Source organism: Bombus bifarius, unplaced genomic scaffold (genome assembly GCF_011952205.1).
Source record: "Bombus bifarius isolate JDL3187 unplaced genomic scaffold, Bbif_JDL3187 scf7180000009832, whole genome shotgun sequence".
Taxonomy (NCBI): domain Eukaryota; kingdom Metazoa; phylum Arthropoda; class Insecta; order Hymenoptera; family Apidae; genus Bombus; species Bombus bifarius.
The window spans coordinates 1050031-1121352 of NW_022885363.1; the positions used below are offsets into that span (position 1 = coordinate 1050031).

At 35.1% G+C, this 71322-nt stretch overlaps 7 protein-coding genes and 1 long non-coding RNA gene across 11 annotated transcripts; 3 read left to right on the forward strand and 5 right to left on the reverse strand.

Moving 5' to 3' along the window:
* Positions 1–5461: 5461 nt before the first annotated feature.
* On the reverse strand, positions 5462–14056 carry LOC117215888. The gene is made up of 3 exons (XR_004489234.1): positions 13977–14056; positions 13667–13824; positions 5462–5742 (listed from the first exon to the last, which is right to left on the reverse strand). It is a non-coding gene; the product is annotated as an uncharacterized LOC117215888 (long non-coding RNA).
* Positions 14057–18820: 4764 nt separating this feature from the next.
* On the reverse strand, positions 18821–24259 carry LOC117215877 (nascent polypeptide-associated complex subunit alpha). 2 transcript variants are annotated; one of them, XM_033462446.1, is made up of 13 exons: positions 24084–24259; positions 23335–23376; positions 23072–23259; positions 22809–22995; positions 22415–22652; positions 22131–22310; positions 21852–22037; positions 21663–21743; positions 20005–20273; positions 19807–19926; positions 19512–19607; positions 19262–19420; positions 18821–19062 (listed from the first exon to the last, which is right to left on the reverse strand). In XM_033462446.1, the coding sequence occupies exons 1-13, from the start codon at positions 24117–24119 to the stop codon at positions 19048–19050; spliced, it is 1797 nt and encodes a 598-aa protein (XP_033318337.1). In that variant the 5' UTR covers positions 24120–24259; the 3' UTR covers positions 18821–19047. The 2 variants fall into 2 exon arrangements, with proteins under 2 accessions (XP_033318337.1, XP_033318336.1); XM_033462445.1 differs by lacking the exons at positions 21663–21743; positions 21852–22037; positions 22131–22310; ... (3 more) ...; positions 23335–23376; positions 24084–24259 and adding an exon at positions 21035–21160 and having other exon boundaries at positions 20005–20269.
* A 764-nt stretch (positions 24260–25023) lies between these two features.
* On the reverse strand, positions 25024–26697 carry LOC117215868 (probable malate dehydrogenase, mitochondrial). Its single transcript, XM_033462428.1, has 3 exons — positions 26041–26697; positions 25548–25931; positions 25024–25449 (listed from the first exon to the last, which is right to left on the reverse strand). Exons 1-3 carry the CDS (start codon positions 26452–26454, stop codon positions 25075–25077), a joined length of 1173 nt encoding a protein of 390 aa, XP_033318319.1. The 5' UTR covers positions 26455–26697; the 3' UTR covers positions 25024–25074.
* Positions 26698–26776: 79 nt separating this feature from the next.
* Positions 26777–29528, reverse strand: LOC117215856 (condensin complex subunit 2-like). Its single transcript, XM_033462393.1, has 3 exons — positions 29246–29528; positions 29066–29189; positions 26777–28982 (listed from the first exon to the last, which is right to left on the reverse strand). The coding sequence occupies exon 3, from the start codon at positions 28904–28906 to the stop codon at positions 26909–26911; it is 1998 nt and encodes a 665-aa protein (XP_033318284.1). The 5' UTR covers positions 28907–28982; positions 29066–29189; positions 29246–29528; the 3' UTR covers positions 26777–26908.
* A 480-nt stretch (positions 29529–30008) lies between these two features.
* On the reverse strand, positions 30009–33170 carry LOC117215866 (endoplasmic reticulum junction formation protein lunapark-A). Of its 2 annotated transcripts, XM_033462425.1 has the most exons (10): positions 32898–33168; positions 32033–32074; positions 31770–31957; positions 31507–31693; positions 31403–31414; positions 31010–31265; positions 30745–30906; positions 30463–30651; positions 30300–30383; positions 30009–30226 (listed from the first exon to the last, which is right to left on the reverse strand). In XM_033462425.1, the coding sequence occupies exons 1-10, from the start codon at positions 32922–32924 to the stop codon at positions 30105–30107; spliced, it is 1269 nt and encodes a 422-aa protein (XP_033318316.1). In that variant the 5' UTR covers positions 32925–33168; the 3' UTR covers positions 30009–30104. The 2 variants fall into 2 exon arrangements, with proteins under 2 accessions (XP_033318316.1, XP_033318317.1); XM_033462426.1 differs by lacking the exon at positions 31403–31414 and having other exon boundaries at positions 32898–33170.
* Positions 33171–33992: 822 nt separating this feature from the next.
* Positions 33993–38199, forward strand: LOC117215855 (N-alpha-acetyltransferase 35, NatC auxiliary subunit). 2 transcript variants are annotated; one of them, XM_033462392.1, is made up of 10 exons: positions 33993–34305; positions 34486–34547; positions 34858–35390; positions 35487–35679; positions 35751–35932; positions 36001–36333; positions 36416–36808; positions 36886–37059; positions 37138–37248; positions 37324–38199. In XM_033462392.1, the coding sequence occupies exons 1-10, from the start codon at positions 34247–34249 to the stop codon at positions 37462–37464; spliced, it is 2181 nt and encodes a 726-aa protein (XP_033318283.1). In that variant the 5' UTR covers positions 33993–34246; the 3' UTR covers positions 37465–38199. The 2 variants fall into 2 exon arrangements, with proteins under 2 accessions (XP_033318283.1, XP_033318282.1); XM_033462391.1 differs by having other exon boundaries at positions 33996–34305; positions 37132–37248.
* Positions 38200–38368: 169 nt separating this feature from the next.
* On the forward strand, positions 38369–40711 carry LOC117215859 (IQ and ubiquitin-like domain-containing protein). Its single transcript, XM_033462396.1, has 6 exons — positions 38369–38651; positions 38808–39035; positions 39111–39655; positions 39756–39956; positions 40044–40422; positions 40488–40711. Exons 1-6 carry the CDS (start codon positions 38428–38430, stop codon positions 40591–40593), a joined length of 1683 nt encoding a protein of 560 aa, XP_033318287.1. The 5' UTR covers positions 38369–38427; the 3' UTR covers positions 40594–40711.
* A 6376-nt stretch (positions 40712–47087) lies between these two features.
* LOC117215861 (IQ and ubiquitin-like domain-containing protein) lies at positions 47088–49867 on the forward strand. The gene is made up of 3 exons (XM_033462399.1): positions 47088–47340; positions 47439–47800; positions 48431–49867. Exons 2-3 carry the CDS (start codon positions 47490–47492, stop codon positions 49662–49664), a joined length of 1545 nt encoding a protein of 514 aa, XP_033318290.1. The 5' UTR covers positions 47088–47340; positions 47439–47489; the 3' UTR covers positions 49665–49867.
* Positions 49868–71322: the final 21455 nt, after the last annotated feature.

The window sequence follows — 71322 nt, forward strand, 5'->3', positions numbered from 1 at the left end:
AGTTGTTGTTGCTCGAGGGGTGCCCCCTCGTCCACTTTGTTCGAGACATTGAACGCCGCTTCCGTTGATCGAACCGTTCCACACGCTCTCTACGAAAAATAAAGAGACGCAGTCGCGGCACCAGAGAAACGTCTGGATCATACGAGCTCGACGTAAATTACGAACCGGTCAGATCCGAAGTGCACATTTAGTCGCGATTATTGCACGGTAGAAATCCATGATTATTTTAATATCGAAGGAAATGACTGTTTGCATCGAACATTTACGAAAACGCAGCTTTCTGAGATCGTCTACAGGTGTTCATTGAGGAATGTTCGAAGAAATCGAAGGACGGCATGAATATTACAATGAGAGATAAAAGTATTCGTATAGTTGGAATGTAGAAAAAAACAACAAATAATTTTTAGAAAATTCTACTCTTAGGATTCTTGGTTACCATAATTTTTTTCGCCAAAAATCTCATCATCGAGCTTATATGTGTATATAATTTTTATACACATATAAAATAAAATTTTAATAAAATAAACATTTAAATAAAAGATAACGGTTTTATTACGTAAATGTATCTACTTCGAATTCACGATTTTGCTTCGTAGCCTGAATAAGATCGCGTCATGCTAATACTGTTACCTAATACTCGTCCTGTTTAATGAATATGAACTATTTTTTCATGACGTCGCGTCCTCTTAATTATCGGAAGAAGGCACTAAAATTTCAATTAATTTCTTACATAGAGGAAATTGATCAATATAACCACACATACACTAACAATATATACAATAACAATAATTTAACCAATATATAAAATCTAAATACAGATTCGTTTCATCCATTAAACATTAAAATAAGTCCATCGCTCGAAATATTTTATATATTTTTCCACATTACATACATTCTGTACGTTTTTGCATCCACAATCTAATAATCAGAACAAAGATCCTATTCCATCAAACGAATATACCCATCCCCCGAACTGCAAACCAAAATATCACCTCTCGTCCAACAGCATAATCTCTCACCTATAAAAGTCGACAAACATCCTAAACGTCGTGCACAGAACAGACTACAACAACGATAAGAAGAATCGCTTATTACACGTAATATCCGACGTGCAGCTGCACCAAGCAACCCTCTGATCTCTCACTTTTTTTCTCTGAAGTGCATTCATTTCGGCGAGAGATGTCGAGGGCGTGACGAGAGGATACGAAGCAGAAGCGAAGCTCAGAGTGGGGGAAAAAACTGATTGCAGGTACCCACGAGCAGCACTCAATTCAGATAATGGAATGACTTGATCGCGGCGGCAACTTCGTCTTCTCGCGCTCTCAAGGTACCTTTACCACGCCGGAATAAATTGGCCGCGCGGGCTGCGTCACTTCCAACGCCTACCAAACACGCTCCGCGAATAAATTTGTATCTCGGCTTCCTCTTTGCTCGTCCTTTTGTCGACCGTGCTTTCTCCATCCCGATATTAAATCGATCGACGTCGAATTCACCACGCTTCCGTGATAAACTAAACGATTTTTCATTCGTCACTTTACGAGAGATCATAAGAAATTTCAGCTCTATCCGAATAAGTGTGGTTATCTCTTGACCAAGCAAAAATGCACTTTTCGACGCGCATTTTTAACACTGGAACTAGTGATAGTTCTATCTGAGTGAATAGTTAGATAGTTGGAATAGAATAGAATAGATAGTTCGTTCTCAGTGAAAGAACGTAACCTGTCAGAACAACGTGGTTTATGACAAAGTATTTGTTACTCAGACGTCTAAGAATGAAAATATGAAATTCGAAGTACGTTGTTTCCTTGCATAAGGATAATTCTATACAACACATTATGTTTTATACAGATTTGTATGTTTGGGGAATAAAGTTAAATAAGAACAGGGATCGCTAATATTTTTTCATATTATGTGAATTCTCTATAATTTTGCACTATCAAATTTCCTATAAATGTAGAAAAACCCGCAGTTTATCGCGGAATTTCGCTTTAACTCTACAACTACCGATAGTTAACGCGAAACTATTTCTACCAAAACCAGTGAAAATGACTGGTCTTCAAAAAATATGTAATAATAGAATATTTTTATATTTATTGATTTATTTCTTTCTTACAGAAGGAATTCCATGTTATGTAGTAGATTTTTGGTATTATTAATCCATCTAGGACCATCATCCCTAAACGAGGATTTATAAAATTGTAGAACCAGTCATTTTGACTGCTGTGGTATTTCTAGTGTTGGAATTTAGCGATCTAGCGATCGATTCGGAATTTTCCTCGTAACTGATATCATCGTATCGAATGATACGCGGTAAAAATTTTAAAAACGTGTGGCAAGTTGTAGAAAACGAGGAAACTGGTTAATTGGAGTTCGATAAACAGATTGTAGAATTCACTTAGACTGTGACAAGTACCAGTCATTTTGACTGATGTTGGTACAAGTAGCCTTGATACAAAGTTATTTTAAATACATAAAAAACAAAATAAAATTCATTATATTATTCCTTTAGTTATCGTTGCGAAAGTCATTACATCATTGCGGAAAAAAATATAACACGAAGTAGGAATTTTAAAATAAAGTTGTAAAACCAGTCAATTTTACTGGTGTGGTAGTTCTAGTGTTAACACGTGTCCTATTTTCATTTCCTACGATATTGTACGAATAAATAATCTTCATACAATGCCTGTTCTTATATCGTGGAACCTCACATATGTGTCCAATATGAATTATTGTAAAATACTTTTCACATTCAAATTTTCACATTTCAATTTTCGCATTCGGAACAATACCATATATACGCAATCTAAAAATACCTATCTGTCGATTTTAATGTCCCATTGTAAATGTGTCAAATAGATAAAGAACAGTATGCAGATTGTCGACATTATATGTATGGTTTCGCATATGCGGTCTGATCAAAAAATAATGAAACTACTTTCCTTATAACTCATTGCCTGACTGGTAAAGTAAGTGTTCACTTGAGAGTAAAGCTATCGCGAGTTGTTCACGAGAGTATTTCTTGCAAGCGAACACCGCGTTGAGAGCGATTATCCGAGTCACTATCAGATTGGATAGCCACTTTCAACGCAGCGTCCACTTGCAAGAAATGCTGTCAAAAGTAACTTGCGGTAGACTTACTTTCGAATGGACGCGTACCTGTAACTCTGACAAAAACAAATGAATTATTACGATCTGTGTATCTTATTGACGTAATACGCACGTGTTAATTGATTTCATCGATATAAAGCAATTTCTAAATAAATGTTTGGTAAAACAGAGATGCTGCATCACAACGTGACAAGCAGCTCTCCATGAAAATTACACTGGTCATTGGTCAATGAATTTTTAACAGCAAAGAAAATTGTAGTCGCTACTGTAATTCCTTATATCGCAACATTCACTTTCACACAATCTGAAACACTAAAAAGATTGTGACCAGTCAAGCAGATATTCTAATGAATTAACATTGCTTTAAGAAGTAGGAAAAACGTTTCCATCGATGTACTTTTGAAGCTTTCAAAAGGCACAATTTTGAAGAAGATCGCGTTGCTTCTTAGAAATCTAGCATACAAAGTTTTGCGTCGCTACTTTTTCTCAAGAATGTTATTTTCGCTCGGTCAAGCTACGAGTATCCATTTTGGACTGCTTCGTCGAGTAAAATCGGTTATTTAAATGGAAACTGTCAGAGGTGTATTAAATTAGAACTCATTTTCTGGGTGTGTTCAAATTAACGTTAGTAACGAGCTAAGTTGGATCGCAATTACAAGACTGCCGAAGAAAGTAACCATGCCAAAGACACGTTGAGCTAGTTCTGTAAAAGGAGATGTTTGAAGAAAGATTGTAATTAACGAAGCATTAGTATGGTATTAAGAGTTCTGTTAAAATGTAAGAGAAACACTTAATATTCAAATGAATTTCAGGAAATGAATAAATAACGAAGAACGAGATAAAAGTACTCTCGAAATTACTCTGAAGATCCTCGACATGAATACCAGGATCTTACTTGTCAGCGCATGATCATTAATCAAATTAAATGAACTAGAATATATTATACACACGTACATTTTAAATACGATTTACGAATATATTTGTTACATTTTCAAACACCATAAACACAGAATAGCTTCCGAATTTTTAAATATTTCGAACGGGTACGAACTTAAAATATTTGAATTAACTCTGATATAAGGACTTTCTCTATTTAATAATTTAATTTATTTATTTATTTAATAAATGTATACCATAACATGTAAATATCTCTTGTTATATAATTATTCTTTTAAACCATGCTATACAAGACTGGATTATTTATATCAAAAGAACGAGGACCGAATTCAGGATAAAACGATGATATGCAGTAAACCAGACTTAACAAAAGATGATTAAACGCGTGTTCTAATAGCAAAACGAGGAAACGAGGATCGAGGAGATGTATAAATCCGTTCCAATAACCGTGATATTTACGGTTAATAGATACGACTCGATCTCTAAGACTCGTACGTTTAATAAACGTAATTAGCTTCCGCTTTTATTGCGTGCCGTTCAGCCGACACTGCTACGAAGGCTGATTTCTCAAGGTCGAAAACATCGAGCTCAGTCGTTATTCACGATTACCAATAATAAATTCACCCATCACGAGCGTGCGTCTTGCGCAAGGGTTACCGGGGAGGATGGCGCGCGCGATATATCGATTTTCGCGAGGAGTTTAACCGTCGATGGTGATTAATTGTGCTAGCGTTTAATCTTTGCGCCGAGTTTTAAGAGATATTTCGTTTAACCGACCGGCCTTGAATTATTGCCTTGAAAATAATCGTTGCCTCTGTTCTTCTGTGTGCTTCGCCACGAAGAAACATCATGGTGAACATGATAACCGCGTGACTTATCTTCATCTGGAATGAATATTCCCCTAAGTTTCTTTTTCTTCGTGAAAAAAAATGGAGAAAATAAATTAGGGAAGATTTTCAAGGAAACGAATGACTTTCGAGTTTTGAACATTTTATTGGATGACTAGGTCATTAACTCGTCGAGTGCTAAATACGACTGAGTCACTATGTCCAAACACATTAGTCAGCCTCATTTTTCAAGAAGTGAAAAATCTAGGAAAAGTCTAATTGGTTGCTACGTAACTAAGAACCGCGGAAAGATGGAAGAGAAAATTTAATAAACTTTAATTTAATTACGTATCACAACTCTTACAGATATCATCTATTTAGTTTCATAATTCATTAAGTTATAACTTCATCCTCTGTTACAATACGTCTTCATGACTTGGAAAGTAGAACGAATTTTTATGACAATAAACGTAGAGCATCGTTTTATAGACAGTAACGATATATTAACTTACACCACTTTGAGTCCGCAATTTTTAGCAATATTACGTATCTACTCTCAATAATTTAGTAAATAATTTTATCCACAGTTGTATATTCGAAACGTCTGAAAAATATTATCACATTTGTGATTAAAATCGGTCTTAACGTTTCTCGGCCAGATTCTAGCCGTTCCGTGGAAAAAGCTCCTAAATTCGATTAAAATACAGAAAAACGAGCAACGAATGTCAATTGGACGACATATATGTGTAAATTTAGAAGTGAAAGTAGTATTTCCTCAGAGACACGTAAGCGTAGATAGCGATTAGTTAGCTTCATGTTTCTCGCGAAGGCGTTAGAGCAAACACAAGACCGCAGTTGGCATTCGATTACCGGCAGACTTGATGGCTCGTTACTGCCTCCGGTGTGGGAGCTGGAATTGAAAACGTTACCTTTAACACCCTGTAAGCTCAATTTCGTTCGTGTGATGGTGCAATCGATAAGCGATTGCCGGATTAATGCGAGCTTCGTTCACATAACAACCATATAAATTGCTGCTTTCATCGACTACGAGAATTCGTTTCATTTTGATTATTAAACAAAATTAAAAAAAAAAAAAACTTTCAAAACACACAAATATATCATAGTAATTTAATACACAGTTTGAAGTATTGCAGTATAAGCATAAACCTAAAATTAAGCGGAACCACGATTTTTCGAGGGTGATTTTAATGATTGTTCGTGAGCTAAATCGCGGGGCGTCCACGCGGCATGAAGAATAGTCGCGATTCATCACGCTGGAACGGGAGAGAATGGACGGAGGAAAGAGATAAGTAATCGTAGAGCTTAAAAAGTGCGCCACGGAGCGGCGATGGCGGACGAAACGATCTAACGCCGGCTTAACTACATAAGTACATCTTTCTTTTACGTTGCTCGCGAACAGAGCCTGCAGCCTCTCGCCACCTTCGTCCTTCGTTCAGCCCTTATTTCTCTCCTTTCACCTATCCGATCGTGCCTTCTTCTACCCCCTTGCGCGGCCGTCCCACTCCCGCAATTCTTTTCCATCCATCCTTTTTCATACCATTCACTCTATCTTCTATCATAGTCTTCGGCAAGTTATGCTTCTCATACGGGAACGACTAGTTAAGTTATCGCGGATCTTTTACAAGCGGAGAATTAAGATTAAGCGGAACCGACCACGATATTGATTTTCCACGGATGAATCTTCCTATTCTCTTTACATTTGTTGGTTTCCCAATTTGTTTGGTTTCATCACTTTCCCCGCGTTTTCCAGCGAAATATATATCGATATTTTCATCGTTGATACTCTTCTTCCTTTCGTCGACGTCTCTCGACTTTTCCTTTGGAAGATCGCACCTCGGGATTCTGTTCATCCCTCAACCCCCACGATTTTCCTCTTGCACCCTATTATCCGCGGTGGACACCTTGCCGCGCGTTTCTTCAATTTCTAAATCTTCTCTCGAAGTCCACGCCGTTTTCTTCCTCTCGTGCGTTCCCTTCTTTGTCTCTCCAATAAAGAAGCTCCTCAGCAACCTCTTCACCACCTCTTCTACCCCCTTCTCTCTCTTCGTCCTCCTTTTCTTTTCCCTCCAGTGTTCGCTGCAGCCCATACTAGACTCGTTCTCTCCTCGTTCCAACAACCTCCTCCCTGTCTTCCTTTCTCCGTGATCCTCCTTTCCTCCTCTCTCTTTCTCGAGCGTTCGCGCCGCCTTTCTGCGTTACGGTACGATGCGGCAGAGCCGCGCCGCTGGCGGCACGGAAAAAAGGCGGCCCTAAAAGAACTTCATATTTTTTATGCTCTGACAGCGACTTGGGTGGTCCAAAATGGCCGCCAATGATGTAATATAGTGCTCTCGCGCCGACTATCCCACCACGGAGACGTCACGGCAACCTATATAGAGGTAAAGCTTCTCTTTCTCTTCCTCTTCTTCTTTCTCTTTCTCTTTCTCTTTCCATTTCTCCTTCTCTTTCTCTCCTTCGTGTTATTATCTCCCTCTCTGTATTGTTTCTTCTTCCTCTAACAACCTTTGCCCCCTTCCGCCTCCGCTCGGCTTGACGGAGACCGCGGCACACCTAAACCCTTAACCACCTACTTCTAACCGCACGGGTTCCTCGGATCCCATTGCCGGCCTCTCCCGGGGCATGTAATTACTCGACGGACGATGTCTTTCGGCCCTTTTGCTCCTCGACCGTATTACCTTCTTCGGCCGCGCTCAGCCGCATGGCCAAAGCTGTCGCGCGGACAACACACCGGATCGCGTGGCCTTTTTTCCCTCGACCTGATCGCGATTTTTCTCTACTCTCAGGGGTGAGTTTGTGAAATCGTAAGAAGTGCAGCTTTAGAGGGGCGAGTAAACTGTGCAGAGGTGCAAAAATTGAACCAACACTTTGTTTCTTTCCTCTTTCTTATTGATTTGGGATTAAAACGTCGTAGGATTAAATGGGAAGGTTCGTAGGAATGGAATTGTTTGACCTGGAATTATTCTATAACCAGGAAAGATTACGGTCGGAAAATGCCTGCTTTATTGTGGAAACTATAGAATTATCTTATTATTTTATACGAGTGTTTTAATTTCGTTACTGTAGGATCTCACGGAGGACTGATTATTTAATTCGTCGATACTTCCGGTCACCAGAGACCGATAATAAAATACATTTATTTTACATTCATGTAGATATAGTTAAGAGCTATTAGGATTATCGTCATCCAATGAAAAATTCATTAAGTTTTTCAGTTAAGAGCAACAGCGATAGGCAGGAAATCGAAAGAAGAATATTTTCATTAGAGTTTTTTCATGTGTTTAAAATAATTGAAATTTTCAGTGAAACTTCAAATTGATACATCGATATCGAACCCACTTCCCACTGTCGTTCAAGCTTCCGTGCTACAATTATCCTCTGTCGCCTGAGGCCGCTTCGCAAGCGTCGTAATGGCGGCGAAGCCCTCGGGAAAGTTCGACACTTCCCTCGCCATATATTTATGAACGCATTGTGTCTTTTATCATTGCGAAACGAACGAGTTTATCCAGTTACTTGCTGTCAACAGCAAAGGAATTAACTCTGAAAAATACTACGAAGCATATTTTCACCAGAGATAATCGACTCGTCTTTCCACTTTGTTTACGATCCTCGACTACACACGTGCAGCAACAGGCGACGCTGTTGAAACGAAACAACAAACGTAGAGCCCGCCTTTTCGCCTAATCTCAAAGAAAATCTTGCAAACCGTGCTGAGCGTGCACAGGTACCCCAGGTCCAAAGTTCCACGCGATATTTAACGCAGAAAGTATGGAATCTGGAAACTGATACTAGAACGATTCGTCACGCGGCACAGTTAAAAGAACCACACGTTTCCTTCAGGTAACATTCCAAAAACTCGAGTCGAATCCGATGTCTCTCGATCGGTTCGTCGCTTTAAATATTATGACTTCGGCGTTTGTCACGCCGAAGAATTTGTTCGACGAGCAACAGCAGGCCGATTTTCCCATAGCCCTAATTCTGAAAGGAAATTGTAAACGTAACAAATTTGACGATCGGCAGATTTTTTTTTAACCGATCGATCTTTGGCTGGATTTTTGCAGTTCTTGGCCATCGAATTAAAATTTCGCATCTTCGATTATAGTATGTTTTGGTAGTGTTTGTACTAATTAATTAAAAAAGAATTAAATTTTTAAAATGTCAAATTTTATAAAATGGATATGATTTCCTAACAACGAATTTGACGTTATAATAATACGACAACTGGATGATACAAGTACCTACTCATACAGACCAAATCACTATAGCGTCGTATACATATATAAATTATTAACATATATATGTACGACGTTGTAGTAAGAAACTTTACTGTTAAGATTCGCTCATATTTCTCACTTTTACCAAAGAAGTGAAAAGCATTAAAAGTATCAAATTATCCTAACCAAATGGATCGATGCATACGAAATTTCATTTCGCTTCGAGGATTAAATTGAGAGGGCCAATTCTACCATCTATCGAATCGTGTTCTAACGTCAATTGTCAACTATTGAGCAACTAAGTGATTGTCAACGTGTTCAAAGCACCTAATCTATATTGTTCTCTTGTTGTTTGGACTTCTAGCTTTAATTTAGTAAAAAAATTCTATCGATTAGTTATTTAGTTTCGTTTTTATCCCAATGTAAAAATGGAAGAACGAGACGCGCATTTCAGACATATTTTATTGTATCATTTCCGAAAAGGCAAGAACGCATCGCAAGCACACGAGAAGTTATGTGCCATATATGGAAATGAAGCCTTGAAAGAAAGGCAGTGTCAAAATTGGTTTGCCGAATTTCGTTCTGGTGATTTTTCACTGAAAAATGCTCAACGATCTGGCCGTTCAGTTGAAGTTGATGGGACCCATATCAAGGCCATTATCGATTCAGATCGTCGTAGCACAACGCGTGAGATTGCAGAGAAGCTCAATGTATCGCATACATGCATTGAAAAAAAATTAAAACAGCTTGGCTATGTCAAGAAACTCGGTTTATGGGTCCCTCATCAGCTTAAGGAAATTCATTTGACGCAACGCATTAGCATCTGCGATTCGCTTCTGGAACGCAACGAAATTGATCCATTTCTGAAACGACTGATTACTGGCGACCAAAAGTGGATAGTTTATAACAACGTTAATGGGAAAAGATCGTGGCTGATGCAAGATGAACCAGCCCAGACGACATCAAAAGCTGAGATTCATCATGAAAAGATTATGCTGTCAGTTTGGTGGGATTATAAAGGAATTCTGTACTTTGAACCTTTACCAAGAAACCAAACGATTAATTCAAACGTATACGTTCAACAACTCGCCAAACTGAGCGATGCAGTTGAAGAAAAGCGGCCAGAATTAGCAAATCGTAAGGGTGTTGTTTTCCAGCATTATAATGCAAAGCTCCACACATCTTTGGTCATTCGCCAAAAATTATTGGAACTTAGGTTGAGGTGTGTTATCATATCCACCATATAGCCTTGACTTTGCGCCTTCAGATTACCATTTATTTCGTTCCATGCAGAACTCCTTAAATGGTACAATTTTTAATGACGCTGATGATGTAAAATCACGTTTAATTCAGTCTTTGCTGACAAAAATCAAACGTTTTATGAACATGGAACTATGACACTGCCCGAAAGATGCCAAAAGGTCATCGACAAAAACGAACAATACCTAATTGAATAAAGTTATATTTTTACGCAAAAATTTTGAATTTTTCTCCTTATTTAAAATACGCAATCACTTAGTTGCCAATCAATACGCTACTATATTAAACAAGGAGCCTTGGAACATCCAACAAATACAGGAAACAATAATTAAAAAGTTAAAGAATTCTCTATGATCATAAAAGAATAATAGTTATAATTATAGTTATAATTTCTCTATAGTTATAATTTCATCGCGAATGAACGCGATTTCCCGAGCCAAGGAAACGAAAGAAACGTCGATTCACAGAATAATATGAACGGAACTGAACAGCGAGAGAGGATAATCGTGGCAACTTTCTTCATTCCAGGGTCATCGATCATCCAGTTCGGAGTAAACACCGCGAAAGAAGAAATTCTCGATGCTGGACAACGTTAATATCAAGATGAGAGAGCGTGGAGCGGTTTCTGCTGATCGGAGAAGTTATTGTTCTTGCACGACGTCGCCATATTACCAGCGAAAACAGCTACTTCTGGGATAATCCGGCGAAGAAGCAAGCTACGTCCGGATCATTGAAGCACCACCATTTGCGCCGGATCGCTAATTCCACGCCCATTCTATGCTTTACTGCTGGTCGACCGATGGATTCAGGATATTTCTTGAAGCAACGTTTGGGAAATCTTCCAGAGAACGGAAACCGATATTTCTGACGACCGTTTGCGGTTTCAGCGGCTCGTTTCTCACCAGGAAACGGCTGCTTACCGACAGATTTTTGATGAGTTCGATCCACGGAAGTCCAGCCATTGGTCAATTTGAGACGTTGTTGTTACAGATACAGAAACTTCTTTCATATTTTTTGCTCCTGTTTTGTCCTTCAAAACGCTTTATATATATGTATATAGTACAATATAGTATAATATTTTTTCCATTCTTAATTCTATACTTTTTTCAATCCTACTGTATTCTTTGAGCCGTTCTAAAATGGATTTTAAATTAAAAACACTTGAAAGACTCTTTTAGACTGCGAACAAAATTATTTTCTCTTAATTGTTGATGGTAGAAACACTTTTTCGAGCGGTTTTGCAAAGAACACACAACGCGCTAAAATTTAAAATTAGTTTCATTAAAAACAGATACTTTTATCATTTAGTTAACTAATAATCTCTAAAAATATACATAACATCGAGTATGGAATGGTTAAGTATAAGCATGCTAAAACAACGTTGCTTGTTAAAACAACGGTGAAATTTTAAAACGAAAATTCAAAGGACTATAGTACAAAATTGGGATGCCTATAATAGAGACCATAATGTGTTAAAAAGGGAAGTTGGTAAATAAAATACGTTCTCTGATATTGTTTTCTTGTATATGGTATAAAGTTGAATAAAATGGTTTTGAAAATGGTCTGGTTGAAATGTTCTTGTTATTAAGAAAGCACGATTAAAGTATTAGCAGTAAATCGTTGGTAGCCATTTATGCGAAGTCCTACCGATGCTTCTTACCTCCTTGTACCCGCCAGTTGTCCCCGTTTTCACAAAGAACTTTATTCAATAACGCAATTAAGACCACGGCAATGGAACGTTCGCGTGTAACGATCGAATTAAGCGCAACGAAACGTTCTCGGTCCAAAACTAAGTACCCCACAACCGTAATGCATTTCGGATTGCAAGTTTCTAAATAAGAAGTTGAGTCGCGTGAAACCTTCGTTAAAAATCCCATTTGTTCCTAGTACTTCGGTGTAAACCATAGTGATTAAAATGATTTATTTCTTCGTTTATATTGTAATCACAGTATCGTTCGATATTCTGCAGCTAAGATGGTATTCCATTTATCTAAACCCATTGAAGAACAGACAGTTCGTAGAATAGTAGCAGTTCACTGATCTTCCACGCTACTTTCACACAAGTTCACGTTCGGATAAGTGATCTCAGCCTAAAGGAATCTGTTTAAACATGCGGACAATTGAATTCTCTTCTAGGTTTCTATAGAAAACCGCTCCTAATGCCAATTGCGTGGATATTTTTACGTGAAAATTCACACAAACAATTTTGAACGTCCAAGCTTCAACTCACATTTACAATTCATACATCAAATACATACATACATACATACATATCGATATACATACATATACATACATTACAATTCATACATATCGATCATTGGCTTTGTAAAAACGCATAGACAGAGATGAAAGAGCTTAACAAACGCGCACGATTACGCAACGATAATTACTCGAGTATTACAATACATAAAATAGCATTCCGTTAAACAAAACTCGTACAACAAAATTCCACTGTATCATATTGATACATATCATATCGATATCTAGAACTATACTTACCCTAATCGAGAACAGTCGGTATCTTCTTCCTTCTTGCTTATCAATTTCAACGCGCATTCGTACCACGCTTGAGGAACACACAGGCGAAGGAACACGATACGAAGCGAACACACAGTAACGATAATAGGGAACGAGAGGCGATCCAAGTGTTCGCGGCGGTTTCAATCTCTGTCGGGATCGGTATTAATATTTATCGAGCGTTTTCGAGGCGCAGTAAATATGGAGCGAAGCCGTGGTGCGGCGCGTACGATAATTTCATTGCTTAATTCGAGCGCGCCGAGCATCTGGCCCAGAGGGTCGAGCGAAGAGGGCGCAGAAAATCGGCCAACGCCACGCGTGCTCGTTCGTTTTTCGTGGCCGCGAAATCACCAGACCCTCGCTGAAGATACCCGATGGCTGTAAACAATCGTTTCGTACCGGCCGAAAAATATTACGTCTTCATGGACACCGAGGTTACGCGGTCGCTATAATTTTGTGATTAAACTCCTTCTGCCATGCTGTGTGTGCGTGGCCGTTCGCCTGTTTCCTCTCTACATATGCGTTTATCCTGTATCGACGATAAGGAAAGAGGAACGAAAGAAAGGTAGCGAAAGAGAGACAAAAAGGAGGGTGAAGAAGAAGGGGGAACGCGAAGGCCGTGGATCGATCGATGATAATGATCCCGTTGATGATAGCTCGCTCGTTATTATACGCGTCTCATCGGTTAAACGAAAGAGGAAAGACGTACCTATAAAGAGATGCAAAAGGAAGAGAAAGAAGAAAAAAGGAAGGGAGAGTGGGATAAGAGGTGCGTTCGTGTTTTAAGAGCTGGAAGCGATTGGTCGACGCCATTACTCACACCGTTTGCGCCTGCCACATGGCTCGATGGATCTTTTCTTCTCTGCTCGAGCCCCTGTTCCACTTTCTTCGTTCTTCTTTTGAGTTTGTAACTTGCACTTTCACGGGTATCCGATGTGCATGATTGTTAGGCTACGTGCGTGCATTTGTTGTCACGTGTGCTTGAATGAAAAAGTTATGGAAGTTTGTTAGATAAATGGAAGATTGTTGGATAGCGTCGGATAGAATTTATATTATTTATCACATTAATACACTGTATCTCTGATCTTTTATATCCTTGCATTATATATTTCTACATATTAACACGAATTACCTTTGTATTAACGCTTGCACTCCTATGTCGAGTGTGACTCGACATTAGTTTTTAGCTCAGGAGCTCCTTTGTCGAGTCCGAAACGTGCGAAGGAAAAGCAGGATTGCGTCCTGGAAATTGTTTCAAGATATATCATACACTTAAAAATTACAAAATACAACAATAGCGTGAATAAAACTGGTATTTAAGTGAATTTCTTTCTTACCTTATTTATTTAAATTGTCCTATTTTTTAGTTAAAGTAAATTTCAAATAAAACACTTAAAAACGTTGGGAGCTGCTGCTAACGAAATTGAAACAAATTTCGGAGTGCAAAGGGTTTAATGAACGAAGTATGCCGTGTTTGAAACATCCTTTCCTTCTTCCAGAAAAATAGATAGTTTTCACTATAAAAAAGAAGAACATAGAAGACATTATTTATTCTTGTTGAAAAATCAAGCTCTGGATACGATAGAATGAAATTGTAACGCTAATTTTTATAGATTTGTACTATTTTTTGCTTACATACTGCTAAATCTGATTTTATCTCTTGCACCTTGTATTTGTACGAGTATGAAAAATCTTAAGCTGGTTTTACAGTTACTTTTTTCCTCAATACGCGATACTTCTGGTACTTTGACATTTCGCAAAGGACATAATCTGATTGCATAACGCGCGATTAATTTCCGATGTCTTCACACGACAACAACCGTCAGAAAATTCTAACTTTCCATTTCTCGGCCGTCTATTTGGATTCGTCATATCGTCTCATATTCACAGACAAACAATATGGTGGCAGCTCGTTGGCTACGCGAAACGATCCGTCAAATTGGCCTTATCGCGCTGTGTCTGTGCGTTTATGCGAACCCTGCCATTAGCGGGAAACCGACGCGCGTCAATCCGTTTTAAAAGTGGTGCGTCAAACTCGCACGCCAGCACCAGGATCCCAAGGAACACGTGCACGCTCGTCGAAGGGAAACGTGTTCATACGACTCGTCAACGGCTTGTTAAACACGACGATGGCGCGTGAACACTGTACACGAACAGAAAGTTCAACAAGGGTTCATCGACTGGAACCGTGCATCATTGCAAATGAATTCGCGTGCAGCATTTAGGTAACTTAATCGTATAATAGAACGCCTATTAGTATCCAGAAAAACTGGAAACCACTTTAAAAACAACCATCTATTACACGTGTATTCGATTTCCGAAGATTAACGATTCTAGATAGTTTAAGACTTAACTTTAACCTTTCGTAGTATGTGATCACGTTTCAGCATCAATGAATTTTTATTTAGTTAACGAGGCAAGCGAGTAGGAGACAATTTTACTCGAACGTTCTTTTGATATAGTAGCGATGAAGCAGCGTGGTGTTGCAGAAGTACAAGAAACGCGGCTTATCTTTGTGCGCTTTGGAAGACTACGAGTATCCGAGGCTCTGCAAAGATTAGCTTCCAATCTACGAGGCAATGTATTAGGTCGTTCGAAAAGTTTCTTTCATTTTATAAGGAAATAATGGATGCACAACATTTTCCGTTTTATATTATGTTATCGAATTACGTACGATCCATTTTGTTCTATAAAGATATAGATCACAACATTCGACAGAGCAGGTTTCATGTTTCTATAAAGATGCATCGTTGTAAAAGACGTGTCTATAAAAGAAAGACACTTTTCGGACAAACTAATATTTCTCGATACATTGCTTCTATTTTGTAATATTTTCTGTACCACTTCGATCTTCCGTTCCATCACGGCATGTAAAAAGTATGTTTCTGTGCAGCGCACTAAATAATTGCAAACAATTTCTTCATACTCGAAACGAAGTATCAGAATAGTAGATATGTTACGTCCGGTGACTCTTTACATCAAACAGAATTCATCCCTCGGTCAACGCGACCACTCGCTGTGCAAATATAATTAGTCGGACCGTAATAATCGTAAGGAACTGTCATAAACCTAAGCTTTTCAATTTTACCGTTAAGGCCGTTAATTGGTATAAAACACCTTCAACTCAAGAGGTTCCTTATGGCTATTGCTCCATCAGGTAAAAAATGAGAAAGTCGGCTTTTTCCCATGTTCGACGGTCATTTCCACCCGCACGCAACCGGTGGTGGGGCGACCAGCAATAGTTTTCCTCTGCGACAGCATCGTCACCGAACTTCACTGATTCATCATCTTCAGATCAGTCAACATCTCTTCACTGTCTATATCTACTTTAGATCAGTCATCTGTTTAACCTATATGTCTACAAGTTGTTGAAATAAAGTGTAAATTGTAATTTGTTAACTCAGTGTTATAATCAATTTAACCACCTCTATTATCCTAAATGAAATAGGGGATCGATCATTTCGTGGCGCCGATTGTATAATCGTAACGAGAATTTACGACTCCTGTTCACGCGCTTCCTCGAGATCGCGTCTCTCCGCGAACGGTCGAACAAGATATAAAATATGAAATAGACTACGAATAGATTATATAATATAAATAAATAATATAATATAAGTAAAATATTAAAAAATCAAGTTAAATTACAAGTTAGAAAAAAGTACAATTATACCGGTGCTTGAATAACTTACTTAACTTATTTTTAAAAAAAGTGATCAAGAACAGGCTAGAAGGACGTAATTAAATAATCGTCTTCTTATTAAATTTCCATAAAAGTTACACCATTCGATTTTTCTCGTCATCAGCATGGAATAAAACGTGTCTCAAAATTGCTCTTTTCCGTCAAACACGAACCTGTAACCTAAAGATTTTCATATTATTTCATATTATTCGACCAAGATCAAATAAATCTTAAAGAACTTAAAAAAAATTTGTTCAATAAGAATATTGATGATGAACGTTGAATAATTAAAAAGATAAAAAGGTGGAACATCAGATACGAGAATTTTTGGATCGATTGAATCGATGTTCATGGGCCATGACGCAACGACGCGACGCGACATGACAGTCTTTTTGTCCAGAACGTTATGAAGATGTCGCTGAACAAACGCCACCATGGAGACGTGCGAAGCGTTTACAAAACGCTTACGCGTACCATGGGCCGCGTACACATCAACGCCGGTCGCATTATCTGATGGCACCGACATACGTCTTCGCTGTCAGCCGATCGTTAAGGGAACAATCAGACATGTCGGAGACGGATCGGCTGCCAACCACTTCTACCCTTCCTCTCTTTGATCGCAATCCTCTTTTTCCTTCTTCACTATTCTTTTATTCCTTCCTGTGACACGTCTTTCCATTCGCAAACGTCGAATCCGTCACTTTGTTTCGCAGCTTCTTCGACTATATAATAAAAAATAAGCGATAAAAAGATTCATCATTTACATGAATTGACATAAAATTTTACAGAATTTCGCTTTTTTGCTGCGGTAGAATATTATATGTTTATTTATCTGCTATAAAATCTAATTTGTAACATCGTGATACATGGAATGATTTCATCTGTTCACAGTGTTATAAGGTTATACTTTGTTAGCGTTATAAAGTGTCATAAAGTATAGGAAACTAGACAACATCGAAAATTCTACGTCAAAATTTGTAATATTTGTAACGTCAGATCCAATAAGCGTATACTTTCAAATGGATAGCTGCTAAATTTTAATTAATAATTGCGCTGTGTACAATAACATTTAAAACTTACAAAGTTCGTAGTATACATATATTATTGTTGTCCTATCTCTCACATCCGCTAAATTGGTTTTATTTGATCAATCAATCCATGTTATTAGTTAACCTTAACCTATAATTCATACTACAAACACGACAAATTTTTCAATTTTGGTCCAGAAATATCACAAATCTCCACACAATATCATAAAACAAGAAGTTAAATTCAAAATTACTAAAGGATTGCCATTTTTCATTTGGTAGGGCGTATCATTCTTATAAAACGATCTATAACCGTTTTACGCAACGCTGGAAAGATCCAATGGCGACCGAATGGAAATTCGATTACTCGTGTCCCGCAGGTGTTTCCCTCGCGGTGTCCCTTTATTACGTGACAATATTGCAAACGTTTCTTGTCGGCAATAAAGCGTCTTAAGATCCGTGCCAGATGTCACCGTAGGTAGCGTCATATACGAGACCGAAATCTCAAATATTAGCAGATTCCCGGCCGGATAGAGAGAATGGTGCACGTCCACGCTCTAATATCGCAGCTTTTTTCCAGCCCTCGGCGATGCGATGCGCGCCGCGACATGTGCGCGAAACGGCTTATGAAACTTTCGTCGAGCACAGCCATCGCGAATAGCTATCATCCCCGACATTACTTATCTCCGACTGATGAAACTGGAGTATACATGAAACAAGTGTTTAAAGAAAATAAAAATGACGTCCTTAGTTATACTTTCGATGTGTGTACTTATATCGTTTATTCTTGCTTGATGAAATTTTTAGAAAAAAACTTTTTCTTTTTATATGAAATAGGATATTGCAATTTTGATAAGGTAAAATATATTTAACTTTGCTATTTCTTCACAGTTTCGCTATTTAATATTTAATTATTAAAATTGTATATTTTCATATACATACATATTTTAGATGATCAGAAGAATTATTTGAAAAGGTTGTAAATATCTGTAATTCGTGGAATATGTCATGCACTGCCATCTATTCATATTTCCTCGAATCTGAAATTTTTTGACATTTAACCATCTGTCGGTAAATTAGAAGTGAGAAATAAATCTTTATTACCACGACTGTCTTACCGCATCGCAATGCTGATAATCAATAATGTTCACGCGCCATTATTTCGCGCACCGATGATTCCAGCGTTATGTAACGATGTCAACGAAGTCTACTTCGATTTTTCTTTAATTTCATATCGTAAATTTGTGAAATAACACGCAAACAACATAGTGTCCTTAGTGTATTTATTTTTTTTTCATATGAATTATGTATATACATGTGAATTCTTTTGAGACAAACATCACGGTCTCCATGCCTCTTAGTATTCGAGCTTAATCCTTTCAACGTGTAATGAGAGAAAAAAAGGATGATGTTCTTTCCTGATGACGTAGTGATAAAATAAGATGATGTCACAATGATAGCTACGACGTAGCATACCCTACTGCAAAGTAGCTTCATCACATTGTCAATTCCTGAAACCGACAAAAAACAAAGTATAAGTTTTTAAATGATATAGGTGAAATCGTTTTTTTTTTTATACACAGATTTAATCAGTCTGCCAAGATTTTCAACAATATTATAAATCTGATTATAAAATAAATGCGAAACCATTGGTAAGATCATCACATAATTGTGTTCTATAAAATTTTGTATTTCCGTTTGTAAACTTACCATAATAGCATTGACAATATCATTCTGATTATTTTTAAGAGCTTTAATAGCCTTCCCTCGAGACACATTGGCTTGACACATTACTAGGTCAATGTCTTTTTCTTCGACACCCGTTTCGTCTACTTCTTCTTCTGATTCTTCTTGTATTGGTGCAACAACCTTTAAAAATACAAAGTTAAAAGATAAAGTTAGTATCAAATATGAAATGTTGCGTTAGAGTTTTTTATAGCAACCAAATACGATATCTTACCGTAGTACTACCGCCAGCTTCAGTTGCTGGAATAACCGGTGGTTCCTTAAACTTCTCAGCTGCTGCTACTTGAGCTTGTTGGCTCAGATCCTCAATCTGTAAAACAAATAATTTCGTTAAATAATTAAAAACCATAATATTTGAAAAAATATACAATTATTAAACGTATCAGTCTGCCAAGGAATTTTTTCTACATTTCTTTAATTCATAGTATGCGAAACACAAAACTAATCATCACCTTCTCTGAGATATTATTTCTCTAACATACTACTTCAAGTTATTTCCAGAATTTTACCTTGGCTTCGCCAAACACTATGTAAGTATCTGAAGCTGGATTCTTTAACACATCTGGCTTATTGATTACAAAGAGAATATTTTTTGATTTACGAATAGTCACTCTGTTAACTCCTTGCACCTGAACAAAACAATTTCAAGTATTTATTTATTCATACATATAAAACAATATATGGCATATTGCATTCATCTAACATACAGGCTTTAATCCCAACTTGCTCATAAGCTTCCTGGCTTTTTTCTCTCCTCGACTTTGTTTTGCTTTAGAAACCATATCAATGGGAAGACCAGTGACGGTTGTCCCTGGGAAACCAACAGTACCCCCAGCTCCTGCATCGTCCAATTCCGGGATAGTATCATCTGAATCTGTATCAGTTCCAGATCCTGTTGCAGCTGCTTCGACCTTAGTAGGTTCAGAGCTTGCAGCTTTGTCGAGTTCAGTTAGTTCTGGCATATTTGTTGATCTGTAACAAATAATTACATTAAATAAATAATAATATACATTTACCACTTTTTATTATATATTACAAACTGAAACAAATTGCAAAATATATATGGTCAGCATTTACTCTTTTTGTAAAAAGTATAATTTTTTACGATATGAACAAATCTGTATATTAACATAATTTATACATTGATACAATCATTCTCCATAAAAGTCGGCCACACGTGTATTACACCGGGTTAACAAAATCTGCCCCACCTAATATACCCTCGTTTGTAGTATGACTTTCAATGAACATGAACGACTTCGCAAGTGTAGATAAAATAACGATGAGATTGATGAACAAATTGTATGTTATTAATAAATATAAAACAATTAAATGGAGAAAATAAACACTTATCACACAATGATTGTAACAGACAAATGGACGTTGTTATGGCGCCCACTGAAGGTAGTCGAAAAATACTTGCAAAGATACGACCGACAATTCCCGTTGCTATTTATGTTTAACTATCGTGACAAGATTAATTGCGTTCCAATAATTGTGAGTGACACATTTTCAGTCTATCCGCGTTTTTATACGGTGTTTTATATCGTTATGCAGCACGATGAATTTCGTGCGTGAAAATCATCGAAGCACAAACATTTCGCACGTTCATCGTTGACAATAAATCATTACACGCGATATGATTCACACAAAGGGATATGTTTGTTACTTGTCTCTCGATATTCGCGCTCTTTTACTATCATTACAGAACGATGCCGAAAAAATCGTTAGATTTACCTCGAACGATAATCCGTCGACGACCGAGCACTATTTTTACCATGTAAACTGAGACCAATTCACACGTGTACTCGTATGAGCATAATTTTGTACTTTTAAGAACACAAAGCGCAAGCAGACATTTTGTTAAATCAGCACCCGCAATTGGCTACGCAAACCAAAAAGAAAACATTGCGTTTTACGGAATTCATTTCGAAAATAATTTCAAGAATATTAAACACGAATAAATATTAAAAAGAATATAAAAAGTTTATTAAAAAGGGAAATATTTACATGTATGTATATCCGTACATTTATATGTATGTATGTATATCTCCATGTATAGTATAATGAAAACTATAATATATGTTTATAGTGTACACATATTGTAGTACGCATATTTTATAACAGTTTTACAATGGAAATTACTTCTACATATTTTTTTTAAGGTTCATCGGAAATTCATCGATATCTATTTTTTCTATGCTTTCTTCACGATTATGTACCTTTTTTCGTTCCGATTCCGCAGTATCTAGTTAATCTACATAATTGCAATTATTTTTTTTAGAAAAAATATTGAATTATAAACATGTTTAATTGTTATTAACTCTATTGAGTTCCTTACCACATGTATTTTTTTCTGATTTAGTATCTGTATCAGTATCTTTAGTATCAGTAACAGATTCAATCTCTTTCAACGTTTCTGTAGATCTTTCAACTGCTTTCATATCTAAATTTAAAAATAATTTAAAAATAATTGACTCAGATTATTTTTTTTAAATCAACAAGATCATAGTAAGTATACTCGTAAGATCACGTATTTATTTTCCTTTCAAACCTAAATCAGATGTATCCTTTGATTCAGTTTGTTCATCTTCCAAAAGTTCTGTACTGGTGTTAGCTGATAAATGTTCAGAATTGTTTAAAGATGGATTACTAAGTGTAATATTGTGTTCTAGTTTTGGAGCAGATGGCTTCTGTTTCCTTGCAGGATTCAAAAAATTGCAGTAACAACATCTAAATCCTACAAAATAAAAATACATATATTTTGAATATTTATTATTATAATTAAATTTTTATACATAATTCTTGCTGGCAGATTATAACAAATATTTACCAAAATATTCAAATTCCTCTTTGAGAGCCATTCCATTGTGCAACTCACAACCTCGACAAATTAATGCATATCGATTAGATGGACCATCCCCAATGAGATAATCAATTATTCGATCCAAATTAGTCCTTTGCGGCGATAATATTGGACGTGGTAAGATTGATGAATAGAATAAAGGAGACTCTATTATGTAAAATTTTGCTTTGATAAATTTACAATAGAAGGTAATAAAATACAAATGAAATAAAAAAATAAAAGTTATTAACTGTAATCCACAGGATACTAACTATGATTCTGATTTGGAGTATTGACTAGTTTATCACTACTCTGAAGAGGAGTATTTGGTAAATTGCGAACAGGAGTTATGCCAGCTGGGGCAGGGCCAGTGTTAGAAGATATGCAGCTTTGCGCATTTAATGCTTGATTTTGACTTATTGTTACACGCTTCCTCAGTTCCCCAAAAGGAGATCTAGCAAATTTTATACATTGTGGTGTACTAGATTGTTCAGGAATTTCTATTGCAGGCTAAAATGAAAGATTCTTTTAATAGATGCATTGCCTTCCTTTTCAAACTGTTTTCATATAACTAACTGTTTGAGATATAAACCTGTATATTATAGACAACTGAAAAATGAGTTAAAATAAAGAAAATTATATTAATACTATAGTCAATGCACTTACTGGAGTCATTTTTAGTTGATCAGGCGCAAACTTTAACAGAATTTCTTTAGCTTTTTTATATGTTTCAATCTCTGCAACTACATCCAGAATTTTCTTTTTTTCAGATTGCATATAGATTAATCTATCTTGATTTTTAGAAATTTTATATTTATAATACCAGGTTACCATCTTTTTTGTAAGCAATATTCTGTGACAATGAGATACATTTTGTCATACCTCTTGAATAATTTAGTAAAGGAAATAAATACAATTAGAATACTTACAAAATTGGAAAAATTAACAGTGGAATGATATAAAATATTTGATCATATAGTGATGCAGGGGAGAAATAGAAGTAAAAAATGAATGCTGTTATAATATAAAGTATCGCACTGTATAATATCAGAATTCCAATAATTTTTTTATGTCTTTGTTCTATACTATATCCATATCTTTCTATCTCTTTAATTTTCTGTTAAAGAAGGAATTTTCGATTACTTATCTAGTTATCAACATAAATACAAGTAAAAGAATATAAATATTTTACCGCATCAAGATCCTCCAAAATTTCAATTGTTGTTTTCTTCCTCTGAAATGTAAAAATAATTTACATTATAAATTTATATTACAAATATTGGCATATTTATATATGAGATCAATTTTCTAGAAGTATTTATTTTACTTTATGAGCATTACATTATATACATTACATTTATTCTCTTTTTCCCTTAGTATATATATTTACATATTTTAAAAAAGATGAATTTCAATTATTGAATTGAAATGAATTCAGCACAATGAACCAAGGATGTTCTTGGCATAATAATTAATATGAAACTTTATAAATAACTACATGCATAGCATATTTAATTAAAACTTTTGTTTGGAAGTATGATATCATATTTTTATATAGTAGTTTTTATTATGTGACATGAAACACATACGTTTATACCATATTTTAATAAAAAAGGTTCTCATATATTTCTATTTAAAAGATATTTACAGATATCTCTATGTATATAATTTTTCAACTGTTTTTAATTCAACAGTGACAAAATTGAAATAATATGGATGTAATGTCATTGTATAGTAATTTCGTATTGCGTGACCATTCTATATGAATTTCAAATCGATGTTGATTAATCATTCAATATTATGAATCTTATTCTAATTAGGTTAAAAAGCTTAAATCTCCTCTTTATAAAAATTAAAGGTTATAAACTTTTAAGTCATAAATTTGTACTACTTATAAAATAATAAGGTATGTACTTATAAAAAGTTGATGCACTGACTTACGCTAAATCTTGATAGAAATCTAAACAAGATTTCCATCTTAACCAACCGTTGGTGCCGATCGATCCAAATTTAAACTTAAATCACTTTGTGTTTTGTTTCGATGTTTATAGTTTCAATATTTATAAGTGTCATGATTTCTAACATATTTGTCATGACCTTTATAAAAAAGTACTTTTATGGCACAAGATGTTCATTTAAATAATATATCGGTAAATTAGTAGATATCAAAAAATTTTCTTTTCACTTGTCACTTTCTGTTGAATAAATCAATTGAGCATAAATATATTGTTTTCAATTAAAATGTGTATTAAGTTACGTTCCTTGTTATTTCGTGTTCGTTCCTATCGGCTATTCACCAGTCGAGATACGCTCCGTTTGAAACTACAAATCAAACTGATACGAACAACTCTACATTGTATGTATATGTTATAGAATAACGACTCGGCTTGTGCATCAATAAGAAAGAAATGCAAAGAAATAAATAAAATATATGTTAATATTATATATCACTAAAAATATTATAAATACTTGTAAAAATAATTGCAGCTATTCTTCCGAGAACGACCTTTAATTTAGACGAAACATTGAAAATATAATAGGTTCCTTTTAGATAAAAACAATGTTTAGGAGACAAATTTTTGACGTCTCAAAAATTAAGGCATCTTTTTAACATTTTTCATCTTTCCTACACATATTGAAGTATAATTTTTATGTATACAGTATAAACTTCAAACATGATATTATTATACATACATAAATAGAACAGAGGTATTATGGTCGATCACATAATAATCGATACATTCCTATTACTTTTATTGTATACGAAACAGTAGAGAGTAAATGGTAAAAATTTAGGCATCTTTCCTGTTAAATTACCTGAAAAAAAAGCTAGTTTGCATTTAATAACAAAGATATTATTATAACAACTCCATGGAGTTGTATAATTTTTATATAAGATGAAATCATTTATAAAAAAAAAAAAAAGATGAATTTATACAGTTTTCAGTGTGATATGTCTATTATTATGTACTGTTTTCGATCCCATTTCGATATATTCATTGATAGAAGGGATTGCCTGTTCTACAAGTACTATTTCCGCAGCAGACATCTTTGGTAGTCCAAAATTTTTTTGTATGCCGCCTGGGCCGAATTGCAATTGGCTGGTGAAGTAGCGACATCCCGGCAAAATATTTGATCGTACATAAGCAGAGGAAATAACATTTTTATAACCGCTAAGTCCTTCGACAAGCGCAAGGATTAATTTGGCAGCTGCAGCTCCATCAGACAGCACTGGACCTTTAAATTCAATATTTGCCATTTCTTTATCTGCGGCACGTAATGATTGTAACAACATTTCTTGTTGCGCCTACATGAATTTTTTATATAAGGTGTTAGAATGTGCATAAAAGAATTCTCTCCCTAAATATATATAACAGTTTAATGTAAATGACTACATTTTCATACATTGTTAAATCGATTGATTGGAGAAGCACACGACAAAAGGGGAACAATAGTGTTTGAATCTGCCCCGCCAACCATTGGAACTGATAAGAATGCAGGATTTAAATCCAGAAGATTCGCGGTTAATGCCTCCATTCGCATACGATCATGTGCAGTGGAACCAATAATTCTGTCTGGATCCCACCATCCAGCAAGTTTGTAAATTTCTGACACCATGGGAAGTATAGCCGTTACTGGCCGAGTAAAAACAGCTACCAAAGATTCTGAACTCAATTGCACCATTTGCTCAGCCATTTCGCTCACGTATGTTGATGCAGCCTCAAATTGTGCTGCGGGACTTACATCAATATTAGCATTTGTCTCATCCATCAATGCGATAATATCTATCTGTAAATCATATCGATTTCTACGTATCAATTTTATCAACGTTGGGTCAGTGTTGTATTGGAGACTGTACTGCTCATTTTGTTTCATTGTTTAATAAATAAATACATACTTCTTTAAGAGCTTCTTTTAAATGTTTTCTTTTAAAATATTTTACACGAGGTGATGTGTCAATATGACTAATATCTAAAATTGCATTAGCCAATGAATCTTTTGTATCTACCACATGTATTCGTTTTATAAGACGAAATTGTTTTAGAAGAACAGCAGCGTACATCAATGACTCGCCGCCTCCAATCATGCAAACTTTTATGTCACCTTTATGATCTGGTGAAAAGGAATCATAATTTTTTAATTGAGGTTTGATGTTAACATTAGCTTCTTTTTTCGATTTTTGACCATTTCCTTTATCTTTTGCACATTTTGATTTTTCATCGTCAATCGGCATATTTGAAATGTTGCGGTAAAAACGGCGTGGAATGCATTTTTCCATAGATACCAAAAGATATCGCTTTGATCCAATCATATCCAAACATTAATTTTTATGTGAATCATTGACGATAATTTCTTAATACTGTCGAAGATGATAAAAAGATAGAATTTGGAGAATGCTTAGGTTATTGACTTAAAAGTACATTGATTCTAACATAAAGATATAAAGATAGAGTGCGTGAGCGAGCCGAAAAAGTGACATTAGAATAGAAAGAAAACAATAAATATACGTATTGTCTATGTTGTTTATATTTTTCATTTATTCACATTATATTTACAAAAGTTAGAAATTTTTCGTTCATATATATATATGTACTTAATGTAATTAAAGAATAATGAAAAGAACTAGACACAACTAGATATTAATAAAACTCTGTTTTAATGCACGATTTATATAACGTCATCACAATATATAAAATAATATTTGCATTTTATTATGGACTTAATATTATTCTGTTATTTTATTGTTGATTGTAGTATATATGTACTTAACTTGCTTCTATGATAAGATCAGACATATCTGGAACAGACTGTATTTTTAATGTCTTTTCATTTGCTAAATGTAGCAATGATACAAAAGAAATAGGAAAACTTAGGACTTCTATATTGGCTTTTGTTAATAAATTCGGTAATGTTTTACAAACCTCACTAAAACATCTATTTTCTTTCATTCTATTTTCTTTTTCTCGGTTTTCAATATTTTCTGTATCATTGCACATAGTTAGGCTTTTCCAAATGGATTTTTTTAGTTGTCGCATATCGATTCTTTTAGCACGTGTACTATATGCAATGGATATCTTATTTGTTAATTTAGGAATAGCTACTAAGTTATCTCCAGTAAAAATCATTTGTGCTTCTGCTTCATCATTTTCAACTTCGTCATTATTTTCAAGATCATTATTATCTTCATTTAATGCATAGTCTTCATTAGAGACACGTGGACAATAATTTGATATATCATTTTCATTATCATAATTATAATTCTCTATATCAGATACATGAGTGGCATCTAATTGATCCTTTTTCATATTTATATGTATTAATTCATGAAGGTACAATTTAGCAGCACTTGCAATATCATAATGCATATCTCGTGGTAATGTAAGTCTTTCTTCATACCACTCTAAATTGGCAGCATCAAACTTTGTAACTTTACTTACTACAAATTTTGGTACTACTGTTGTTTTTATACTGTCGTCATAACATATTTCTATTTCTTTTCTTTTTCTACCTGGCTTCTGTGGACAAGCGGCGATAATTTTACTTCCAGATAGTTTTGAAAAATTACTTATTCTCCAATGAGATGGACCAGCCCAGTGTATATTCAAACTTTTCTGAAGGAAGGAATACTCAGATGTTTTAATCACTCCAACATTAGATAAAACTTTACATAAGTCTACAATTTTTTCTGTTGATTTTTGTACCTCTGCACATTTCTCTGTATTTTCCACATCATCTTGAATATCTAAATAATTCATATCATCATGAGGCACTTCTTCCTCAGATGGTAAGCTAGCATCTAAATCAAATTGAAATCCACTTTCATTGTCACTCTTTGACTTTATACCTTTATCTTCTTCTTCTCCTTCTCCTGTTTCTTTCTCAATATCGTTGATCCAATTTTGAAATTCAAAATTGGTTAAAAGTGGACATATTTCTAATTTAGAAAAATCTTCCATCTGGGGAATAATTATTTTTGCGTCTTTTTTGTCTATTTTTTGTTCTACAACATCCACAATAACATCATGATATAAATGTAAAGAATAGTTTGAATTTGCATGATTTGACAGCATTACTTGATATAATGCATCTGTAGTTTGTGAATCCTCATTTTCCATTATCCACAAAGAAGGCTTCATAATTTCTACAGTTCCTTTTAAGCTATCTGTCGTACTAAAAATCTTCTGTTTGTTTTTCTTTTTCCCCTTTTTCTTATGTATTCTTATATCTTTCACTTGATCTCCTTGCTCGGTATTTAGCTCTCCATTTACTTCATCAATTGAGCTATCATTTTGTTGCTTATCTATTCCACTAGCTATTTTCATTATTTCAGTATAAACTCCATCTACACGAAAACCATAGATTTTTGTGCTTACATCTAAAGATGTACTAGCTGCTTGCAAATTAGATATGTTGGCATCTTGTTTTTTTATCATATAGGACATGAAGTCAATTATTTCAAGACTAAATGCATTTTTCACATTAATCTTGTTTTCAATATTAAGTTTTATACATTCAGCCATACGATCCTTTATCTCATGTGTCGGCATATGTGCTAGAAAACCAAGACCCAAAGATCTTCGTTTTTTATTTGTGCTTAAATTTTCTACTGATGCTGTGGAAGCATTTAATTCATGACGTCTAGCCAATCTTTCAGCTTCGTCATTGTTTTCTACCAATTTGGGTGATAATGTACTTTGTAGTACAAAAGATTTTCTTCGCAGAGATGATGACGATGATGTTCCTAATATTATTTCCTTTTCCATTTTGCAGACTTATTTAAATATATACACAGAGATCAAATATATATAAATGTATTTAAAGATGCCTTTTCTCATTCACCTAAAACAGACATTTCCGTTTATGTACTTTACCAAAGTGTTAACAAAGTTTAACGAAAATGAACGAAAACAAAAAATACTTACCACTTAACGAAGTAAAATTGCCTATAATCTTTTCCAAATCAATCCTCATTAAACGTAACAAAGTATAAAGTTGTTGGAGTTCGAGTTGCATTTGTCGAAGTGCTATCAGTTCGTTAAAAAGCTCCTGAAAGTAACGCATTAATATTTACATAAATTCAATGAAACTTTACTTTTGTATACCTTATTATCCATTTAAAAGAAAGTTTGTAGAAATAGATACAAGAAAAATATTTTGAAAATTAACTTAATATTATGCATTCATTCCACAATGTTTTTCTTTGATCAACCGAAATTATCACAAATTCAAACAAGTTTGAATGCAAGTGTTCTTAAAACCATTTTATTTGGATAATAATAAATAATTCTTATTTTCATGGTATATTTACTATATTATTTTTCTAAATATATTGTTTCTGATAAATAAGAAATCAACTATAACAAAACAATTAAAACAATTACATTTATTTAATAATTTAAAAATTTTATTTGACATAAAAGAATATAACATAGCGACTACTAACAGCTGCTACTAAGCACATAGAAAAGCGCCAAGAGGCTGCGACATTAGCGCACCCCATTTCTAGCGCGGAACTAATTGAAAATTATAAAATACCTATAATTATCCTCCCGCGTAAAGACAACAAATAGCCGATCAGTTTTCGAAAAAATATTCTTAGATTATCTATGCTTTTCTTTTTTTTTACAGGTTGTTTTTTTGTTTATTTGTTTTTTTATTCCTAAGAGTTCAGATTCATCACTAGTAAAGATGGCAGATTTGGATTGACGTAACTATGAAAGATTTATCTCAGAGAAAAATTTGCAAAAGAACCCAATATCACGATTATTTAGTAAGTATATATTTTACTTATATAGTAAGGATTCATTATAAAGCATGGACTTAGGGTGGACCTTTTGCAGATCTTACGATTGAGATTGAACAAAATTTCATGTTGCACATTATTTCAAAATATATTTTGTTAACACATAACGTTTCATAACAAAAAGTTTCGTGTTATAAATTATTCCAAAATATATTTTTTTAAGACGATGATTCGTCGATATCCATTTTTTCATCACTCTCGTCACAATTATGTGCTTCTTTCGTTTCGGACTCCGTAGTGTCCGATTCCGCATTGTGTGGCTCGGCATTGTTTGGTTCATCTGTGATTGTAATTATTTATAATACCAAAAAATATATTAGATTATGAGTATGATTAACAACAACGTTACTTACCACATGTATCTTTAACTGGTTCAGTAACGTGTTCAATCTTTTCCAATGCTTCTGTTGGTCGCTCAACGACTTCGATATCTGAATCTAAAAATTATTTTCGATTGATTCCAATTATTTCTTCAATCCCAAACAGTTTATACATTAGCTTTCTTTTTATTCAAACCTGTATCCGATGCATTTATTGATTCCGTTTGCGGAGGTTTTAAATGTTCGGCTACATTTGGATCAGATGCTACATATTCAGAAGTATTTAAAGATGAACTACTATGTGCAACATTATACGTTAATTTCGGAGCAGATGGCTTCTGTTTTCTTGCACGATTCCAAAAGTTGCAATAACAACATCTGAATCCTACAAAATCAAAATACATATATTTTGAATATTTAGTAACGTAATTAAATCTTTATACTTAACTCTTTTTGGCAGATTATGACAAATGTTTACCGAAATATTCAAATTCCTCTTTGAGAGCCATCCCATTGTGAGACTCACAATTTCGACACACTAATGCATATCGATTCGATGGACCATCTCCAACAAGATAATCAATCAATCGATCCAAATAAGTCCTTTGCCGCGGTAATACTGGACGTGGTAACGGAGTTCCTAGTAACAAAAAACCTCAATAAAAAAAATTTTACTTGAATAAATTAATTTTTAATAAATTAAAAAAATAAAAATTAGCAATCGTAGTCCTGAAAATACTAACGATAATCACGAATTGGAGTATTAACTGGTCTAATACCACCCTGGAAGGAAGTATTTAATGGATTCTGAGTGGGAGCTGTGCCAACTGGGACAAGACCAGTGTTAGCAGGTATACCACTATGCACATTCAGTGGTTGATTTTGATTTATTATTATACGTCTTCTCAGTTCCGTAGAAGGTGATACTGGAGATATTATATGCTGTGGTGTACTTGATCGTTTAGGAGTTTCTGCTGATGATGACACTTTAAAAGTTGTCTAAAATGAAAGAATCTTTTACTAGACTTTTTATCTTCTATATATTCAAATGTTTCTCTAGTACTTTCTTATCCAAAAAGATACTCATAATTATCAAAAATTCATTCTTCATATATTTTATCGTGTAAAATACAAACCTGCGGGGACAACTGAAAGATGTAAAAATAATTCAATTATTAAAAATTTGTAAAGATTATATTATGTAACTAAAATAAAGAAATTATATTATAGATTTACTTACTGGAGTCATTCTTAATTGATCAGGTGCAAACTTTAACAGAATTTCTTTAGCTTTTTTATATGTTTCAGTCTCTGTAACTTCATCTAGAATTTTCTTTTTTTCAGATTGCATACTACTTAATCTATCTTGATTTTTAGAAATTTTACATTTATAATACCAGGTTACCATCTTTTTTGTAAGCAATATTCTGCGACAATGAGATACATTTTGTCACACCTCTTGAATAATTTAGTAAAAGAAATAAATACAATTAAAATACTTACAAAATTGGAAAAATTAACAGTGGAATGATATAAAATATTTGATCATATAGTGATGCAGGGAAGAAATAGAAGTAAAAAATGAATGCTGTTATAATATAAAGTATCACACTGTATAATATCAGAGTTCCAACAATCTTTTTATGTCTTTGTTCTGTACTATATCCATATCTTTCTATCTCTTTAATTTTCTGTTAAAGAAGGAATTTTCGATTACTTATCTAGTTATCAACATAAATACAAGTAAAAGAATATAAATATTTTACCGCATCAAGATCCTCCAAAATTTCAATTGTTGTTTTCTTCCTCTGAAATATAAAAATAATTTGTTTTAACCCAATTACATTTGTAATAAAAGGAAAAGTATTTCCATATATAATATTCTCTTTCTCTCTCTCTTCTCTCAATGTACTTATTTATATACTAACATATTTTAAATGAAAATGAAATTTAATTATCAAATTCAAATGGAAATTTATGTTATGTTTCAGGTTATAATACTTTATTTTTATATAATAATTTTTATTATACAACATAAAATAGGTAAGTATCTTTATACAATTTTTTAAGACAAAGCAGTTACAAACATTTGTATGTATTTTCAAACATTTTTATTTTCTTGTATTTTTACTTTGTATGTATATATTACTTTCTGCCTTTTTGGTTTGACAAAATTTAAATAATTTGAACGTAATATCATTGAATAATAATTTTATATTGTACGAGAATTCTGCATATATTAAAAGTCAATGTTAATTAATTATTCAATATTGGAAATCTTATTCAAATATGGTTATAGACATTAAGCTACAAAAATCATAAATTATAAATGTTTAAGAATTTATATTGTTATATATTATGATAACAAAGTTATTCTTTAGCAAACTTATTCAAAACTTCCTTATTTTCGCGCCTAACCTAAAAATTTGTCATATATAAAGAAATGTGTTTGAATTAATTGCATTTAAATATTATAAAACATAATACATTATGCGTTAAAAATTTAAGCATTTGTTATAAAATATTATATCTAAATTATTTTTGAATGCTTAGTAAAAGATTTATAACATGACAAAATGTTAACCTCAGTAATACAGTATTAATGTTATTTACATACTACCGGAGACTTACGCGAAATCTTGATAATATAATCCCCATTATGTCCAAATTTTAATAAGTTCTCGTCAAAGATAAAACCGATCAAACGTAAGAGATTCATGCAATTTTTTTCTTTTTTTTTATTGAGCAGACTTCGAACAGCTCCAAATTTGTAAAATATTCTTGGAATCGAGCCAATGCTGACCCATAAGCGAAGATACATAGATATTTAACATAATATATATGTATACAGGTGAATATATATGTGTGTATGACTAGAATATGTATTCTGTATAATGCAGCAGAAAATGCACGGTTACGCTATGCTGACAATGATATATATATATATATATAACACCTGGAAAGAGTGCAAAGGAATCGTTAAGGATAATTCCTATGTAAAACTAAAATTTTCATTCAGAAAATGTATCGTCCTAGGGATTATAATATTTTCATGTTACAAACGACAATAGTAATAAACTACTTACATAAAGAGATTAAATTTATCCTGATTTATTATAACCTATAAAAATTTATGATTAATTAAATTGTAGAACATTTAATTCATAACACCTACCTAATGTACCAATTTCATTATATGTTTTTCCATTTTGCAGATTTATTTAAATATATACACAGAGATCAAATATTTATATTCAAAAATGCTTTAACTCACTCACCTAGAAGAAATATTATTAAATTTATGTACTTTACCAAAGTGTTAATAAATATCATTAATCTAACCCCGTTAATAAGAATAAAAAATTAATTATAATTTAACGAAGTGAAATAATCTATAATTTTTTTCAAATCAATCGTCATTAATCGTAACAAGTTATACAATTTTTGTAATTCGAATCCTATTTGACAGAGTATTTTCAGTTTGTTTAAAAGTTCCTGAAAATAACATTAGTATTCAAATAAATTTTGATAGTGACAGAGAATATTTTCAAAATATAGCGAGACTTTATTCTTCCATACTTTATCATCCATTTGAAATCTGAAATAAAATTACTAAACATAAAACAAGACAAAACATTAACGCTTATTTCCGTGGATTGCTCTTTAGTTTACAGTATGTTTTGGATACCTGAAATTGTCATAAATTCAAATGCTTGAATATAAACGTTCTTAAAATCATTTTATCTGAATATATATTTTCATTGTATATCTACACATGATTTGTCTAAATACATTTCATCTGATAAATATACAACAATATAGGAGATTTTATACTTATTCAATAATTTCAAGACTTTGTGAGTATATAACTCCTGTTTGACGTAAGGGGAGCTTCTCAGGGGTTAATTTTTGATACGAGGATTATGTAGAAGCTTCTACTGTTGGCAGTGCCGTTAAATGTGACAGGTCAGTCTGCAAGAATGGCGACCATGGTAGAAGAACAGAATTCGGTTGACATGGGCGAAGATAAAGAATCACAGTGAGTTGTGATATATTAATTGTAATAGAAAAATCACTGATAACTAACGTGTAATTACATGGAAATATTAAAATAAGAATGTTACGTTTACAGCTAGGCTTTGGGAAAATAACCTAACGTATAACATTATTTGTAATTCTCGGCGATATTTTTTAATTTTTATATCTATTTACATTGCAGATTCGACCAAGTTACTTACAATTGGGTGGATATTACCCAAGAATTTTTCGATGCCATTACAGGTGCTTATTTACAAACTTATTTTCTCCTTTGCAAATGCTTGCTTTACAAGTTCTTTTTTATTTCTTTTTCTCCCCCTCATATTTTTTTGTTTTATTATGGTAGAGACAATTTAGTTTTCATTTGTATACAACTTGTTTTGTTCAAATAATCATGTAATTTTATCCAATAACATTGTTAGCATTTAAGTATCACTATTTAATGGGAAATTAATTTATAATGATTAATGATATGAATTAATCGAAACAATATTTTATATACAAAATATTTATTTAATACAATACAAAACACTTTATTGTTATGTTTATTTAGAGTTGGAATTGGGTGAACTATTGCGTGATGAGTTATTTGGATTATTTGAGGCCATGTCTGCAATTGAAATGATGGATCCAAAAATGGATGTTGGCATGCTATGTAATAGAGGCAACAACAAACCATGCACTTTTACACAGGCTGTTGACTCTGGTGCATTGAAATTGGACAATTTGACACCATCAGAAGTTATAGGAATAATAGATTCAACATATGCGTGCATAGTGTCTTGGCTTGAAGGCCATAGTTTAGCGCAAACAGTTTTCACTAATTTATATCTTCACCAACCGAGTCAAATAGTGGATAAACCTTTGAGAACCTTTTGTTATGCTGTATATAAAATAATTGAAATAATTAAAGATTGCATCAATAAAGCATTAGTTTTTGAGGAAGAAGATTTCCAGAGTGTTACTTATGGTTATAGATTGCAACAGGATATTACAGAACAAAAAATCATATCCATGCTGAGAGAAGTAGAAGATGAACTACCTGGGAAAAGAATAAAACCAATTCATATAGTATCAGAGAAAGAAGTAGGTGCATGTTTTGGAACACAAGATACATTTATTGAACTTTTGTGAACGACTAAGGATATAACTAATTACTGAAATTGTTATTATTTCTTTCAGTATGGTGATAGATTAGCACTCTATGCCAGAATTAGATTTACAAAAATATTTTATCAAATTTTATCATTAATGGGAAAGAAAGAACAGTTGCAACAAAATTTAAACGATTGTCATACATTGTTATCAAGATGTTCTTATATGATTCAAATGATGATTAAAACAGTAAACAGTGGAGAAAAAGCTGATGAAATATGTAAGTTTTTCAAAATTTATAGTTTACGTCATAGTATATAGTTTACATCATGTATTATGTAATGATTGTAGCAAATTATCCAAATATTATGGGGTTTGACCCTATGGTGAATCAAAGATTATTACCACCAACATTTCCACGGTATACAAAAATAAAGCCAAGACTAGAGGCTTTAAAATATTTGGATGAGCTATTAAACAGATTTCGAACAGTTACTACGATTACTAATCAGAATGGTTTTCATGCAGCTTTGGTAAGACAAAATCTATAGGTTACTAAAAATTTTTGGCATAAATTCCAAGTACACTGATTTCTTTTTAGGACTTTTTTTTAGAATTTTCACGACGAAGTCCATGTATATTATCCAGATCAATGTTGCAAATAGTTTATTTACCTACAACAAATCGAGTATTTGGTGTGCAAAATTTTGCCGATGTTTTGAAAGATGCAGCGCGGAATTTCATAGCACCTCCGGTACTAATGCCAAAGAGCACGTTACTTCAAAATCATCAAGCTAAGGAATATGTTGATAGTTTTTTATCTCATTGTGTGGGTCTCTTTGGTAGTTTGTTGCAACTTACTGGCCATAATAGAGCAAGACAGAGAGACAAATTAGCACATTTATTGGATGATTTTGCAATATTACAGGATGAAGTGAGTTTAAAAGCTAATTTATATTTCATAACATTGGAATATTTCATAACTTCAAACTAATGTATGTTTGAAATTTTGCCAGGCTGAAAGAGTTGATGGATTTTTACATGCCTTGTCAATGAAAAGTGATACACCAAGGTCACATTTAGCTTGTTTCGGAACATGGATCTTGTATCATACACTACGAGTTATGGTCATGTATTTATTAAGTGGCTTTGAATTGGAATTATATTCGGTGCATGAATATCACTATATATTTTGGTACCTATATGAATTTCTTTATGGATGGCTAGTATCGGCTATTACAAGAGCCAATACGTTCTTGATGGAACATGATGTACATAATGATACACATAAAGGTAGAGGTGGTAAGAAAAGTGCGAAAAACAAGAAGAAAAAATCAACATCAAGACCGTACAATTTAGAAATATTAATGTATCAAGCGATGCAAAATATATGTGGAGGATATTACAAAGTAAGTTGCGCATGTCTGATTTTTTTATAAAATGTTATCTTCATGATTTAATTTCATCTATAAAATTTGTTTTATAGGCTTTAGTTGGTTTTCGTATGGATGGTAAAATACCACTTCCCGAGTCGCCATTTGATTCAGAACGAGTACGATATGAGCACAGGTTATTACCATTTTCTTCGTTACTCACTCCACCTCCGGTACATTATCAAGAATTCTTAGATATGACGAATGCACAGATGCATAAAAGAAACGTGAGTATAGTGGCCTATTCTTCTTGATTTTAACTAGCATGGAGCATTTTTTCTTAACTTCTATTTTCCTAGGAAAAGGTTACTAGTGAAATGCTGTACTTAGCCGGTTGTCGTCATTTTCATCAAGCTAGAAATATGTTAGAACGAGCTTTGTCTTTTTATCCACAAAATTCTAGTACTCTAAATGAGGTAAATATTTTTAAACCTTTCGATTCCTATGTTTGTATTAAACATATTTTACTCATTATAGCGCTTGATTTACAGATCAATGATTTATTAAAAGTGGCGAAAACGAATTTCGTGGTTCTAAAGTTACTCGCTGATGGGCATAAAAAGGATTCCAAAGAACCTCCAGTATTTGACTTCTCGTATCATCAACATTTCCCATTGATAAAATTGATCTAAATCATTTGCAACGGTCATCATTTCATGCTATAAATGACATATTATTTATTCTAGCTCTAATCGTGCAGAAAATATTTTTGTGTTGTTGATTTTGGATGCCTTTTTTTGTCTAATACAATGTTTAAAGCTCCCCCCCTTTTTTGTTTTATTAACGATACACCCTTCATTGTACAGATATGTATTATTTATCGTACATATTTTGTGGATAAATTTCTATAAAGAATGAAAATGATATTTGTATATAGTTTATCATAAATCGTATGTTTTAAGTGAATTCATGTGGATATTAAGAATGAATGCGTCGGTCGTTTGAAGATAAGGTTCGTGAAATTTACAGATCGTTATGAAATGTAAATAACAAAAGTATAGAATGTATAGTCTCAAAATGTTGTATAGTAACACATCTTATCAATGAAATTGTTAACAGTTCTTGTTAGTGACATCTGCAACATTTTGAATATATATTGCAGGCTTCAGCTATGTAACACATGTTCCGATAACAATCTTTTTTATAATAACAATCCGTAACATTATTAATCAAACGTGATCTAAATTGTTTGCGTCTATGAGTATTATATTCCCTACATTTTAGGAAGACATGATTTATACATTATTAAATTCTGTATTGTACAGGAACGAGAGAATATTGTAACATTAAACTGAAACTCTAAATTTCACTGTAAAATCAGAAAGAAGAGAAAGTGATGTATGTCTAATAAAAATAATACTCTGAAATGGTTGTGTATTTAATAAATAACATTATCCAATAATAATACATTATGTTATATATATATATATATATACATGAATATCAATAAAAAAATGAATAACCAGATTTGTTTGAGTTTGCATCTATATTCAACATCTAATCTATTATTCCTTAAAACCAAGTCGTTTTAACTAAGCAAATATTTTTTTGTTTAAAACGTTTAAAACGCCTATTAATATATACAAAATTTCAAAATGGTTTGCTGCCGTTCCGTAGAAGTGGAAGATCGAAGAATAAAAAAACCTTATTTGGGAGGATGGAAGCATAAAATTACCCAAGTAGAGTATTTAAATGCCGAATCGCAAACAGGCCCCCTAAGGAAGCCAGAAAAAGAAAAGTGCAGTAAAAAAGTGCAATATATTTCTTGGACAGATGTATTTACGCAAACACCATGCGTTCACCCAACACAGATGTGGCGGTATACGTGGTTTTCTTCCATTTAAATTAAAACAAATACTTCTAATTTTATTTTCAATTCCTCCTTTAATTTCTTAGTTTCCTTTGCTTGGTTTCAATAATCGAGAATTTCTTTTATCATTCTTTTTCGTTAATTTATATCTTCCTCTCTGTTTAGATCTGATTACTTTATATCGGCCGAATCGGATAAATATGTAACATCAAAACCATACGAAACATACGAAGAAATGATGAAACGACTGGATTACGATGGAAAGGCGCGAATTATCCAAAGAAACTATAGAATATACAAATTATTGAAGTATATCAAAGAATATGCGAGACAGTACCGAGAGTTAGTCAAAGGTTGTAAGCTATACGAAGCAGAAAAGATAATGTTATACAGGTATGTAGCATTTAAAACACGTGAAATGTACAAAGTCGCTCAAAACCATATTATATATATCGATTGACGTCTCAGGAAGAGGCATCAGCAGGAAATTCTTCGAACAATTCATCCCAAAACTCGATCGGATTTTGATCTGTTATATGGTTTGGTTGAAAAATGGAGACGCGATCGCCTTGAATGCGCGAAGCTACGTTTCTTTAAACCTGCCAGATGTGCAGAAAATCACGAAATTTTGGAAAAAACCATAGAAATGTTGAATGTAATCGACGAGAAAAGACAGGCGGTGAGGCAGCGCTACAGGAAGCGGAAACGCGCGAAATTTGTTGCGGTTAATTGCAAGCCTATTCTGTGGAACGGTTACAAGAATAAATTGCTGGAAATGGACACAATGAGAAACCAGAAGGCAAGAGAATTGAAAATGATTTACGACTCGTTGATGAACTACGATGTTACTCGCGAGGAACGCATGGAGATGCTCACGATACTGAAGAAATCGTTGGAGTTACACAACTGTGTGTCTGTTTTCCATTTGATACGACTCTTGGACGAAGAGCTGACCTACTTGGCAAGGGGGATGAAACGCATGTCACTAGGCTACTTTCGAGAAAGGATAGTTTGTAAGAAAAAAATAATATACAAGATTTTGTCCTGTGACGTTCCAAGGTGGCAGAAGAATTGTTAACAAAACTTCTTTCCGCTTTCTCTTTCACGATGTAGACAGTTACTTGAACTTTTTACGGACGTCGCACTCGTGCTGTTGCGTGAACAACGACAGATACTTTTGTAAGAACGTAGATGACGAAAAATTGCGAGAACCAATTGAACCTATAACGAAATTGTGTCACAGTTGTTTGAAATTGCTTCCTATTCACCAATTCACTGTTCATGGAAGGATGAAAAGGCTGTCTACTTGCGTTGGTACTATCGATCTCGTTTGACGTTAAATTTCTCGAAAAATTTAAACGGAAAATATGCATTAAACTTTTTTTTTTTTACTGCTTTAAGGTTGTACTTGGTTGCGTGAACGAAATATTAGACACGTGAACTACGACCCTTACAAATTTCTACTGGACTGTGTGCGCTATGAGGAAACGAAAAGAGAATCACCTTCGGCCATCGCGTTTATGATGCAAAAACACGACATGTACCATTTGGTGAACAATATTTGGCACGGCCACTCTGTAGTCAGTGAAAATAGAGATATGTTCCTATTACGGATCGTTCGATACGACGTAAACGAGGAGTGGTCACCGTGGAATTGTATCCTTTTAACCGAGGAAGAGGCTGACGTTCATTGCAGTATCAAGGATCTCGCGAGCGTATACTCGAAGCCACTTATCGAAAAAATCTTGTTGTCTCATCAGTTAGCGAAAAACCAATTCAAGTACGTGCACATACGGTTTCAAAGATAGAGAAGTGGAAATAACGTATCGATTGAACTGGTTGCAGGCATTTGAGACAGTTTGAGAAGGAGTTTCAAGGTAAATTTCAGAAAATCGAGGATAAAGCGGTGTACAATGCAGCGATCAAAGTGGACGATTATCTTTTTACATGATATACTTTGCTGTATCTAATCGTCTGTTCGCTCTTTCAATATAATCAAATTATAAGGTTATTTTCTACTTAAATATATTTATATATACATATAATTAATTGTTATAGAAAATAAGTATGTCGGGTTAACATTAGAATTTAAGGCGCGTAACGATTCTTCGTTTGAATTAGCCATCGTTTTACAAAACAGAGATTATATTTACGCATATATACAAGATTTTACAAAATATTACGAATATCGAGTTTAATGAATAATAAGGTTAACAAATAATAAGTTTAACTAATGATTAGGTTAAAGAATAATAAGTTTAACGAATAATAAGATCAACGAATAATATGTTTTACGAATAATAAGTTTAACGAATAATGAGTTTAATAAACGTTCTTGGGTTCAAACGAATCCACGGTCAACGGGATAACTCTCTACTATGCGTAGAATAATTTTAGACACAAAAATACGATTGCTGAGATGCTCGGTAATCTGCTCGATGTATCACTTTCCAAGGCGATCACACGAATGATGATCTGATGAAAATCTTTCTCGCTGTACGACTGCATTTGTTTGTTATATGCTCGCTGGAGGCATCGAGAAGGTTCTAATCGCCGTTGCTAGGCAGTTTCTGCCAAAAGTTTGTTGTATACTCTTTGGAAGCATCGAGAAAGATCCAAACGCCGTTGCTAGGCAGTTTCTGTCTGGAGTTTGATTCCTAATACAACGTGTGTCCCATTATATCGACATCTCCAAAATACAATTCTATGTGATTTCTAGGGAGAACAATACAACCGATCCACACCTTCGTCAGGCAAAACGTTTATCCCGTGACCGTGGCTACGTTCGGCGACCGGTTGTCACCTCGAACCCACTTTCGCTATCACAAATATCGAACAATTACAATCAGATTGAATGACAACAATTGCTTAATTACAGCTATGATAGAATCTAGGCTAAAGCATTAGAAGACTTTCCCAAAATTGCAAAGGGAGGACTCCGGTTTTCCTTTCATCTCCGACAAGTATATAAAAAGAAAAAAATAGACGATTGCAAGATAGACGATCTTCATCTAGATTTCTTCTATCTTGTTCTTGTATCTGGCAGCGATCGAGGGGAGGAGAGTTGGAGGATGGTGATTTCCTTCCTTTTTTGAATGTGCGATATATAAAATCGAAAAATAATGGACTAGAAAGTGCTTTCGATCGACCAAGCAGGTTGTCATTGGCAACGGTGGATTTAAGGGTTTGACCTTTAAGGTGGTGCAGAAGTCTCTTATATGGATTGCGTCGCATTGAAAGCTCCGTTCTTTCTTTTCAGTCTGATCGTTGCCGGCACCGATTTCACGTTTTTTATCTGTGCAACGATGTCGTTTTGATAAATCTAATAGCATGCGTTATTTCAAGGCACGCTATGCTGCCATCGCCGTTGCCGTCGTTCGCCTCTTGGTCGTTAGTGCACGCGTCGTTGGGCAATTTATAGCTGAACAAGACGAGAGACAATAAATTTCTCGGTGACGACGACAAATCACGACGAAACGAACGATGAATAATCGTGAGACTAAAAGCAGCTGATAAACAGAGGCGTTATAAAAGTAACACAGAGCGTCGTAAACTATACAAAACAAGAGGAACATCGAGTGAGTTGAGGTATAGAATAGCTTAAAGTAGCTTTAGTGTAGAGTACAACAATATTATTTGAATCGAAAAAGGACGAATTGTATTTTGCATACGTTGCAATTCAATTCTTTACTTCTTCTGCTTCTTACATTTATACATTTGCTTTGTCGAATTTTCTATGTCACGAGTTACTTAAATATTTTCTCGTTTATCTATGTATAATGAGGTTAATTTTTAAATTTGATTATTAATTTATCGGAAAAGAATCATTTGTTATTCGCGCGTTTCGAGATAAATACAGTGTGTTGCGAATCCATTCTTCTTTTTTTCGACGATGGGTGATAACATTATCAACGAAACCCGACTCTTAATTATCATTTATTTATCATCGACACGAACGTCCGTTTTTGCGAGTTCGTCTCTTTTCTACTTTCTTTTAACGATAACGATTTAATCGAAATATTCAGTAATATTTCCTCCGGTTATATCCTTATATTTATAAAATGTATCTTTCGTTGGGTTTGGCTCGAAAATGTTGTTCATTTTCGACGCAGAACTCTTCCGAACGTGAATTTCAATGGAATTTCAGCAAAATGGAGTTTTGCAGTTATCGTTTCAGGGTATTGGAATATTATTTTAGAATATTTATATTTGATTTCGAAAAGGAAAAAAAAACGTTAATCCCGATGGAGGGATGAAAAACCATCCACTCGGCGGTTGAGCGCGAGTGCGCTCGCAGATGCAGCGGTTACATTGGCGATTCCCTTTTTGCATTTCTTCGCCATTCCAGTCAATTTACTCAAATATTTTTGCATTCGTATCGGTATCTTAACAACCTTTGTTTTCGTTTCCCCGTTAAATAATTCATAATTCACGGTGAGTGGAAAATTTCGAAAAATCGTACGTAATAATTTATGGAAACTTTTACTCGGGCGTTCTTTCGATCTTGAAATATCTTCAGATGTTTCTCGTTGCTTGAGAAGATAATAGATTTTTCTGACAATTTCGTGACACAAAAATCTCTGTAGAATGTGAAGATACATGGTAGCAAACATAAATATTAAAAACCTAAATAAACAAACAAATGCTTGCAATGTAAATAAACAAAGCGAGAATGTTTACGAACAAGTTGGCAGTGTAGACAAATAGAAAATACAACGTCATTCTGTATTTCATAAATTGAGGAGAAATATGATGCCCGCTATTTTTATTTCTTGTTAACACAAAAAAACAGAATTGTGGATAAAACGCGATTCGAAGAAGATGCTTGCTCGCACTTGCTTAGTTACGATTCGTACATTTTTGACTTCATCGCCTCCTCGCAGAATCACGAATGTTTCATGTGCAGATGTATCTTTAGTCAGCTGCTGGCGATCCAATTAAACACAAATTAAATTTCCGTGTTCAGTCGGCCACAAACGTTTAATAAGCGAAATGTAAACACTTAGTTCATGGGACTAGTTTACACGTGCAAAATGAATTCTCCATGTTATTACACGTTCCACGAAATCTAATTAAATTACAATTCGTCCAATCCAAAATCTATAGCGAGTCTTACTATGTATATAATCCAGCCAACCTCCAACCAACTAAGCTTACTATTTCTCTGAAGCCTGCGTATCCTACGTACAAATTCAGAAAATCGTAATTTTCATTTTCCATCTTTTACTCCAGTATCATCTTATTCCAGAGTTTCCAATGTTTCCGTGAGCAAGATGAAAGACAGACAAAGAAAAAGAGAGAGTGAGATATCTGGGACGACCCGGTATTCTATAATGACTCGATTGAAACTGTGTTAAACGAAAGAAGGGTGTGGAAAAAAAGTAGAAAAGTTAAAATCATTTTAAACGAAATAAGAGGGTGCAAAAAAAGTAGAAATAAACTACACGCGGGCACACATGCGTGTTTTTCTTGTTTAAAGGGCCAAATTATACGCGATGCATTGAATGCATCGACCGTACAACGCGCGCTGGTACACAAGTTTTACGGTTCTCCGCGTTCTCGCCGGTGCATTTCCGCGCACTCCGGAATTACCAGCTGGATTTCCATCAGCCATAAAACCTTGAAGGGTGCATTCCTCTGTTCGCCGCAGATGCTAAAGCTTTAGCCGGCGTTTGGCAGGATAACAAAGAATTAAGCGCTGCTCGGGGCCTGAATTAACAGGTATTTATAATTTGGAAGTCTGTGGAAGTTAAACTTCCTCACATAGTACGTCATATCCTTTCGTATCTTTAGTTGTGTGCGCAAAAAGATAAAAATTAAGCTGTTCAGAAAACATATTTTTCGGTTTTTTTCTGAATTATGATATTTACGTTTATGGAAAATTGAATCATAATTTAATCATGATCATAACAGAAGAATATAATCAGTGTATTTTTGTTACTCTTCCGATGTAAATGTCTCTTTTTTTATTAAATAATAGAATTTTAATATAATATATGTCGGGTTATCATTAGGATTTAAGGCGCGTAATGATTCTTCGTTTGAATTAGCCATTGTTTTACAAAACAGAGAATATATTTACGCGAATAAACAAGATTTTACAAAATATTATGAATAATGAGTTTAATAAATGATAAGATTAACAAACGATAAGTTTAACTAATAATTAGATTAAAGAATAATAAGTTTAACGAACAATAAGAGGAACGAATAATATGTCTTACGAATAATGAATTTAACGAATAATGAGATTAACGATTGATAGGTTTTACGAATAATGAATTTAATTAACGCTATTAACAATGTTCCGGGGTTCAAACGAATCCACGGTCAACGGGATAACTCTTTACTATGCGTAGAATAATTTTAAACACAAAAATACGATTGCTGAGACACTCGGTAAATTGCTCGATGTATCGCTTTCCAAGGCGATCACACGAATGAATATCTGATGAAAATCTTTTTCGCTATACGACTGCATTTGTTTGTTATATGCTCGCTGGAGACATCGAGAAGGTTCCAATAGTTGTTGCTAGGCAATTTCTGTCAAAAGTTTGTTGTATACTCTTTGGAAACATCGAGAAAGATCCAAACGCCGTTACTAGGCAGTTTCTGTCTGGAGATTGATTCCTAATACAACGTGTGTCCCATTATATCGACATCTCTAAAGTACAATTCTATGTGATTTCTATGGAGAACGATACAACCGATCCACACCTTCGTCAGGCAAAACGTTTATCCCGTGACCGTGGCTACGTTCGGCGACCGGTTGTCACCTCGAACCCACTTTCGCTTTCACAAATATCAAACAATTACAAATGACAATTGCTTAATTACAGTTATGATAAAATCTAGGCTAAAGCATTAGAAGGCTTCCTCAAAATTGCAAAGGGAAGGCTCCGGTTTTCCTTTCATCTCCGACATATAAATTGAAAATGAAAACAAGTTGGTAGGTTTATAGTGTATGTTTTTTAAAAATAGCTCATAGGTTGACGAAATTTTGTGCAAGCCAAAGTTATAATTGGTACTTGTCATGATATTTAGTGTACGAAACTAATTTCTGCTCTGGTTTTATTTCTTCCGTTGTATTCATAAAAATTTAAATTTTCATAAATCTTCATAAAAAGCCACAGTCTACTCGTAATTTATTTTAATTGATTAGTCGCGTGGAATATTTTGGCGAACGAAACGATAGTTTTCTGGTTCCAACTTATTTGCGGCCAAATTTACGTTTGCAATGTACTTATTCATAATCGAATTTGTGCCAGTCCATGTTCGTTTACGGTGAAATTTATGCTACACTAAGCGGTCACCGATAACATCTACGTTTATGACTGAATTTATGACGCAATACGCGATACGTCGATGATTGACGTTATAATATTTACGCTGTTTACTTATTTCGGATATCAATGGCTAACTTTATATGCTTATAATTTTTTCATTGGCCATTACGCGGCGAAAACTAACGGGGAAGAAAACACATTCGACCACGATGTTCAAGACTAATAACTTGAAAGTTACTCGTGCCACGGAATATTATACTTTCATTCTCTAATGGGAAATTTGGACCTTTGCTTCTTTCAAAGAATTAAATACAAATGAAAAAGCTGTACCATTAAAAGCATACTAATTTCTGCAATTATCTTTATTCTAACGGAACTGAACAATTTTAAATTGATAATTTCCTAAAAACTTTCTTACATTCTATGTATGCATAAACATCTTTTGTGAATCAGTAGAGAGTATACGAATAAGTGATAAGTTTAGTAATCGATGTTTAAATTGCATTTAATAGGGGCCCACTGCATTGATTGCATTTGCGGTATTTTATGAGGTTGCCAGATTCACCAGACAGCCTGTTTGCCCTTTGTGATTTCTAATGTCACATCGGTGCTTTACACTGTTAATGGCACGTGATTATGTTTACAATGCGCCACGTGTCCTCCAACGTTACTGTTCGTTGTTTGTGCAGAGTATCATGTGACTTCTGGTTTGCGATACATTTGTAATGGACAATACCGAATTGCATTTACCCAGCCTAAATTATGGATTTCGTGTAAATTCGACAATTAGACCAAGTGGAATATTGAGTTACGGTAAATGAGATTCAAGGACAACGATCCTTACATTTATTTACAATTGATCTCTTATTTTTCCCAGAGTACAATGGGCTCGAATACAAGTATTCCACATTAAAAAGATGAAAGAATAAAAAATATCAAGAAATTTCTTGTATTTCCAGGTGCAGTTTGGTTACAAGCAGGAGAAGCTTCTAGGAGGAAATTATCGAAGATCGAGAAAAGTGAAACGACATAAAGATGTTGGCACTATTTTACAATCGCTGGTCTTCTATTTTTACCAGGTAATAATAATTTTATTTATCACACCAGGAAAAGAAAAAGACAACAAGATTAAGAATCTTTTTGTATTCCAAAGATCAGTTCGATTTTAAAATCGAGAAGAAACTTACACAAGGAAATTATCCAAAGATAGATAGAGGAAAGTAAAACAAAACGATTATCAACGTGGAAAACGACGGTGGAGGTCGGAAGACACGCAAAAACAATTCCGGCGATTAAATCCGAGTAGTCAGTTTCGGTCGCTCTTTCTCTCGTGGAGTCCAACAACGCTCGTTTGGAATTGTAAAACGGCGGACGATGCAATCCTCCGAACGAATCCTTTAAACCTTGGCACAGTAATTTTCTTTACTAGCCACATTACCATTATCTTCAGGCTAGCTCTTAGCCGATGGTTATACTTTCACAACCGCGTTTCTTCTTTTTTTTTTCATAGTTAATTCGATCGACCGTGTAGCCATACCACTGATGACTAATTAAAGTTCAAATGGAGAATTCAGAGATTAAAACACAATCATACTTAGTTGGCTGGAAACACAAACTGACTGGAACTATTTATCGGAACACGTGCACGCAAACTGGTAAACATGACGGCAAAAATGACAAAAGAACGCAGACAAATTTTACTGTGGATAAATTTACGAATGTGGAATGCGACGTTGAAGTGCAGACGAATTTCTTTCCTAACGTCCGCGACAGATTTATACAAAGTTTTAGAAATTCCAAGGAACCGAGATTCAAGGATTACTCGAACGAGAAGATTCTAGAGAGCATCGTAAAGATACAGAGGTTTTACAGGTAAAGTAACGAACGGCGGATATTAAGGTAGCGAGTAGAATACGAGCAGGACAGGGCAGGTTTTCGCCATATCTCGCGACTGGCAGAAATAAAGCCACGAAGCTTCGTTAAATCAGTTATTTTTATTAATTAAGTGCTCTAGCCGGTACGAAGAGAAGCGTAAAGCTCGATGTTACGGTAAGATACACAATTTACTCGCGTTGCATAGGTAGGTCGAAGAGAAACTGGTTAAGAGAACAGAATTTCTCTGTTCCGGGACTCGAAACTTTCTCACGCCATTTACAATAATTTAACGTAATATAGATCAATTTTAAACCTCTCCAACCTTATCGAATTGTTACTTCGATTAACTTACACAGTTTTACAATTCAAAGTATTAGTTTAGTACTTGGCGCTTAATGCTCTCCACTGACTTTCCACCCGATGAAATATTTCCAAGAGCCCAGCTTTCAACCCCCGAACTTCGCCAAACCGTCTGCTCCCCAAAATCCTTTGGATTTCCTCGAATCGAACGTGTCAACGAAGAACACAGCGCGCACACGAGCTCGTAACTCCGTGGCGTAAACTTTTGGCGACGAACAAAATCTCCGAGGAACACCTGTTCAAACGTCTGTTCGACGTTGCCCGCAGAGCTCACCGCGGCCGGCAAACCACGATCTCGTCGAGCGGCGTTTCAGCCTGCGCTAAGAACACGAACCGGCGGCAAATACAGCCAGTACCGAGATTCTATCGCAGCCGGGATTTCGTGATACTAAACCGCACGTCGCCGAGTACCAGGGCGGACTTCGAGTTGCTGTACAATCTGCTGGATCGTTGGCGTATCTACGAGACGAAGAGTGCGAGTGAACAGCTGTTCGTGTCGTCCAGGATCGCATTGTGCAGTTTAATCCTATCAAAGGAGGTAGAGCTATTGCGAGCTATTGATTCGAGGAAAACCACTATCAAATTAAAAAAGAGAGAGCAATCGTACAGAAAATTCTTGGATGAGTTGTGCAAGCCTGTCGTATGGAAAACCAGTCATGGAGAATCGATTCCTGTAATTACACCGTTTGTACAGCACGCCAGATGCTTTAGAGGCACGTTCGAAGAGTTGTCGAAGGAAAATATGACTGTTAAGGAAAGAATTGAGATGTTGTCTAAATTGAGAAAGGATATAGAGCCTCATACGTGTAAGGAATCTGATGAACTGGTACGTCTGTTGAATCAAGAGATTGATCTGTTGACCCGTAACGTGGAGGAAAGTAAGTTGAATTGGTTAAGAAGTGGCCTGAAGATGGCTTTTTTGAGATTGGCAAGGGAGTCCTTGAGAAACGAGCGAGAGGATTCGAGGCTGATCAGTTGGTTCCGGACCAGTTGTAAAACTATCTGCAGGAGCTGCGGCAGACTATTGCCTCTCGAGAAGTTCCCACGCGAGAAATGGTCCCGTTCCTCTTCGTGCAATTACTGTCTCTACGTGAGAGTTCGCACTGGGCCTCGGCTCGTATACGAGCCCTATCAAAGACTTCTTCGTGATATAAGACGTCGCGAAGCTAGAATCTATTGTTACACCAGTCTGGCTTTTGTTATTGATGCAAAAGCCGTTTACCATTTGGTGAACGATATTTGGCACGGAAAATCGGCCATTTCTGAAAACGATAATTTAGAAGAGTTGAGGTTGGTGAGATTTCGAAATGACGAAGAGTGGTCACCGTGGAATTGTCTTTTATTAACCGTGACGGAAGCCTCGTTGCATCGAAAGGTAGTTGACCTCGATAAGTTTTACGGACCGATGATACTACAAAAGTTCTGCACGAAGAATCTTCAGGCCAAACTTCGGTTCGAGTTCGTGGCCAAATTCAAGAGCCTTCGTGGGAATAAACAATGATATTAAACGCTCATTTATTATTGTTCTTCGTGGGAAGTTAATTAACGAGTTGCGGATACTTTCTTCAGCGTACAGTAAAAGGATAGAGTAAAGAAAGCGAAGTTTGATATCACGTTGAGAGTGTTGAGCGAATAGTTAGATGCTGAGAATATTTAATTCGTATACATGGAATATCTGGTATAAAATAAAAGTATTTTCATGATCGTCTAAATTTATTCAATATGAAAAATCTATCACCTTACACCTCCACGTGATCTCAATAGAAAGATATTAAAGGATAACAAGTACCGTGTATTTCTTGAAGCATCCAATAAATAATTATTCTTATAGTAACTTTTACATCAACAAAACAGGATATGTTATTTGTATCTTTTATTTTTTATCGCAGTTAATCATCTGACTTTCTTAGTTCTGTTCGTGTGCAAGTTTATTAAAGGAATAACATCGACACCAAAATGTGATTTTCTCATTTAAGAAAGTTTAAAATTGATATTATATTGGTACTATGATATATTATATTATCTTCTGTCATATGTGTTATAGGAGAATTTTTCGCGTTGAAAATACCTTACATAGCGTATGCATAGAAACTGAAGAAGATCTCTGCTGTACGTTTCTTTTTCAGCAATCCTGCAGTCTGTTTCTGTAATTTCATTCTGGGTAATCCTAAATATTTTCCAACCATTAGACGAAGGTCCAGCTTTATGGAGGGGAAGTAAAAAAGATATCTATGTGTTTATCCTTACAATTTAAAAAGATGGAAAACAGTAATAAAGCCCAACGAAATGGTCGTCTTATGGTTTATCGCAGGGTGCGTAACGCGCATGTCCTCATAAAGCTGCCAACTTTTATTTCCTGGTGAACTGTGTCGTAACGTGAAAATGTTCCGTGATTTAAATTTAAGACCGTAACCTCGTGAAAGTTATTCGTTTAAAATTTTAATTTGTAGACGAGGTCTACGATCCCAATTGTTAATCAGAAATTGTTAAGATACTACATCGAAATGTATGTAGGACGTGGAATGCCGTAATGGATCTTATTCCTTCTGCGGTCAAGGCTTCTAATATTGATAAGGAATATGACACCGCATTCAATTTGCTTAATAAATGTATTCACTGAAGAAGCTTTCAGCTGTATACAACGTCTGATCAAATGGTCGCTAAGCCAATGCCATAAATTTCAAATACACTTTGAGTCGTTCCGCGTCAAAGCGATTAAATTGACCGTGGTATCGTCTCTGATATCACACTTACACAACACTTTTCGGATGTTCTGCTATCTATTGACTAAATCGATCTAGTCGCTTATAAATAAATCTATTAATCTATTATCTGTAAAAGGTGAAAGTTGCCTAAATGTTGATTGGATATTAATCGAACGTTCAAATTGAATTTTTATTTATGAATAAGTTAATTGTAATTGCTTGAAATTCAAAGTCTAGATGAAGCATTTAGTTTAGTAGTTTGTGTGATAACAGATAATAACAGAAACGTTACAACTGTCGCAGATAATGTCGCCGCATCTACTATAGAACGCGGTTAAGTAGCTTAGGACTGCATGTGGTCGGACACAAAGTTTAATATAAGATGATTAACGCTCAATGCGATAAGCACATGTTAAATACGGGGCGCAACTATGTCAAACTGACGTACCAGTCTCTTCCTGTGATATACAAAGATCAAATGATCGCTTGTGAAACTGTAATTGTCCAATGTAATTGTCAAATGTTCATTTCGTAAAATAACGGTACAAAAAAGCGACAACAATGGAGGAACAGCGCGATATTCTACGAATGCCCATTAAACGGCCTTTTCAACGTTGTTGGAACTGTTCGAAAACTAGGGGAAACACCGGAAACTCTCTAGAGCGATCTGCAGCAATGTTGCAAACTACAAAATTACTTCCTGTCACTTTGCAACGATGCTTGGAAAGTTCAGCGATGTTCGTGAAATTGGAGACTACATTATAGATCGTGTTTTCTTTTCGTAGAATAAACATTGTCTTTTAACGAATTAATCGTACAGGTGGATTCTAACGGGACCGGACGTCGCACAGATATAGAGTTTTCGTCTTGGTGAATGCATAAACAAGTAGCGTCTTTCACGGAGAAGGAAAACGGTCACGATATTCAGCGAAGAATTGTCAAAGTGAATTGAGTTGCCAGAACTTCTCTCCCCCAGCGAACTTTTCGATTATTTGAAATTATGGCAGCTCCCTGGAGAAGTAGAAGGAGATTTTCAACGATTTGTCCCTGTGGAAAGCTCTTCCATCGTATTCACGATAAGATATTATCATCGATTTCTTTTAATAATTTGTCAAGTGGTCGAAAAATTCGATCTCGTATGGATTTATCGCGATAAACGTGGCATTTTAAAAGTTGAAACTGAATTATCGATACTTGAAGAAACTAATTACGAAGTCGAAGTCGAAGACAGAAGTTCAGCAGCGGCCAGGAAGAAATCATTTTGCAATTATCGAACGTAAACTTCAGTCAGCTCACGATTTAATCAACTGGTCCGATGCAGTTTTGATTGCTACCTCTGATCTAATCGAATTGTTCACTTTCATCGTTACTTTCATTATTTCTACGTTTCAGCGTGGAAATGATGTCTATAATTTCGGTTGATTCGATTGCAATCGTTGGTGGGGAGGATTGAGGAGAAGATGTTGAATCGATGAACCGTTTAATTTGTACTAATAATGTAGGTATGCGTTTAACGAGCCGCCTTTAACGACGAGATATACGACATCGATAGATTAAAACTTTCAATTAATTAGCCATCGAATGGCAAACGATTAATCATTTCTATTGATAGTGGCTAGTGAAAGGAAACTAATAAACCGAAATGGGGTTGTGGCAACGATTAATTTTAATTTTTTTTCAATCCCCTACCTCTATTCTGATTGAGAGTCTGTCCTCGGTGAACCAATAACGCGACAAATCGATACATACCTACACACGGATTCGATTATAGCCAGGTTACAGGCGAATTTTCAACTTTTTACCAGGCCCGTACGTCGATAGTTTCGCCATCGATTAATCATTTCTTTCAATTAAACAACCGACGAAAGTTAATAAACCGAAAAATGGGCTCCGTTACAGTCATCAATTTAAATTTGTCAGAAGTTGGCTGACCGTTTAATACCCTATCATAGGTGTCTGTGCAAATCGATCGACTCGACGTTCGCTCGATTATTACGTCCGACAAAATGAATTGAAATAAATTAGCGATATACCAGACCAAGCGATTGTTATTCCCGGTTTCACGCGCAAGTAACTTGGTTATTCATAATTTAATTGCCGGTGATCGAATGGTGTCCGAACGTTGTAATTATCATAATAACGCGGGCCATGTAATAATGATCATTATTAGAATGATACGTGCGACCATTATTAATTTCTAAATAGCTGTTGCAATTCAAATGCGATTTAAACATTCTGTAGATTAAATGACAAGTTGTAATCATTATCCACTTTACTTTTCTTAATAAGATTAAAATTGTAACATAGGAATCTATTATGACGTCTTGTCAAATTTTTCTGCATGGAACAATAACGAGACAGACGGGGATACCTCACATTATCGACCACAAATTCGAGCGCGTTAACACCGCTTTCGATTTCAATATATCGTTAATGAGTTTTATACGTAGCCACGGACAAAGCGGTCGGGGTATCAACGCCACTATTAAAACGTTTGTACGGTGACGTGATCGTTAGCAGACTGATGTAATGACAGCTTATCGATGAATCAGTCTACCGCTAATCGTATGCATTCGATTTTAACGATTAATTTGTTTATACGACCAAACAACAGCACCGTGGACGCTATCGATGTTAGAGCTATGGATGGAAGTTTTGCACCTTTGTTTATTGATGAATTAGATTAATCTTTTTACTACATTAAAATTCTTGTATTTTATTCCAAAGTATATTCACAAATATATAGTCTCCTTTTTATAACAACACATTTTCTCACAGTGGTCTCTGTTCCCTTTTCTTATTTCTTTCTACTCGCCTAGAAAAATATACATATAATACGATATACGTTTAATATACGTAATACGAAAAATATATGTGGCTAACATGTGGCAAAAATATAACAACATTGACAAATTTTATCACGCGTTCGTTTAAAAATATCTATATGTTAGGTCGTCCGAGAAGTTTCTTTCGTTTTATAAGGAAATAATGGATGCGCATCATTTTCCGTTTTATATTATTTTATCGAATTTCGTATGATCCATTTCGTTCTATCAAAATAAAGATCACAACGTTCGACGGATTAGGTTTCATGTTTGTATAGAGATGCATCGTTGTAAAAGACGTGTGTGTAAAAGAAAGACACTTTTCGGGCAACCTAATGCTTTTATAAATCTGCTCGGATCAATCACGTTATTGCAAGATCAATTATTATGCAACGAAATTACGCGTAAGCCGATCACTATCCGATTCATGAAATCATCGATATCATAAAATCTTCTGAATCCACTCCACAAGTTATTCACAAATGCCCAAAATCTCTTCAATGATATCCCTCAATCGCGGAGCACTTTAATCATTTTCCGGGACCTCTAATCACACTCAGAGAGCCGCAAGCGAATCACACGCGAACGGCATCACCGTCAGCGTGTTTGAAATGCGGGGCATTAGTCGAAGCGCGGCTTCCAACGCCATCAGAGGAGATTTCGCAACACGATGAAGCCACGGTCATCGCGATAAGTATGGAAATTAATATGAAATCGGCGAGAGAAAGGCGGAGACTTGCACGCAGGTAACGCACATACGTTACGAAAGTGGTGGTTTGGAGGCTGACAGGAAAACACGGAGGTTGGACCCCAGTGATTCATAACACGGGTGTCGCATAAATTGCGGGTGATATGTTGGCGCGCAATTAGGGTTTGCTAAATCGGCATTACTAATTAGATTTGGTGTACCGAGCTCGTCTGGCCGACCGAGCCGCCTCCTCCTCGTCGTGCGTATAATTGATTCGAGTTTCAAACTAATCTATACTCCCGGTTGCCTCTCGATAGTGATCGATAATCGTTCGTGAGGGGATGAAACCGGTGCTAAGACCGGTGAACCTTGTCATCGGCTTGTGTAAGAGCTCTCAGGGGGAATCAGCGTCAAAAATCACGTGAAATGAGAACGCCTTGGAATCAACGTAAGCTCTGTCTGCGTCTAAGTATGGGTGGTTCGCTAGAAAGTAAGAAAGTTGTTTCGCTGCTAAAGACGTCTTTTCGTTGAAAGCCTGGTCTTAATATTAGAACAAGTAAAATGTGTTAAAATGAAAGGTTCTATATATTTTGTTTGTGCAGCTATTAGATTCATATATTGCTGTACTTAATTAATGTTGACTTTGAAAAGTATGGTATTTATTAGATCTTTATTAATTTTTGTCTTAAGGACTACAAATAATTTACAGTTTTTGCAAGTATATGTTTTTTTTCTAATTTATTCCTTCGCTTCCTCGATCGTTTTCAGTTCACATTTTCCTTTCCTAAAAAAAGGCAGAAAATAGTGTGAAATTAAAAATTTTGGCGGGTTTAAAGAAAACATGTGTTTTATAAAAGGAAAAAGTAAACTTTAAGGCGTTACAACAATTATCTAAATAAACTTTTTGACGAACGTTTTTAGTTCATCGTGAAGAAAAATATATAATAATTTAATCCTTTTTTGGTTTTTTGTTTCGGTCAAGAATTACGTGGTGGATCTTTCACACCGATTGAAAACTGCAGCCCATGAAATAGGCTTAGAAATCTGTTATAATCTTCTTTTTTACTTAAAAAAAATTTTTTTGTATTCGTTAAATATGTATAAAACCATATCTCAAAATTCAATAACTTAATTTCATTCTTTCCCTTCTAAAAAAAATCACAAAAAGACGCTGTTTCAGACCATTCTAATTCAGGACACCCCCTTAAATATTTCAAAATATCCCTTGTGTGTCTGTATAGTTTTGTTCCTCGTTAATCTTCAAATTTCATGCTTAAATCTTTTACTACCAGAGTCAATCTGTTAAATATATTACACTATTAATAATGAGCGGTTATTTACCAAATATTTGCCGAGATTTATTCTTCCATAAACGTGCGATAGCTCAGAAGTCCCATGATACCGGTCTACTGTTTAGAAATTTACTCTCACGGCGCAAAAGGCTTGGTTTACTAAATATTTGATGGCAGTCGATTACCGTGTATCGTTACGCGGAACTATCATCGATTAATTTTGCAGCTAACTGAGGGAATAGTGGAAGCGTCTGCTTCTAACGATAGTTACTGTCCTCGCGGGACCAAAGACCTACGATACTTTGTCAAATCTCGGCTCGAAAAGAGGTTAAATCGCATCCCTCTCGTCGTCTACAAGAAAGATGAAGACTCGTGATACACCGTTTAACGTTTTTCCTTCATGTGAAAACTTTTCAAGGAACACGAAAATGCAGTTGGAAAATTAAATTAACAGACATCTTCAAGGTACATTCTAGCGAAGAAAAAAGGAAAAATCGTATATTAGAAGGTCGGTTCACTGTTTGCGAATATATTACGCAGTTACGAACGATAAATCTGTCCATATCGCCTAGATCTCGACGAAATAACTTTAGCGCTCATTTTCCTATTTAATAAATAGCTTCTCTGGGCACGTTGTTCATTGTTCATTGGATACCTCGTATCCGTTTTTGCACCCCTATACCCCGGTTGTAATTAGCCCCCCTCGAGGAACACTTTATCAAACCATTAACTTTCTCCGTAGAAGAAAATTAATTTACCCGATATCCATCTCCTCTAGAACGCCTTTGCGAACGTGTTTTCCTCATCGAAATAGACTGATGAAATTAAATCAATATATTGGGTGATTAGCTATTGATAATTCAATACTAATTAACAAACTATCTGCTACAGTGAATACTTCCACCGATATTTTTCACACTGAATTTTAATCTACAATTAGACATTTTCCATTAGCTGTTATAAAAAATGCAATTAAATATATTAAATTTAGAACTAGAAATTTCTAAAGTAATATAATTCGTATCTGTAAGAAATCAAAATGTGTATGAGAAAAACAATTTAAGAAGAAAAATAATCCGTTATATTTGACAAAAAATCATTCAAATTTCCAGAAATCCCTTGTCGGAAATTGAAGCATTAATTAATTCATCATTTTCACTACTCTGATGCTTTTAACGCAATATTTTACGAACTGTAGAAGTAATTAACGGCAACGTTCTCGATTTAACTAGCGACCTTCGAGGCTACTTCTATCGCAGATTCGCGTCGTCCGTTACTGTACCGGAGATACTAGTAGTAACTGTTCGAAACGTAGGACAGGAGACAAAGAACCGGCTGGAGACGCTTTAAAAATGCCTGTCGTTACGGTATAAGGCAAGCCAGCCTGGTAAACAGATTATACGTACGTAACTGTTGATAATTTATGTGACTGGAGACCGAACAGACCGTGGACGCGGAATAAAAATTATTCTCCGGGGCAATCGTCGAGCGAAAAGTTTTCCGCGGTTTCTTGTTTCTCGTATGCATTACCGGGACCGAAACTTTTCGACACGGATGACATCACGCGACACATCGCGATGTTCTATCTCGAAATTATTAAGCGTTTCGCCAAAGTTCGACCGGATATTACAGCGACGTTGAATCGTCATTCATCCAGGCGAATCTCATCGAAATTTTCGCGTTCACGCGCTACGTGTTCTGTTAATCTGTTTACGAAACGAACAACAGTGCGAAATGTTTTGCTGAAAATGCGTTGCAAATTGTTTTCACCAATCTCTAACAGAGTATATGTAAATATTGTATATGTAATTTTGTATACGGTGCACTGGCACATTCAAGAGCTTTCAACTCCAGTATTTTGAGATAATAAAATTTAATTTCATGACCCGTGGATATACTTTTCCTGCTTTTTAAAATCTATTTCCGGATGTAGGTTTCATTAACTTTTAAAGTCATTTGTGCGACTTTCCGCTGTGCAATTTTCTGATTTCCATCGTGTCTTTATCCTTCTCAGTTTCTGGTATTAAGTGGTACTCCGTGATAATTTTTTATAATTAGAGTAGTTGGTCCATACAAACCACCTAAACCACCATTTCACTCTTTGTCATTAATCGTAGTGATCATATGTTAAACATATGATATTGTTTATAAAAAGATTAGTTCGGTAGAAAACTACAAACTAAGATCTTTAAAAACGGGAAAGACATGAATTATTTGATAGTACTTGTAATACGATAATTTACGAGCTTGTAATATCTCAATTTCTGATTTCTATACTAAATTCTAATTTTCTTATATATTTAAAATAATGAAAAACAGATACAAAATTATGTTTCTATAAACACAACAAGAACTATATTTTATTAATTTTTAACGAAGATAACTGACCGATTGGAGAAAGTTATATTCGAAATTATAGTTCTTGTAATATTTGTGGAGGATTATGTAGCGGATGGTTGATCGTGAGATTTGTAAGACGAGATTGCTCGTTCTTGAAAACCGTCAGATATATAATGATAAATAAATTAATACAGACAATAATCGCTCGTGCTAATGAATTCGCTAGGACAGTGTATAAATCGTAAATAAGATCGCTGATAACTCGTTGATAACTGATAGACACTTGGTAGATACTGAACTCCTTACGATCGCGCCCGTCTATTTATAGTCGTCGGGGAGAACCGGAAAATTCAAATTCGTCTACATTTGGCGATTGCACGTAGCAGCGACATTGTTTTGCCCCAAGTTTATTTATTATTACGTTATGTGCATCCTAGCGATATTGCTACTCCGAGGCAAAACAACAACATGACTTGAATTATCCTCTAGCTCGTGTGCCACTACATGTTAATAACTTTTAAATCTGTATAAGTTAAATATGATAGACGTTCGATACGTTATAACCATGTCTGGTTGAAAGTAATGGTAGAACAAGCAGGCGAATCGTTCGCAATGTATCTATTTCGGTGCCTGGAAACGCACAAAGCTGTCGTTTCCGTTTAACGCGATTACAGTTATAAACGTCAAACGGTATAAAGCGTTTCTTTTTGGGGACGCATACGGTCCGCGATACTTCCGCCTCGTCCCACGCATATGCGCCTCGACCAGAAGCCGCGTGAACACGCCAAAGGGATTTTCGATAATAGCCGAATTTATGGTGCTGCGAAGAGATAGCCTCGTTTATGGGGTGGGCTTTTAGCGCTCATAGGCTCACGCCTCGCTTGACAAATGCAGCACAGGATCGAAACGTGATTTTGCCCTGATTCAGCTAAATATTCTTGAAACGTCGTGAAAATTGTAAATGAAACGTTCATACATAAATTTATGGGAAGAGTTATTTGTTGTATGTCTTTAAATCGAAGGGGGATGAATTCGAAGCTTTGATACACTTTCTAATTGTAATTTATTACACTGGAGTTTCTAGAAATAATTGATTTATCGTTTCCCCAAAGGAATGACGATAGAAAAGGAAATGCTTTTGCACATTTTTCTGCTCTATATAAATATTCGATGTAATTGCTGATTGTAATATATTAAACAGTGCAATTTTAGAAAATAATCGATTTATTATTTCTTCGAAGAGACAAAGATTGAGATAAACCCTTTTGCACATTTTTCACGTTCTAAATAAATTGATGAAAACCACTTGAAAGAAGAGAAAAGAAGTGATTGTCCTTGTGGCGCAACAGGACGTAATAAGCGATACGATTAGATATACGACACTTGAAACTTAAAGCGGTCGGTTTGTCGATGGAAAAAGAAGAAAGAAAGTGTATCCGATAATATCGTACTTTATCGTACGGTGCAAGCGTGCAAGAGGCAAGCGGGTAATGAACGGTAAATTTCAAAGTGAAACGTAATGAAATATTGGAAAAATTTAGAAGCACTTGTCTCACACACACGATGGAAATAGAGGTCGACGCGAGTAGTTTGAAGTCTCGAGTCTTTCAGCCGAATAGACGGACGAGAAAATGGCAAAAGGAAAAGAGAAAGGGGACAAGATCTGTTTCAGAAGGGCAGTCCTCGATGAGATCTGCTCGTAATTACGACCATGTTTGAGCGACTGACAGGTGCTTGACGAGCAGAGCCAATAAAACCTTCGAGGGCCTCTATCTTGCAGAACGACGTTGCGGGTTCCGGGCTCTTTTCCCGACCTTTACCTTTTCATCTTTTTCCTTCGGTCTTTCCAGCGTTTAAGATAGATCCTTTCGTTAAGCGCACAGAGGGCAAATGGGCCGGCTGAGAGTTATTAAAAAATCGGTTACACTGGAGATCAGTGGATGGTGGAAATCGACTGAACACGCGGAGATGAATTCGTTTCATATTATGATGTATGATGTTTTTCGAGCTGTGTATGATTGTGAGAAAAAGTTTCCTTTTTTATGGAAAAAAGTGATACATACTTTAATTTTTGATGAGGCTACCGTAGAATTCTTGACAACTCTTTTTACGTCTTCCCGCGATCCTTTTTGTTGAAGTAATTACTCCAAGAAAAACTCTACACCTTTTTTTTTGTATATTCGTGACCTGGAAAAAATTCAAAATAAGGAGAGGTCCATATTATTGTGCGCTTGAATATAAATTTTGTTTTGGGCTACAAGGTCTAGAAACAAAAGAGCTATAGGTAGATTTCTATTGCTGTTTCTTGTAACCTTCAGCTAGAGCTACACACCAAGGTTAACTTTTTGGTGATATCCTTTGCTATAAATATATGAACGTGTTCCCTATCATTTTCTTATTGTATTGTAATACTTAAAGACTGAGGATCTGAATCAGCATACACTATACCTGTACTTATCCCTATACTTATTTCAATATATTTTTCTATTACAAATTCATCCACTCGTTCTTCTATCAGTCGACCTCAACACTTTTACAAAGATCTATCGAAGGATTAATGTCTTATCTCGTGATAAAAGATCAATTTTCGATAAGATGGTAACTAAAGTACAGCGGGGTTATGCTATGTTTTGCGGAATAAAAAGTTTTCTTCTCCGAAGAAGCTTTTCCGTAATTACGAACGTGTTCTCTTGGAATGACGATCGGTTGACGCTCCGGAGTGCCAATAAAAGTACGATTCCACTGTGAAAATTCTCCGGAGAATTTCCTGTTACTTGGTTTGTCTCAAAAGAAATATTTTTTCCTCGATTCGATGTTTATCGACGCAGTTTCAAAGTTTTTCAACAGATCGGCTGACATTCGACGAACTTTCTAAGAATCTATAAGATACTTGGAGCGTCTACAGATGTTGTGTAACATTATTTATAAAAGCGTCGAACTCATCCATCGGCAAGCCGCTAAGGACCGATTTATCTTTCTGGCGGTTCTCTCGACAATGACTATGCTGCAAGTTGAACTTAGTTAATAAATTTTTAACGCGTTTGACCTGTGCACGTGAAGAGTAGGAAGATAATATGTTTTCTTTCTTGTGGTATCTGTTAGTCGGTCGCAGTGAAGATGAATTTCTTAGAATTTTATATAGAGCTCTAGTCTTCCGTTATTTATTATTATGGACATGATATATAGAACTATTGTGCGTGTATATCTTAGGATGAAACTCTATCTAACAATACAATACCTAATTGTTACCGTAGGCCTGATTAATTGACCGAGGAACTATTCTGACATCCCGTGTCTGACTAAATACGGTATATACTACTTGGGACCAGAGCGCATGCTGGCGTCAACAAGGCCATTAATACGCATCTTGCAGGTGTCTGACCAAGTACTGTCCATTACTACTGTCTATTCCTCATCAATTCAATCACAAGATTTACTGTTACTCTCTTAATGAAACGTTATAAACAATAATACTCAACTAGATATATATCGTTTTACAAATTCTTGTTTTATAGACGATCTTTCTTGTTACAAAATGTAATATTCATGTATAGTTACGTGTTTGTGTGTTTGTATGTCTGACCAAGCATATATGGCTCAATGAAACGCAACAGCCGTTTATATTCAAACTCTTGACCATTCTATTAAATTGCGTTAACGTTTCACCTATTGTACCAAGAAGTATAGATAATATTGTAGTATCGTGGACGAGGGGCCTTAGGGATGTCGCGCGAATTATAAACAAGCGGTTGCGGAACATGTGCGTGGTTGGGTTAAGACAAAAGACAAGGGGTTGCTAAGGGACATAAACGAATTAACAGCATTGTGAGTTGAGAAGTCAGAGACTGCGAATTGCCTTGTCGAGGTAGTGTTGCTAGTGTCACACGTTCAAGAAGGCACACACGCTCAGAAACAGTAACAGGATAGGCTAGATATCCTGCATGCCACAGCCATCGAAACAATAACCAAATAGTAACGGAATAGGCGCCTCTGAGAAACACCAGACGACAACCCTTCCAGAGGGACTAAAACCTCAGTATAAAAACCCTCCCAAACAAGCGCTCGAGACCAGTCTGTTGCAACATTTTGAATCAGTCTGTTGTAACACTTTGAACCGTCACTCTGTTGGATTTGTATAATAAATTCTATTACTATATACTAAGTTCAATTTCTTCACCTTATTTGTGAAACGTTCGAACTGCGACGTGAGGAGATCACCGGCGACCTATCATTTTCGTGATTTCTTGTGTCTCCTACGAGAGAGTTGCAAATTGATTGTCTAGTTGTCTTAATTATAATATGCTATTGTCATTAGTTCACGTTAAACAACCATCGTTTCCTGTTTAATCAACATCTGTTTAATCCATTTATTGTAAATAAACTAATTGTAGGAAAGATCTTACAATATGTATATGGTTTGTGGTATCAAGCTAGCTACTATTATTCGAAGCTTCAAATAACGAATAACAGTCAAAGTAACTTCATTTAATGTTCTATCTTTCAGTCAGTTAATACTCGGTAACAAACATATGTTTTGCAATGGTTTATATTTCTATAAACATATATAATTATACAATTTGAATTGCGCTTCACTGTCGCTATTTCTAAGATGTTCAGTTGACCTCCGACTCGATACAATACTGCTCGTTCGTGTTACGGGAAGGAATGACCCTCCTACGAAGGGAAGTGGCCTCGTTGCCACCTAACAAACATCCTCCATCATTCCCTGTCCGTTATCTTACGTCCTTGCATTTCACATGGGGGTTTCCATGTGGCGTATCACGTATCCTTCCCAAGTTGTGTTTGACAAAGCATAAACATACGAGCCGATAGGTACAGAGTCACTCGCTGACCCTCGTAAATGCGTTATCCTTACGACTGACCCTACTTCGTGCACATCTAATACAAATTCCATAAACATAATCTACGAATTGGGGTGGAATTACGAAAATCGCAAAAAAAGCGAATGAGAAAGTCAGAACTTCAATATTTCCAATTCCCCGGCTGAAAACGAAATCCGCCACCGAATTCTCGTTCCTTCTTCTTCATCGATCCCATTTCTGGAATGGTAGCCAGATTATCCAGCCGAATGGTCCGCCAGACACATCATCGGCGGCTTCTTTGTTTCCGATGATTCTCCCAGTGGGAATTAGGTACCGCTGTCTTCCCGCGGGATGGCCCGAGGGGAATGGCCGTTGCTGAGGTGGCGATTGGAAACAAGGGAATAGTAGAATAAAGAGGGATGACGAGGTCTTCCACTGGGACGAGCCAAAGGAATGTCGGTAGAGGCACGAAGGAAAAGCTGTCACGGCGCGGTGTCTTGCAACAAACGTGGAAGAGCATTCCGAGTAACTATATTTCCTTCTCGCACTTTTATTCGTGTATCCTTCCTGGATAGGAATCCATTATTTCTTTAAATGGTATTTTTGAAATAACGTTTATTATTATGGGAATCAGGAGGTTCGTTTTTGTTTTTTTTCGTCGCTTCATGACTCTAAATTTTAAAATTTATTGTAATCGATAATATTCACTATTTTTGAGGATTATTTACATTCCCATCGTACTACATTATTTTACCATTTTTTACTTATCTAACTTTATGTTTAGATTGATAAGGCATTGGACACTTAATTGATATTTAAATGCTCAATGTTTTCTGCTTAATTTATTGGCAACTATGTGATATATAACTATACTTTATCGTAATCTCGTAAATACTTCAACTTTGTTAGCTTTTATAAAATTGTAGAATCTATGAAGAGGAAATAATATAATAAACACAATAATAATATAATACAGAAAACAAAATTATGCGAATCTCTGAAACTTGAAAAAATTACACTTACACTTACTTGCAACAGGACTTGTGATTGGGTAGATTATTGCTCTAAAAATGTTTGTAAAAAGATTTGACGACAGATAGATGATTAGACTGTTAACTTCACAGGTTTCAAGAACCTTTATTTATATTTCCTATTAGCAAATAACTTTTGTTTTATTCGCTTCATGATCGGTTTCACGAACATGGTAGCAGCCAACAGAGTTTAAACTGTTAATTTCATGGTAAACCGTTGGGACGGAGGAATTACCTCAAATACTCTTTCCAGAAGTATACTACCGATTCTACGTTCAGCCCTTGATACCCATTCTACTCGTTCATACGAGCACAAAGAATTCGTGCTGTACGTGATACTCTCTACCAAGGGTTACCTTATTCACCAAAGAAAGCTACAAAGCGCATAAGGAAAATTGAGTTTCGAGTAGCTCCACGTGGGCTGCACGTTTCTTCGGGGACCTTTCCTCTCGCTCTTCTTCCTTTATTTTGTTTTTTAAGTCTCGATTTTTCCCTTCTTTCCTTCCGTGGTAAACTTGCCCCAAGTTGGAACTTCAACGCAGTTTCTACGGACTTAACGGAGTTACTGACGCCGAGTGTAAAAAGTTTGGACTTTGGTAGTCAGATTTTAAGATTCTATTCTTTAAGTTTACACTTAGTATTAGGCTTTCGAAATTTCAAATCCTTGGAGAACTGAACAACAAGTGTTTGCTTCAGAGTTAACGAAAATGGGTGATTGGTATTTAATTCAATATTATACGCAGTTCACGCCTTTTAATGCTGTTTTCCTAATAGCTTCCAAAAGATGCAAATTTACAAGATATCGACTATGGTAAATTTCTCAAGGAACATGGTAATACCATAATAAGACAGAGTAAAAAACGGAGAACATAAATCAGATTTTGAAATTCTATTCTAAGAGTTGCCACTTACAAGACAAGTTTGGCAACACGAAAATTCAGTTTCAATTTTTTTGAATATTCAAAATGTCGCACTTTCTTCATTAATGTATTCAGATTAAAAAATTTCAAACCCCCTGAAGGTCGAACAAAAATATTTATCTCAAAGTTAATAACTGGTTGGTATTAATCCGTATTATTTACAGTTCAGTCCTTCTTACGCTTCCTTCTTAAAAGTTACGAAAAGACGCATAGTTTGCAGAATGTCCACTTTGATAAGCTTCTTGAGGAACTTAATAATTCCATAATTAACAGGGAAGAGGAAAAAAGAGCAGTGAATACACAGAGATGCTTCTGACGCATCGACTTCATCAAAGAGCTGGAGACAGAGAAGTGTAGGTAAAGAACAAAAGTTCTTAATTAGCGGCCAAGCTAAGTAATTAATTACTTAGTAATGTGCACATTAAGGGATCCTTCGTTTGAAAGCGAAGAATCTTTCTTTCTCGTTATACCGCTGCCAACCTTCCGAGAGCGAGAGACTTTGGTCGACAATCCTCGCCTATTTTCATAACTTTTTCGCATATTTTGCATTACGTAACACTAGGAAGAAGAAAAAAGATCTACTTGCCGCGGGCGAGTGGGTTCAACTTCGCCGCTTAAAAGGCCGCTTAATTACAATTTATTTAGACCAAGTTTTCGTTGCATTTCCTTAAAGATGATACATGCACGTTCATAGCTGAGAACTGCTTGAAAATTATGCAAGTTTTTGCATATTTGTCACAAATAAAATCACCCAGTAACAGAGGCGGTGTATTTGGTGTATACAATATCGGATCATGGAACCATGTGTTAGATATACTCGTATAAAAATTAATCTGAAAACATATTACATAGAAATTGAAGATATCAAAATGTCGTTTGTCTTAATAGTTATATCTTTGGTTCCTAGAAAATTTTAACTCATAAGCAACTTGTAGAAGACACTTATATCTTTGAATCTAACGAATGGTTTTCATTTATGGAAGATTTAAAAATGTAAAAATCCATAGAATACATAACACCATATGTGAAGATACGTAGGATAGTCAATGTATAGTACAATACTTCTTGCAATATTTAACAGATCAAACAAATTATTGCTTCGGTTCAATTTTTCTAACTCTCAACTGAGGATATGAATTTGCTTAAATATGAGAAATTTCATATTGTATCTACTGGTACATTAGAAGAGTTTTATATGGTTTTATACGTTTTTATCCGATACAATTTAGTGTAAACGCGTACGGAATGTTCAGAATGTGGCTTTGACGCGTTGTAATGTTCATACTGCGCAGAGTATATTGTTTCCTCTGGCAAGAAGAAGATATCAATTACACAAATTTGTGTTTCAACATTCGAAAATTGAATTTTATTTTTATCATCTGCTGTTGTAAACGTATTTTCCTCAGATTTTAATCGTTGTATTAAATTTCACTCGTGTAGAAATAAGAGACGCGAAGGAAATAGAGAACAAAACGACCGAGATCTTGACAGCCGTGAAGAATGCAAATTGGCAAAGCTCGTGGCCCGCAGTTTGAAAACGTAGAGACTTTTGCTTCCTCTTTTCTACAGTGTCGTTGTGGTTTAAGGTTTTCAGGAGCTTCGTCTTATTTTTACATGCATTTCCTCAACGCCCGGTTGCGGCAACATAATCCTTCTTTTTAAGGTGAGGTACTTTGGAAAAGTAATGCAAAACCTCGCTACAATGATTCGCAATTTAGCAACTTCTCCTCACCTTTCCCACCGTACCATCAGACTTTCAGATTTCCCTGTCTTCTTCGTACGAAATTTCCTTCTTTTTCCGACATTAAACGATAGAATGCAATTTTTCTTTTCAGTCACAAGATTCACCTTTTTACCATTTTTAGTGGAAAATTTTACACGTTAATTACTGTAAAACTACCGGTGACCGGAAGTAGATTTGTCAGTGATGGTCATAAGTGGTCAGCAATATTGGAATTAATTAAAGCATTTGAATTAAAAGGACAGTCACATTTGTAAAACTCCTAACATTTTTAATACCGTAGCAATGATATGAAGTACTGAATGTTACTATAAAAAGATTAAATAATTTTATTCTTTTCAGAAACTTATATGAATCGTGCGGAAACTATAAGATCAATTCCCTAAACTAAGAAGTGGAGGAAGATGATGGTGTCATAAATGTTTTTTACAATTTACAATATCACAGATACCATTTTTAAAGAAATATACATTAAAATTTATGATCTTTTTACATAATGTTCTGACAATAAACAAGCGTAAATATAATTTAGTTATTTGTTTTTGAAAAGTTCAATACTAATCTTATATTATTATTATTATTTATTATTGCTTAATCCGTGCCTTTCGACTTTGGACGAGCTTTCGGTTTTACATCTCGTTTACCTATTTTGCTTCTTATACAGGGTGGTTGGTAGCTTGTGATACAAGCGGAAAGGGGGTGATTCTACGCGAAAAAAGAAGTCGAAAATGTAGAATAAAAATTTTTTTTATATTTTTGATTTTCTCGAAAACAAAGTCTCAAACGAAAAATTTTTATTCTATATTTTCGACTTCTTTTTTCACGTAGAATCACCCCCTTTCCGCTTGTACCACCAGTTACCAACCACCCTGTATATCTACTTTCCCTCTTATCCACTCTATTATATCGCACTCCCTTAATTATTCTGTCTTTAAAACTATGGCAACTTTTGGGCTTTTGCCTCCTTGCTGTGCTTCCTTATTGTCGTTCCTCCCCGTCTTGTATTGCCCTTCTCTTCTCCATTATTGTTTTTAATTCCGTTAGTCCTTTTCCAGTCTCGTTTAGTATTTTTTCTGTGTCCTTTGATCCTCCTGTTTTTTCGCATTCTCAGGTCTTCTTCTTTCCTTTTACATAATCTGCATCTTTTTTCTCCCTCTTCTTTCCAATATTCCCTTGCTTTGGTCTCGTTTCCACATCTGAATCTTGCTAATATTTTTCTGTCCTTCCACTAATCTTATATTCGAATAGAAACAAAAAGATGCAGTTAGTTTAGTTTAGCTTTTGAGAGTAGCCATCATATAAAAGTGTACCGTTTTGGAACAACTGATTGTCCTTCAACATTATGGATAAACACACAAAATTCATGACACCCAACATGTCAAAATTCTGCAACCCTTCAGTCCCGATTGTAGCGGCACACCAGCTGGAGGACGATGCAAATCATGTTGTAGTATCAATATCGTTAGGATACACACAATGTATAATAAATAAACTTGGGGCAAAACAATGTCGCCGCTACGTGCAACTGTCAAACGAAGACGAATTTGAATTTTCCGGCTCTCCCCCGATCAGTCTATATCAGAGTTATCAACGAGTTATCAGCGAGTATTTTAGCGATTATACACTGTCTTAGCGAATGTGTTAGTCCGAGCGTCTTAACGACATTATCTGTATTTATTTATTAATTATTTAAAAATACACTTGACGGATTTCAACAGCGAGTTATCTCGTTATTCGAACAGACCAACCAACCTATACAGAGACTAAACACCTACACAATCCTCTACATGGTACTTCAAAACCATTGGAATAGAGGGTCAGGAAGAGGTGACAAACTTTTTCATCAGCCGATTAATAGGTAATCACGTGAACAGTATGCGCGAACGCTTTCCGGCCGACACTCGACCGCAATTCGGTTCGATTTGCACCTGAATGAGTCGATTCACGGGACAGTGCATAATAAACGCGAACGAGTGTGACTTCCAACAGGAATTTCGCGTCCCTCTATCGAGCCAAATGAAACGTTCTGTTGATCAATGACGCCGTTATGTGGCAGCCGATCGCCGGAAGCGTCCGTGGTTTCGCGTTGCAATGTTATCCTTTCCTGTGTGGAGTCGCGGCTGCATAAAACGTGTGCCCGACCGTGATTTCCACGTGTGAGGGAAGTAGCACAGAGTACAGAACCGATAAGTGACGCGCGAATTACAACGTGCTGTATGGGAACACGTTCGTGTTCTACACGAGAGGAGTGTTTGACTTGTAGCTTTCGATTTGACCACGATACGCACTTATCAAGTTGACTCGACGTGACAGGTGATCGGTAGGGTGTGAGGATGATAGGTGATTGAAGGAAACGTGGTTCGTTAACGCTACAAAGACCAGTTAAGTTTCAACCAATGGTTTCTAAAATGAATCAACAAAGATGATTCGTTTCAAAGCAAATATTCGTGTGTTTTTGGATTTTAAGGAGATATACGTAAATGTTTCTCCGTGTTTCGTTTAAAATAAGTTTAAAATAATTCAACAGAAATCTTTTTCAACGTATGTATTTAAAAGGAATATTAGGAAATAAAAACCCTGGTATTTTTAGAGTGAAAGAATTATCGAGTTGTTAAAAAAGTTTGTCTGTTAAAAAGAATTTAAAGAGAATGTGTCTCGATATAAATATTTCTCATTGTTGTAGATATAACTTAACACCATGAGAATTTTGTTTTAATTTTATCGTCTTGTAACAATGTAGGAATGTTTATTATAAATTAACAGAAAAGACAATATGATAAACACAATATTGTAACACTCTCACAAAATTGAATATAATATCGCACTTCACGAATTCGCTTACCACTATTTCTACGTCACAGCAACACGATGAACTTCTCTCGATCACGATTAATTCAACTCTGACCATTACCATTACTGTAACAAACCCTGGCAACGGTCACAACACTCCTTAACAACATTAACATATCTTAACAACGTTTATAAACAATCAGCCACGTCTTTCGCTAACGTCACACCATCCCACAACAATACTATCGTAATATTATTTTAATCACTGTAAACAATACTTTTTCTTTACTAATAACACGTTTATTGAAAGATAACATTTATTCTTTGAATCAATTCTGAATTTTGCTTTTTAACTTTAACATTTATATTTAACATTCAACTAACAATAAGAGTAGTGTTTGCGTCGATGCAGTATTTTGTTATTTGACAGATAAAATAAATCCTGTTTCAATTTAACCAAACAATCAATCTATACAGCAGAATGTAGGTATCGAATGTCAAAAACATTACGAACATTTCATACTACCCAATACTATCCATGTCATGTATTTGAAAAGTGTTAGAAAAATATTTGCAACATTTCGAATGAGATCTGTTACCTTCTGTGAGTACAATTTTAGGGAATTATAGAACAGTAAGCGTTTTTGGAAATAAAGTTAATTATAAATTAGTATTATCATGTAGTAGTATTGGTATAGCTGTATTATTGTGTTAATTATCAACGAAGATTTTCCTAAAGTTACTTAAGAATATTCCAGTTTAAACTTGGCATTCTTCGTGATTCTCTTTGACCTAAGCACTAAGAACTTCTTGGCTCGTTTAGAGCTCGCGTCGTTGGTAATTAGGAGGATTGGCCAAAGAAGCAAAATTATTAGCAAACGGTCGATCGAGAAATTTCATATCATACGGGTCTCTTACAGTCCTCGACAAACTTCACCCTGCAAAGCACTTTCACATAAAGTTTGATTAATTCAAGGTAGAATCCTTGACAAACTTACGATCGGGAATATAATACGTGCTGTACGTGCTGAGATTTTGATTATCCCGTGACGTAATGGCTATTGGTCCAGAATTGAACGTTTGCTCTGGTATGTACGCGCGACAAAGCTGATGAATTTCGTGTAGAACGTCGATTAACTTGCGGTGGAATGTTCAAATCGCGTATGGGCGCGATGGAAGTTATGTTAACTCCCTGGATGGAATCTTGATTCCAGTGAGATGTTTGTATAAGCTTCATTTCACAGAGCTTACGTTAATTTAAACAGAGAGTCAGTTAATTAACGTTCGTATTTTTTGATGAAATTTTTCAAAATAGATCATCAAGTTTGCAATTAAATATATTAACCTCGCTACGTTTTTTCGTATTTGACTGTATCGTATTTTTTAGAAAATTTCTTAAATTTCAGGAAATATGAAAGAATCATTATTTATATGCGCAATTTCTCGTTTAAATTTCTTGTTGGGCATTTTCTGGAAATATCAAAGATTTTTTTCTTGGGTTGAAACTAAAACGAGTTTTTTTCAAAATATTTTTCCAATATACGTTCCAAATGAAATATATTAATTAAATGTTTGATTATTACCTTAATTCTCCAAAATTTGTTCTCATTTTTTATCCTTTTAAAAGGATAGTACGCTGCGTGAACAGAACTAAGAAGTCGCGAGATAAATCTAAATATCTTTGGAAATATGATAGCCATATGTAGGTTAATATCCTCAACTCGAAGTAAACCCACTTCGCTTTAATCCACGTTAGAAGCTTTGGATTTTCCAAGCACTTTTCCCAATGGAAATATTTAAAATCATCGAGTTTAAATTTTGGATGAAACAAGATTGTCCGTTTTTCCTTTAAACATTAATCCTTGATACTTTTTGGACACGTTCGAGGATTCCTCGAGCTCGAAAAATACTCTCTGGACAGGAAAGGTGGTATTCGCGAGTCGATGGAGAAGTTGATGCGGGAACGTGCGGGAAATAGCGAAGTGACTTTCAGCTTGAAGAGAA

Coding starts and splice junctions, on each gene's coding strand:
- LOC117215877 (XM_033462446.1), bottom strand. CDS start 24,119: ATGGAAATCTTGTTTAGATTTCTATCAAGATTTAGC. Junction 22,311..22,414: donor TACTCCAAATCAGAATCATA/GTTAGTATCCTG, acceptor TTTACATAATAG/AGTCTCCTTTATTCTATTCA. Junction 22,038..22,130: donor AGAGGAATTTGAATATTTTG/GTAAATATTTGT, acceptor TTTATTTTGTAG/GATTTAGATGTTGTTACTGC.
- LOC117215868 (XM_033462428.1), bottom strand. CDS start 26,454: ATGATTGGATCAAAGCGATATCTTTTGGTATCTATGGAAAAATGCATT. Junction 25,932..26,040: donor TAAAAGAAGCTCTTAAAGAA/GTATGTATTTAT, acceptor TATGATTTACAG/ATAGATATTATCGCATTGAT. Junction 25,450..25,547: donor CAATCAATCGATTTAACAAT/GTATGAAAATGT, acceptor AAATTCATGTAG/GCGCAACAAGAAATGTTGTT.
- LOC117215856 (XM_033462393.1), bottom strand. CDS start 28,906: ATGGAAAAGGAAATAATATTAGGAACATCATCGTCATCATCTCTGCGA.
- LOC117215866 (XM_033462425.1), bottom strand. CDS start 32,924: ATGGGGATTATATTATCAAGATTTCGC. Junction 31,958..32,032: donor TTTTGGAGGATCTTGATGCG/GTAAAATATTTA, acceptor CTTCTTTAACAG/AAAATTAAAGAGATAGAAAG. Junction 30,907..31,009: donor TACTCCAATTCGTGATTATC/GTTAGTATTTTC, acceptor TTTTGTTACTAG/GAACTCCGTTACCACGTCCA.
- LOC117215855 (XM_033462391.1), top strand. CDS start 34,247: ATGGCGACCATGGTAGAAGAACAGAATTCGGTTGACATGGGCGAAGAT. Junction 35,391..35,486: donor ATATAGTATCAGAGAAAGAA/GTAGGTGCATGT, acceptor TATTTCTTTCAG/TATGGTGATAGATTAGCACT. Junction 35,680..35,750: donor AGAAAAAGCTGATGAAATAT/GTAAGTTTTTCA, acceptor TAATGATTGTAG/CAAATTATCCAAATATTATG.
- LOC117215859 (XM_033462396.1), top strand. CDS start 38,428: ATGGTTTGCTGCCGTTCCGTAGAAGTGGAAGATCGAAGAATAAAAAAA. Junction 39,656..39,755: donor CTTTCGAGAAAGGATAGTTT/GTAAGAAAAAAA, acceptor TTCACGATGTAG/ACAGTTACTTGAACTTTTTA. Junction 40,423..40,487: donor TTAGCGAAAAACCAATTCAA/GTACGTGCACAT, acceptor AACTGGTTGCAG/GCATTTGAGACAGTTTGAGA.
- LOC117215861 (XM_033462399.1), top strand. CDS start 47,490: ATGGAGAATTCAGAGATTAAAACACAATCATACTTAGTTGGCTGGAAA. Junction 47,801..48,430: donor AAGATACAGAGGTTTTACAG/GTAAAGTAACGA, acceptor CGTTGCCCGCAG/AGCTCACCGCGGCCGGCAAA.